At 37.7% G+C, this 60,948-nt stretch overlaps 1 protein-coding gene across 1 annotated transcript; it reads right to left on the reverse strand.

Moving 5' to 3' along the window:
• Positions 1-22,521: 22,521 nt before the first annotated feature.
• LOC147614594 (disease resistance protein RUN1-like) lies at positions 22,522-36,302 on the reverse strand. Its single transcript, XM_086779756.1, has 4 exons — positions 36,205-36,302; positions 35,487-36,064; positions 23,265-23,833; positions 22,522-22,780 (listed from the first exon to the last, which is right to left on the reverse strand). Exons 1-4 carry the CDS (start codon positions 36,300-36,302, stop codon positions 22,523-22,525), a joined length of 1,503 nt encoding a protein of 500 aa, XP_086635882.1. The 3' UTR covers position 22,522.
• Positions 36,303-60,948: the final 24,646 nt, after the last annotated feature.

A 60,948-nucleotide genomic window follows, 5' to 3' on the forward strand; every position in this document is an offset into this window, starting at 1 on the left:
TAGGCAGTAGACTTATTGCTACTAAAAAGAAATCTCTTAAGTGTTAAACGATATCCAAATATATCCATGGACATGTGAAAAACTATAGAGTTGATCATAGGTGATGTAAAAAGCATCCCCAAGACTATGAAAAGCCAGTAAAGGAGTTGGCAACATGCATCCCAAAAGCCTTCAAAGAAATGTATGTACAACTTAAAAGCAATGTGTCAAAATGTTAAAATCAAACATAAAGTCTGCTAAATTTTTTTACCCAAAGTCAATAAGATTAAGAATTAAAGGACACATATATTGATAAATAGCATTACCAAGCTTCTTGCATGCTGCCTACTAAGAGTTACATTATAGCACTCAACTATGCCTTACCTCTTCTCTCTTATTAACCACACTAAGCCCCCATTTGTAAGATTAGGGAAGAAGAAGAACAATTGTGCTATACACAAAAACAACAGAACTACTACAGTGTCTTCCCAAAGTGCTCAACATGTTTTTTCCATGCCTATTAATTATAATTATTTGTTCATATGTTTTAAGTTTTGTCAGTTGTATGATCAAGACTATATGATTCGGAAGCATAAGCCATTCTACCTCACTACCTGCAACCATACATGTGTCATGGGAATTATTGACATGTAAGCGCCACAACAAAACTACATTAGCAAGTACATTGCATTTTCAAGCACTTAACCTATCACCTCGATGCAATATCACTCAATGGGAAGACCTCTCCTCTCATTGAAACCTAGGTATAGACGCAATCAAGAAAGAGATAAAAGAGAGCTTAGATCTATTTCACAATGAGAGAGTTTCCATTGCATTATGAGAAATTGACTTATATACATAGCCTTGTATGTTTACACACATTTAAGTTGTGGGGCTGGGTAGGCATCCAAAGCTTCTAGATGGCCTATTACTAGCTATGAGCTTATTCTCATACAACAAATATGAAGCACATCCATTAGATTCCATTACACACTCATAGAGTAAGAAAGGATAGAAATTATCCATCGATGGGCATCGGTTCCAAGTTAATACATTGGACTCCATTTCTTTGTAGTTGATACATGGCTTTTTTAGTGTTTCCATCCTTGCTCCATTCACTTAGTGATGTTGGTTCCATTGTTAGTGTTTCCATCCTTGCTCCATTCACTTAGTGATGTTGGTTCCATTGTTAGTGTGTCTGTCCCTTGCTCCATTCATTTAATGATTCTGGTTCCCTCATGGGAATGGGGTTCTCATTTTTTCATTTGTCTCTTCTTCTTGATATCAATTACATCTTCAAGATCAAGTTGAAGACTTTGCTGCAGGGGAGAATTTGTGGTTGGATTGTGAAAGTTGAAGCGATACTCATTAGTGTTTTAATGGTCCTTATTCCTCTAAAAGAAAAGGGATTGGCTAGTTAATGAAATGAAGAGTTAATAATAGGCAATAATACTTGATTGGGGTGGGGGACCTCTGCTAACTAATTCCCTTTTTCTTTTCTTTTTGTGAGCATATATTTTCCTTTTTGATTGGGGTGGGGTGGGGGACCTCTGCTAACTAATTCCCTTTTTCTTTTCTTTTTGTGAGCATATATTTTCCTTTTCTTATTTTAAAGAAACATTTGGGTTGCTTTAATGACAACTCTCTTTATTTTTGGGCATCACATAGGGCAGGGTTTCAATGATTTTAGTGAGGGTTCTAAGGCTGGTTAATAGGAAAGAAGCGTCATCATCATTGATGATGAGCTTTTAGCTACTTGAATCCTTATTATAACACCGCTCATCATGACCTTTTAGTTTGCTAGGATCTGCAGGATTGTCAATGAATTGCCTTCTTCGCATCTCTACCCATGAATATTTTTGATATTAAGTGCATATTTGTGCTCTTATGCTCTTATTAGCATATTTATAAAGATTTGAAAAATAAATGACTCTAGCAAACTCTTGATGTAGCTGTTAATGATGATGATGAAGTCAAACCATTTGTAAAGCTTTGAAGAATATGTTATCTTGCAAGGATATTGCTTGAAGAAGGCAATGATAGTCACATGTAGTATATATAAAGTTAGTCCAAGTGGTGGATTTGTTGGTGTACATTACTTATAATAAATTATTATTGAGGGGTCCCCATTTTCAATGAGGTTTAGGTTGTCGAAGAGAGCATGGACCATGGGCAACACTGAAGTATCACCATTAAGAGGACACGTCGATCTAGGCAAGGGAGTCAGGCGATGGTTCATACCATGGATTAGGTTGCTACCACCCATCAGGGCCTCCCATACAGAGATATATATCTAGAAATGGTCAATTATGAGGATTTAGTGCAAGTTCCCTCCTTGGCAACATGAGTGTGTATATATATATATACTCATGAAGTAGCAATGCACTAAATATAATTGTAAATGATTCTATGCCGATAGTCAAGGAACTTTGGAGCATAGCATTGTCATTGTTGATCTGAATCAGCTCCAGTTTATGGGAGGCTTGTGTGGTATCTACCTTTTTTTTGGTAGAAAGTCTCCCTTAATTAAAAAATTTCACCTTGTAAGCAGAATGTTCTTGTTCTTACTCTCTTTTTTTAGAGATGAGGTTTTTATGGTTGTTCCTTCCATGGTTCACTTAAAAACAAAGGCTTAAAACTAGTGAATTGTTTAAGCCTTCTGCTAGTTGAAATCGATGGTGGTCACCATGGGCAACCTCTTGAAATTTTTTGATAGGGTTCTTGTGGACTTCTTGCTACTCCTTAGGCCTCTATTCTATCTAGGAATTAAATGGCGCGTTTGAGGTTGAAGCTGGTAATGAGGCCTTTGGTGTTTTATATGCTTTATGCAACCAAATGATGGGATTGCCATCATAATATTCTTGAGATTGAATTGAATGTTTGGACAACCATATTATTGTCTTTACCTTTGGATCTTTGGACATCCATACTTGCTTTTCGTTTGGATCTTTGGACACCCATACTTGCTTTACCTTTGGAGCTTTAGGGTGTTGCCTTTGTTTAGTTGATTTCTTTGTTGTAGACATAGGGAATTTGGTATTCCACTTATAGATCCAAATTTTAGTGTTGTCTTGGTAAAAGTCTGGGCTTATAGAATCTGCTTTGGTATCCATAGTTGTTAGATAGGCTTGTGGAGATTTGTGTGTATGAGGCTATGGGGTAATTTGCTTTGATGGCTTCCCTTCTGAGGCCCCCGGAGCCCGTGCCAGCCCTTCATCACTTTTGCCCTCTAAAATTGACGGTTTGATGAAATATAGAAAGCTTTTTTTATTTTAATATAAAATTTTTTATAGGCATTTAAATTTTTTTTAATTTGCGTGACACTTGGCAAGGAACTTCCCCTGATATGTGCACCTTTTTCTCACTTATTTTTTGGGCTCAAATGCATGTACGGGAGCCTGGTTTGGCAAGCTGTGGTCGTCTGTCTCTTCTAAGAAACTTGGAAGGAGCGAAGCCTGTCTCTTCTCTAAGCGCTACCAGTAGTAGGACAGAGGAGAGGAAGAGAAACATAGTGTTACGAGTGGAGAGAGAAAGAGAGCTTGAGCTCTACCAAGGTCCCCTTGTTGCTGCTCTGCCTTTGCATTCGTCTATCGGCATGCATGAGGTGTTTTTATCAGCCATCGTGGGATATGCATAAAGCATCGGCGGGGGATGAGAGCCCGGCCTGATCATGGAGGTGGCATTTCTGTGAACCTGTTAGGGGGTGGGGTCTCATATAGACTTCTGTTAAGGAATTCCTTCCACTGGCAATCCTCTTCCTCTTCTATGGCTTTCTTGGGCGGCTTCTACAGCTACAATGGCAGCAATCTCTTCCTGTGTGGGCCTAGGGCTTGGGGGTGGTTGTGCCTATTCTACAGGTGTGGGATCGTGGTGGGGCCTCTTGGCTGGTGGGGAAATGGGAGAGGTGTATGGAGGGTATAAAGAGGCAACTGCAGCATCTGGTCCTCTCAACTAGATGGCTTGTGGAAGCTCATCCCATCCCATTGCGTAATAAAGAAGTCTAGTAAGTAATGTTGCGACCACCAACTTGCCCAGTTGGTTGGAGCAGATTGCATGAAGCTCTTGGAAGAGATAGTTGGCCCAATTGATCTGCTAGCCCTAGTGCACACGAGACAAGGTTGTCAGACTACACCTTGTCTAAACTCTTCTCCTAGATCTTCCCTGTGATCCAATGGAGGAGTAAATTTTACTTTGATCATGCATATTTTAGTGATTTCTCTTTCAATGTGCTATTTTGTGGATATTTGTTGTTATGGATATTTATATATGTCACCTTGTTTTGAATGTGAATGTTTTGTTGGTGGTTGTATATTTCTTAGAATTATGTGCGTATAAATATTATCTTGAAAGATGCTTTTTTTGGTTGGAATCAAGTGGTTGTTATAAGTTTTGAGATCTCATCTTATCAAATTGCTCAATTATTAATCAACAAGACATCAGTAGCATGGAAGGCGCTCAACCATTACCTAGAAAATAGTCAAGTTCTCGGAAAAAGTGGCCTGGAGCCATTTTTAGCTAGCTTGAAAACCATGAAGGAAAGCTCAGAAGAGGCCAATGCTTGACTTGGCAGTGACCAACAAATGGTGATTTGCCAAAGTAGGCTGGATCAAGACAGAGCCTTGGATCTTTTATGGACATACCATGACCAATGCATGTGCCAAGCTGTTTCGGGTTTGGACAAGTAGAGGCCAAATTAGGCCCTAATTTGAGGAAATATATTTGTTTTGGTGGTGGATTAGATAAGTGGTAAGCTGAAGCAAATATGCTCCAATTGCAAAGAATGTTAATCAATTATACAACCACAATCCTCATGATGAAAGACCAGACATTTTACCTTTTTAGAGTGATGCAATTAGACATTGTTAAGGTGCTCAACCGTTACCCAAAAAATAGTCCAATCCTAGAAAATATAGTCCCATGACACATGAGGAGATCACTGTAGTAGTTTGCAAGCATGATTAACTGGATGTCTGTAGTCAGTTTGGTTATGGGTAGATGATGACCAGATAGCCCATCAAGATAATATGGTCGTCGCGTCCTCGAGGGGTGCACCTCAAAAAATGTAAGTCTACCACGTGCGATCATTAGGTGGGGTTTTTTTAATCCAAAATATTGGGTAAATTTACAGAAATACAATTACAAGAGGGGTATTTTAATTGTACTTTGGAAAAAAACCCGTAAGTCTATAAAGAAAAAGGGGTAGTTTTATCAGCTCAAAATTCACAGATATGGGGTTTTTTAAATACCCCTTGAACGCATGTCGTAGGAGGGGCTTCCATATAGTGCACCCCCGAGGTCGCGTCATTCTTTAGGCTATTAGCACATGGGTTGAGATTCACTTGCCCTCTCTCTCGTTTGTAGATTTGAACAAATCCTACGTATGTATATATATCGTACACCACAAAACCAGAGAATCATTAACTAGGAATTGGACTATCTTGATGTACGCCATAAGATAAAAGACTAACCATATAAGAGTAACCTATTTATACAACATATAAATTAACGATGCGAACATAGATTGCATCTTTGTCATAGGTAATCCCTTGGTTAGAGCAACTGTGACTTTGAAGATGTAGTTTTTTATGGATTCATGGTAGATAAGGCATCATCAAACTGGAGATGACAGTAAGAGTAGTATACAATGGAGATGATAAAATATTAAAGTTGAACATAATAGTGCACTTACACACAGACATGTGATGGAAAATAGAGATAGAAAGCAACGGGGGTGATCGATGTGACACACACTTGGCATCTAGATTCCAAGATCTCACGTGTCCCAAACTCTCAAGCATTTGGATTGTAGATAACAACACCGACATTACCAAAGACAAGACTAAATGTTTATAGTGGGATGGTTTATATTGCAAACCCTTCAACAAGATAATGAGGAGTTGACAAATTCAACCCCGCATGTAGGTTCAGCTGTTCAACAAGAAGATCTTGGAGCCACATCATCTATACAATGAAGATCTAAATATTGACATGGTATATTCAAAGAGACAAGGAAGAGAATTGACAATACGCTATCCATGGATCTTACTGTCATAGATGAGATGATTGTAGAATCCATGAAGAATGTAATCTTTCATGTCCAATCTACAAGCTTTGAAGTGACTAGGGTGCAATATGATGTGCATTACCAAAGAGGAGATAACACTGCTATCTATGAGCAAAATAGGTAACTGACGAGGCTTACCTAAACAGATTCCCTCCCAAAATGTGTGAAATCTCAAAAATGGCTTAAAAACATAGTTTTTTGAAAACACATCTAGAATTCCATGTATAAATTTAAAAATTACATGAATTTTGCTATTTTTTCAAGATTGATAACACATGTGACCTTCGTAGATTTATAAACTGCTGCTGTTTGTGACAAAAAATAAACTTGACTTACAAAATGACATAGGAGTCTGCATAACTTAAAGAAATATCAATCTTTTTCAAATGAAGATTTATTTTATAAATCTCATGAATGTAAGACCCTTTTTTTAATGGACTTTCTTGGAACAAATTCTACCACTATGCATAAATATGCACAAAGCACTTAAAAAATATTAGAATACATAACAACATAAGCTCCATAGTTTATGAAAAGTTCTACAGACATCCTTGAGTCTATTTCTAGACCCAAATAGCAGAGCCTTTAGTATATACTTACCTTGATAGTTTGCATGACATAATTATTTGCTCTATTATTTATAAGCATATAGTGGGCATGATATACAACCAATGCTAAGAGTTTAAAGAGGTCAACTTATAGGTGTGCAAAGGTATTTCAATTCATATATGTATGTAGAAGATGGTAACTATGGAGGCTCTGAGTAAACCTAAGCATGTTAAAAGAGTTGAAAATTGAAATATTTTTTTGGCGAGACAATTTTAGAGGCAGACATTATATAGCCTATGGGTGTAAAGTTCGACCCACATAGGCATTTGTTTTCATGAAGGAAATTTTTGTTATGCTGCTTAGTTCGAGGAGATATTATAGCCTATGGGTGTAAAGTTCGACCCACATAGGCATTTGTTTTCATGAAGGAAATTTTTGTTATGCAAATATCTCGAGATGCTTAGTTCGAGGAGATATTATTTAGACTTGATTATACTTCTATGTCTTCTTCGTAGCACATTGTGGACCCATTTTCAACCGATATTGGAGAGTTTTCTCATCTACCACAATGAGCTTCTTCACTTGCAATGATTCCAGTGTCTTTAGGTCCATTGTACCCTCTATTCCAGCCCCTGTATCTATTGTATCTAGCCCCTTACATTGACCTAGATTGCCTCTTGCATCTTCTCCATCAATATCTACAGCCTCTCCATTATCTTCTCCACATTTGGCTACTTCTTCTCCATCCACTGTTGTCCTAGATACATCCATTTATGAAGCAGTACCTTTTTCTTCTTTGAAATTTGAGAGGTTGTCACCTCCGTGAGTCCAGAAATTATTACAGGACTCTGCATTCTCAGGCATCTGCTCCGTCTTTTGGACCTCGAAGATCTTCTCAGATTACTTCTTCTGGTCATACCGTGAATATGCTCTTAATATGAGTACCTCATAAGATATTGATGAGCCCAAGACTCCTAAGGAGGCCCTTGTTTTACTATAGTGGTGTCAAGCTATGGAAGTAGAGACGTCTTCTATCGATCGGAATAAAACTTGGGAATTAGTTCCATGTCCATTACATTGGAAGGTCATCCGTGTCAAATGGATTTTTAAAGTCAAGTTTCATTCTGATGGTACTTTTGGATAAGTACAATGTAATGGAAGAGAGGGAACCCTTTTAGCCTATAAAGGTGCTCCATCCCCCCCAAAAAAAAACTTGCATGTGGGATAAAAAAGGAGAGCTCCCCAAAGGGAAAAAACCTCCTCTTTCCAAAAAATGAAAGGCTTTTTATGAGCAATCAAAGACCAAAAATATAAACATATAATTTTATTTATATACTAAGAAAGCTAAGACCTCAGTAATGTTTCTAAAGGTCTTTTCCTCTCTTCTTGTGAGGTTCAAAAAAGAGGGAAAAAAATCTTGATCATATCAGTCATCTGCCAAAATAGTAAGGCATTCATGCTATATGTGCTTCTCCTTTGATATGTGCTCCTGAAAAATGATTATTGACATCCCAAATCTGTCCAATACAAGTGAAGTATGGTTTGAGTTGCCAAAACCATTGACAAGTGTAGCATGTATACGGTCGGATAAATTGGTAAGTTAATAACTACCATTATCGTAAACCTTTTTGATAATGAACGGAACTTCCCAACATTGTTTTAATTTGGCATCAAAATGGTTATCAAGGCGGCTATCATAAACAAGGTGAAAAGAAGTGAATTGTGTAGAGGCTTTAAAAATGGTTTTATAGGCCCAAAGCACCCCATCCAAATGCTAATCCCAAGTTTTTGGCTTAGCTTCCACATGTTTAGCTATAATTTTGCATAAAATACCATTACTCTTTTCAACTAAACCATTACATTGGGGGTAATAAGGGGTAGATGTTGGTGGAAGGACCTGACTACTGTCCTCCGACAACCTGCTGAGAGAGACTCTGGTGCAGCATACACCAGGAAGATACAAGCTAGACACAACATAGCTACAAATAAGTACTTGATTGATTGACTAAGGAAGAGGAGTAGACACCGAAGACCTAACAGATAACTCCACTAGACATAACACACAAACAGAAATGAATATACATAGACACAACCAGAAAGACGCATATACAGATGAAATAGAAGAAAACACTATAAGATTCCTCCCCAACCCCTCAAGATGTCCAATTTCTCCCCCTGTAATCAATCCCCTTTTCAGACTAATAATAGATCTTGTTTTTATCTGTTTTGGCCTAGAGAGAGGTAATTCAGTTTTTAGATATCTTTGGATGGAAAAATATCCCTTCTTATTAAAATAAATTCCCCCGAAATAAAAATTCAAAAAGAACTTTCCAATGTGTAATTGGAATAAATTGAAATCAGGTAAAAAGGACCTTAGCCTAAGGGTCCAGATTTTTTGAAAAATTTGGATTAAGGTTCCTATGGACCAATAGGATTAATACAAATGTAGGGAAGAGGAGATAAATTGAAGAATAAAAGAAAAATCCCCAAAAAATGAGTAAATGCTCACATGAGATGAAGAGTGGACTAAGGACCAAAGAAAAGGATTAAAAATTTGAATTTTTACACCTCAGTGTGGGGATCTCCCCTCATGAAGTAGGTACCTTTTTCTCATTATTACCTCTAATTTTAAATCAATAAAATGAGATATTTCATCTCTCCTCTCTCCTATTTCAAAACTAGATCCAAAAAGTAAGCTGAACTGACCCAAAAATGGTCAAAAATTGACCAAACTGATTTGGAAAATTCTAGAATCAGTTTGCTTGGTTAGAGGCTCCCTTTTTCCTATAAATTGAAGCCTCTCTCTTTTGTAAAAGCTTAATGGTGTTTAAATGCACTGTTACTCTGCTCCTATTATAGTTCAATTGTTTTTGGCCTAATCCTCTCCAAAGTGAATTGGTGGCCGCTCTTGCTTCAAACAAGAGTAGAACCCTCAATCCCTCAAGCCAAAGGAGAGCTTACAAGCTCTATGTAAATTAAATTTCTTACTTGTTTAATTTTAAATTTATGGTTTTCTTGATTTTCATGTTTTTCAGTTGATTGAACTAAATTCAAATGCTATGCCTTTGAGGAAAAGGCCACCCCCTTCTCTTCTTTACATTCCAACCTTTCTTAATCCTAGAAAGATTAACTAAAAGATTAATTAAACTCTTTTTATTGTTTACTCCCTTGATTTTAGAAAATGGTATAGATTAGAGTTCTTGGAATCTAAATTGGGTTAATTTAAGTCAAAAATAGAATGTTAAAAATGAGAAATGGTCAGCCATACAAAGGAGGTTATGGTAAAATTTTCTAGAATTTTGTGAAAAAGAAAGTTTATTTTTTATGTTATTCCAAAAGAGTAATTCCCACCATTTTTGCATCTAAAAGAAATATTCTAATTACTCCATGTCCATATTCATCTATGAATATGCATGGATATCATTGATATTAATTATTAAATTTGAATTTATGCATAGAAAGATTCATAAAGTTTTATTTTTATTTCAAAAGTGTTATTCTCATTAAATTTGATTTTATGCATAGAAAGATGCATAAAGAATTTATTTTTATTTCAAAAGTATTATTCTCACTAAATTTGAATTTATGCATAGAAAGATGCATAAAGGATTTAATTTTATTTCAAAAGTGTTATTCTCATGAAATTTGATTTTATGCATAGAAAGATGCATAAAGGATTTATTTTTATTTCAAAAGTGTTATTCTCATTAAATTTGATTTTATGCATAGAAAGATGCATAAAGAATTTATTTTTATTTCAAAAGTGTTATTCTCACTAAATTTGAATTTATGCATAGAAAGATGCATAAAGGATTTAATTTTATTTCAAAAGTGTTATTCTCATTAAATTTGATTTTATGCATAGAAAGATGCATAAAGGATTTATTTTTATTTCAAGTGTTATTCTCATTAAATTTGAATTTATGCATATAAAGATGCATAAAGGATTTATTTTTATTTCAAAAGTGTTATTCTCATTAAATTTGATTTTATGCATAGAAAGATGTATAAAGGATTTAATTTTATTTCAAAAGTGTTATTCTCATTAAATTTGAATTTATGCATATAAAGATGCATAAAGGATTTTTTTTATTTCAAAAGTGTTATTCTCATTAAATTTGAATTTATGCATAGAAAGATGCATAAAGGATTTATTTTATGTGTATGTAAAGAATGGATGTGGAAGTGTATGTGAAAGAATGGATGTGGATGTGTATGTGAAGAATGGATGTGGATGTGTATGTAAAGAATGGATGTGGATGTGTATGTAAAGAATGGATGTGGATGTATGTGAAAGAATGGATGTGTATGTGAAGAATGGATGTGGATGTGTATGTGAAAGAATGGATGTGGATGTGTATGTAAAGAATGGATGTGGATGTATGTGAAAGAATGGATGTGTATGTGTATGTAAAGAATGGATGTAGAAGTATATGTGAAAGAATGGATGTGGATGTGTATGTGAAAAATGGATGTGGATGTGTATGTAAAGAATGGATGTGGATGTATGTGAAAGAATGGATGTGGATGTGTATGTGAAGAATGGATGTGGATGTATGTGAAAGAATGGATGTGGATGTATGTGAAGAATGGATGTGGATGTGTATGTGAAAGAATGGATGTGTATGTGAAGAATGGATGTGAAAGTGTATGTGAAAGAATGGATGTGGATGTATGTGAGAGAATGAGATGTGATGTGTTGTGAATCGGGATGTGAATGAATGAGATGTGATGTGAAATGGATGTGATGAGATGTGAATTACGAAGTGAATGAATGTGATGTATGTGAAAGAATGAGATGTGATGTGTTGTGAATCGGGATGTGAATGAATGAGATGTGATGTGAAATGGATGTGATGTAAATTGAGATAGATGTGAATTAAGAAGTGAATGAATGTGATGTGATGGGATGTGGATAGGGGTAGATGCAAGTGGATAAGATCTGATAAGAATACATGAGGAAAGAAGTGATGAGTTGGAAAAAGATGTGATTGGATGAGAATGGGAATACGTATGAAATGGGAATACGGATTAAATAATGTGGGTTGATGTGGAACAATGTGGAAAGACGAGAATTCGTTATAAAAATTGTATTTATAACTTGTTTTTAAATGACTGTTTTATATCAAGAATGTTGGGGAAGCATTTTGATCGTCTTGTGAATGAGGTCGTGGAGACCTAACTCATAAAGTTGCAATAGCTGACGGAGAGTCAACGGAGGACGTCTCGCGTAGCAAGGTCGGTCGAGGTCTTGACCACAGCCTCAGTTAGATTTAAATGGTGAGCTTTCGGTACGGTGGATGAGGGACCAAGGAAGCGGCCTATGAGTGAAGCGCTAGGTGACCCCTGTCTGCAAAGGATCCTAGAGGGTGCTGACCATACGGTGCTCGGGCTCTAGGTCGCCAAAGATACCCACACCATTAGGAACTCAATGGAGTCTTCTTGGGCCCTTTAATTTGCCATGAGGTTATGGAAACGTTTAACTTTTTGACAAATAGGAGCCCGCCATGTAAGCAAAAACCATTGGTTTGTAAGAGAGGTGTAAGAGTGGTCAAAGGGTACACTTTTTCCCCCAAAAAGGGGGGGGGGAATTTTACAATTTTCGAACCTCCATAACTTCTACATACAAGCTCCGATCTGAGCGGAGATTACAGATCCGTGATCTATGCATCAAGAGCTTTCCATAGATATGTTACATGATATGGTTTTATCCGCTAGATTTTAAATTCCATTTCCCCCCCCAAATTCAAATTTGAATAAAGTAGCCGTTTTGAAGCTTCAAATTAGAAAACGTTTCTTCTTAAGAGAAAAGGTTTGACTTCCTTAAACTGCCAAATAAAAGGGCCCAAGAAGACTCCATTGAGTTCCTAATGGTACGTCGGGGAAGATATTGGAACAAGGAATAAGAGTTGTTTTTTGAATTCGGGCATGGATCTGGTTGATTGACCTTGCTGGTCCAATGGATGAGTCCATGGCTCTTTTATATGGATCTGTTAGTTGATCTTGCTGATCTTCAACGGAGATTCCATTTTGATTTTTATAAGTGAATATATTGCCAAGTACTATGAGCTCGAAACTATCAAGACGGCCCCTGAGTGGGGCCCCTGAGTGGACAGGTGGTGAGCGTTCTGGTTGCCAATGATGCCATAAGTACACCGATGAAGGAATGATCGGAAATTAGGATTCAACCGGATATTTTTGGAGGATTATGATCAGTGATACTATGGTTTCATTAAATGATTGTTTTAAAGACAGCTGAATCTGTGAAAAAGGTAATTTCATATTGGGTGTGTAAGTGGTGTGACTAGTTTTAAGTTTGCATGAATATCCAGCTAGGGGGCCTAGGAACTCTTTTTCCTGGTACCCGGGACAAAACCTAACCAAATTCCTAATTGGATCCCATCACTACAGTGGTTGGACGGTTGGCTAATCCATGGGATTGGATGGGGTTAGGCTGGACTGATGGATCCTTAAAATGAGACTAAATTTCAGTTATGGTACGATAGATGAAGTAAATCGCGGATAAAAATTTTTCTATGGAAAAGAATCAATGCCTGTGCCTCTCAATGAGGAAAAAGCGTTGGTCTCTATGATCCAAGTGCAATCTTTTCCTTGATCTAACTATAGGACTTATGGGTTTGGTCATATCAGTTCAGTTAGTTAAGGCTTTTGACTACGTTAGAGTAAAAATATCCTAGAGGAATCACCCGTGCTTTCTGGGCGAGGGAAGTTTTTCTGGTTCGTTTTTGAAAAAACGGAGGGATTAGTCTCTTGTCCGGATGTATGTGGGTGAGGCCCCGAGTGAGGGACCCTGCCCCGCGCAAGAAGTGCTACTTCCGCTGCTAGCACCCCCGAATTTGTTGCGCAGAGGGGGCAGGGATCTTTCAAACACCGCTCTTGCTTTATTCCAAGGAGACAAAATGATACAATCGGAGGCCAGCCTTGTAAAGTCCAGGGGTTAGATCCTTTTATTCTACTTGGTTCCAGTATCCGTTGGTGCCATAATTTCCCTAGTATTAAAGTGCACCGACTGGGTGTTAAGGACGTGTTGTTTCTGTGATAAAGTGTGTCGGCTGACATCCGCGACTAGCTTTGACCTTTGGTGGTGCTAACATGTAGCTCTATGGCAGGGCCACTGCTACTGCTACAACTCTGGCTCTGGCGGCCCGTGGTGCTAGCTAGCCTACAGCCAGAGCCTACAGCCAACACTTGACATGCCCTGTGGGTCAGATTCCCAATCCAATGACTCGAACCCCAAAACTTGCTAATTTTCAGAATGTTTGATGCTCCTTAGATATTTTGGTGAAGTCAATTACCCAGATATGGGTACCATGTTAGATACTCCTTACCACCTAACTCAGTTGGGGGAGTTATGATCATAGTCTATAGAGGCTTTTCGGAAGACTCTACCTCTGCAACCTTAGTGCCCAGACTTCTGAACCCAGTGGCACTCACATCTATGCCCTTGAAGTGGGGAGGCAGAAGATTACGGACGACTTCCACGAGATGAATTCCTGGGAATGACTTCCGGAAGAAGATTTTTGAAATTTGGAGCTGCGGAATCCAAAAACTTGTAAAGGGTTTCGGGTTATGATGCCTTGTAGTCGGATCATCTTAGGCCCAGGCACGTGTGATCTAGGTGTGAGCGGAGGTGAGATCAATGCGGAGGTTGACTTCCTATGCCCCTTTGATGGTGCAGTTCAATTTCTACGTGTGTGTCTCGGTGCTTCCTCTACCGAGTGACTGGCTTCTTCTAAGCAATCCTGCCTTTGAGTTCCTTGATGTGTGAGCGAGCATCCTTTGAGTTCCTTGATGTGTGAGCGAGCATCTCGTCTTTGTCTTTCTTGTGGCACTATTGCTTTTTTGTGTAGGACATCTACATGATCACCATCTAATCATGTAGCTCATTATAGTGCTTCTGGGGAGCTGCAATGTGATCCTTCAGTAGAGTCATCCCTGATTCTTCTTGAGAGGAGGAACTCTCGAAATAAGGTACCATGGCTAGTTGCAGTTTTCCCTTGTCGATTGGTGCCTCCGAGATTGGGTCGAAGAGGTCCTGGATGGGGCTTTTGCCTAAAAGTTTGACATTCTCTACTTTACACTTGCTCCAGCTGATCAATTTTTGTGAGGAGGTTGTGCTAGATGGAGGAGGTGGAATCTTGAGGGGCAGATGGTGATTTGGAGCGGGCGGGGCATTGGGTTGGATTTTGGTGTTGAGGCTTATAGTTGGTTCCGGCCTCACCACCTTAATGTGGTGACAGGTGCTAGTTGCTTTTGCTCTGGCATGTTTTGTGCCATCCGGGGTGCAAGCGTATGCCAGGGCAGTACTGTGGTATTGACAGCTAGGGTTGACGCAAGCTTCATGCCTCTCCTGGGAATAGTAGCGTTAGCACTTGAGCTTTGCTTGTGTGTTACTCTTTTGCAAGCGATTGGCTTCTTTGATGTCCAGGCACTGCTTGTCGGTGGCGTTATCGTTGATGATGCTAGAGAAGGGCTTGAAGGTCACCATGGCTAGGAGCAAAGCATGCGATGTGGAAGAGAGAAGGGGGAAGGGATTTTCACGCAAAAGGTTACGGCTTTGAGCGAGGAGATCGACTGCAGGAAAACAAGAGTTAACTCGAGTTTGCGGTGATTTAAAAAGAGTTACCATGCATGATTGTTGCATAGCCATCGAATAATCATGATGGGGTTGGATCACATCGCTCAACACCCGAGACGAATCTTCCATGATGCTTTGGAGAAAGGTGCCTTCATTAAAGTGATGGATTCCCAAGTAGTGGTTTAGTGGCTCTCCCACATCAATGAATGGATTAGGTGGCATCGACACATGGTATGGTCAGAGGCGGTAGCCGTTGATCGGCTTCTGGAATCATTCTCCGTTGAGCGTTGAGCGTTTCGAGGAGGAAGGTGCCGTCGTAGAATTTCTCCACGCTCTACCTGAGCTTTAGCTTTCCAGGATGTGAATCCATCTGAAACTGGAACAACAAGACTATCTTCTTCCTTGAATAGGCAAACCTTGTAATTTCGGCGGTCGACCCATTTCTTCCTCCTTTTTTGGACAACTGTGGCGATGACAAAGAAGCTCTTGAAGCGTTCTTCATCTAGCTTGAGGAGCTAGTCTAGACGATGCTATAGGGAATATTCCAGGCTTAACTTTTGAGCTACGGCAATTCGAAGGCTTGACACCAGGAACTCCATCTGCATGACTGCCTCTGTGCCGTATACTATTTTGAATGGGGTCATTTCTGTGGAGACCTTGTATGCTGTGCAGAACGCCCATAAAGCTACGTACAGCCTTTCATCCCAGTGATTTTGGTTTTCATTGACCAACTTTGTGAGGATCCACTTGAGGATTTTGTTGGACAACTCTGCCTAACCATTGGCCTGCAAAATAATGTACTGTGGACCACTTATGGATTATGACATGCTAAGTGACCAATTCTCGGATGACATCATTCACAAAGAGCTTGCCCTGGTCACTACTAATGAGTTTGATCAGGCATCCAAACCAACAGATTATCATCTCGTAGAGGAATCTGGCAATCACATCCATTTCCACATCCACATTCATACATCCACATCCACATTCATACATCCACATCCACATCCACATCCATACATCCACATCCACATCCACATCCACATCCATACATCCACATCTACATCTACATCCATACATCTATTTCCACATCCACATTCATATATCCACATCCACATCCACATCCATACATCCATTTTCACATCCACATTCATACATCCACATCCACATCCATACATACACATCCACATCTACATCCATACATCCATTTGCACATCCACATTCATACATCCACATCCACATCCACATTCATACATCCACATCCATATATCCACATCCACATCCATATATCCACATCCACATCTAGATCCATACATCCATTTTCACATCCACATCCAGGCACATGCTATTACCATTTAATAGCTTTTTCTAGATTGATACCAATAATAGGACTTTTTTCTAAATTTCAGCCAATTGTTTGGCCTAATTAAAGATTCTTTTTCTGACAACTAGTTCCGTATTCCTTCTCAATTCCTCAATTGAATTATATTCAATATTCTTCTTTGAATAAAAGAATTTATGGGATTTATAGAAATCAATTTTACCCATATTTCCTCTTATGGTAAAATAATCATAAATCAAATTTATACAAAAAAATTCCTCTTCTTCCCATTTAATTTCTAGGATCCCAATTACCATGGGAATTCCTCTTTTCCCATCAAATATTTCTTATAAAAAAATTTATTTAAAATATCCATTATTTCAATATGCTAGAAATTTCTCTTTGTCCATCTAAATGATGGAATTCCAAATGTCGTAAGGATTCCTCTTTTGACATTTAAATGTCTCTCATAGATAAATAAATTTATCTAAAAATTCATCTTTGAAATTAAATGAATTATCCCATAATTCCAATATGATAGAAAATTCTCTTTTTCCCATCCAATGATGGAATTCCAAATGTAATGGGAATTCCTCTTTTAACATTTAATTATTTCTCATAGATAAATAAATTTATTTAAAAATTCATTTTTGAAATTAAATGAATTATCCCATAATTCTAATATGATAGGAAATTCTCTTTTCCCATCCAATCATGGAATTCCAATGTAATGGGAATTCCTCTTTTAACATTTAATTATTTCTCATAGATAAATAAATTTATCTAAAAATTTATTTTTAAAATTAAATAAATTATCCCATAATTCCAATATGATAGAAAATTCTTTTTTCCCATCCAATCATGAAATTCCAAATGTAATGGGAATTTCTCTTTTAACATTTAATTATTTCTCATAGATAAATAAATTTATCTAAAAATGTATTTTTAAAATTAAATAAATTATCCCATAATTCCAATATGATAGGAAATTCTCTTTTCCCATCCAATCATGGAATTCCAATGTAATGGGAATTCCTCTTTTAACATTTAATTATTTCTCATAGATAAATAAATTTATCTAAAATTTTATTTTTAAAATTAAATAAATTATCCCATAATTCCAATATGATAGGAAATTCTCTTTTCCCATCCAATCATGAAATTTCAAATGTAATGGGAATTCCTCTTTTAACATTTAATTATTTCTCATAGATAAATAAATTTATCTAAAAAATTATTTTTAAAATTAAATAAATTATCCCATAAATCCAATATGATAGAAAATTCTCTTTTCCCATCCAATCATGGAATTCCAAATGCAATGGGAATTCCTCTTTTAACATTTAATTATTTCTCATAGATAAATAAATTTATCTAAAATTTTATTTTTAAAAATAAATGAATTATCCCATAATTCCAATATGATAGAAAATTCTCTTTTCCCATCCAATCATGGAATTCCAAATGTAATGGGAATTCTTCTTTTAACATTTAATTATTTCTCATAGATAAAAAAAATTTTATCTAAAATTTTATTTTTGAAATTAAATGAATTATCCCATAATTCCAATATGATAGGAAATTCTATTTTCCCATCGAATCATGAAATTCCAAATGTAATGGAAATTCCTCTTTTAACATTTAATTATCTCTCAAAGATAAATAAATTTATCTAAAAATTCATTAATTATGCATAAACCTAAAAATCAATATTTCTAGGATTACAATGAGAATCAATGAATTTATCTAGGATAATAGTTCCTAGAATATAGTAGGAAGTCCTCTTTTCATACTTTGAATGAAAATGTTTTATGTGTAATTTTTATAGAAATTTTACCATAGCTCCGCTGCTATTACTGATAAATCTCAATTTATTCCAAAAGAATGAACTTTAACATTATGGATATGATTAGAATGATCCCTAATTGGATCATTAACCCATTATGGATTGAATCATAAATTTTCATGAAATAACTAACTTAAAAGCATAAAAAGGCCATTAATTTGGCCTCCAATTAAACAAGCATAGAATTTATTCTTGGATTAGGGAAAAGCTTCATGAGAAGCTTTATTTGGATTGAGAATAGGTCATGGGAATGACCATTCTTTGAGTGAGAGAGAGAAATTACATAAAAACTATTAAAATTAAGCATAAATAAAAATTTATGTATTTCCTTACTACCATTCGTCAATTAACTTCAATAGCATTAAAAAGCCATTCCAATTAAGCTTCTCAAGCTTGAGAGGGGTTGAGAAGAGAGAAACATTGAGAAATTATAGAAAAATACCAAAATTCACCCTTTACCTTACAAATTACTTGATTCTTTGATCACGGTAGAGGCCCCCAACCAATCAATTGGTTTGGTATGTTGATGGAGCCACCAATGGAGATTGAAGAAACTGGGAAGTTCCAATTTCTTCAATTTGGAGAGAATTTTAGAGAATAGTAAAAATTATCATTATTTCAATATAATACTGACATAGTATAGTTCTCATATTTTTTTACAAAGGGCTAAGGATCTATTTATAGGAGAGGGAGATCTCTAACCAAGTTCAACTAATTTCTAGAATTTTCTAAGTTCAGTTTGGTTGAATTTGGACAAGATTTGGACCTAGTTTGGTTTTCTTTTGATTTGGTTTGATCCAAGAGAGAGGAGAGATAAAAATCACATTATTTTTTAAAAAATATCACATTATTTTTTAGTTTAAAACTCATTCAAGCATGTGAAGTAGGTGCCTCCTTGAAGGGACTCCCCTTCCTTACACGTGTCAAAATGAAATCATTATATCCAAAATATCTCATTTTTTTTGTAATACTCATAGTCTTTTACTAATAAGCCTTGTACATAGTCAACTCTTCATCTTATGTGGGAATTCACTCATTTTTGGGTATCTTCTTTTACAAATTGGATTTATCTCCTCCCCACACATGGATTGATCTTATTGGCCCATAGGAACCTTAAATGGACCATAATCCAAATTTTTTTGAAAATCTAGACCCTTAGGCCAAGGTCCTTTATACCTATTTCCAATTAATTCCAATTGCACATTGGAAAGTTCTTTTTGAATTTTTGTTTCAGGGGAACCCATTTTAGACACTAGGAAGATTTTTATATCCAAAAATATCTCAATTTTGGACTATCTCTCTCTAGATATTTTCTCTCTCTAGGTTAAAACATGGTAAAACAGAATCTTTCTTTTATTTCAGAGAGGAAAATAATTATAAGATCAGAAAGGGAGGTTCTTACTCCTGTATACCTCAAAAGCTGGGGGGGAGGAATCTTACAACATATATGAGTGCTCTAAGGTGGAGGAGCTACCTGAAGATTTTGGGTATCTTGAAAGTCTAGAAGAGTTTTCCACGAGGAGCTCAACAATCAAGAAGCTCGCTTATTCCTTCGCGCAATTGAAAATGCTATGGGAGCTTGACATGCATCACTGCACTGAGCTAGAGGACCTACCAAAAGATTTTGGGTCTTTTGAAAGTCTAGAAGAGTTTTTATGCATGGGGATTAGCAATCATGAAGCTTCCTTCTTCCTTCACGCAGCTGAAAAACCTATGGAAGCTTAGAATAGGAGGGTGCCTTAAACTGGAGGAGCTATCAGAAGATTTTTTGGGTCTCTTGAAAGTCTAGAAGAGGTTGATGTAGGGGGCTCATCAATCACAAAGCTTCCTTTTTCTTTCAGGGAGCTGAAAAAGCTACGGAAGCATGGCATGGGAGGGTTCCTTAAGAGCTGGAGGAGCTACTAGAAGATTTTGTTCTTTTGAAAGTCTAAAAGAGTTTTCTGTAAAAGGGGCTCAATAATCACGAAGCTTCCGGAAGATTTTGGTTCTCTTGAAAGTTTAGAAGCGTTTTTTGCAAGGGGCTCAATAAAGCTTCCTTCTTCCTTCGAGGGGGCTGAAAAAGCTACGGATGCGTGATATGTATGAGTGCTCTAAGTTGGAGGATTTTGGGCATATTAAAAGTCTAGAAGAGTTTTTTGCAAGGAGCTCATCAGGAAGCTCCCTTTATCCTTCGGGCAATTGAAAAAGGTACGAGAGCTTGACATGCATCACTCCATTGAGCTGGAGGAGCTACTAGAAGATTTTGGGTCTCTTAAAAGTCTAGAAGAGTTTTATGCATGGGGCTTAGCAATCACGAGCCTTCCTTCTTCCTTCAAGGAGCTGAAAAAGTCACAAAAGCTTCACATGAATCAATGCTCCAAGCTACCATAAATTTTTGGGTCTCTTGCAAGTCTAGAAGAGTTTGATGCAGGGGGCTCAACAATCACAAAGCTCCCTCCTTCCTTCGGGTAGCTGAGTAGTTGGAAGAGCTACCACAAGATTGGCTTAGATAAGTGCTCTAAGTAGTTGGAGGAGCTATCGAAAGATTGTCAGTTCTTAGAAATACATGACGGATCAATAAAATACACAACAAACAATGAGAACAAAGAGGTAGAATAAAATCATCCATAGTTTGAAAAATGCACCATAAATGAAGATCTTCTATCTATTATTTCATCAAATGAAATCAATGAGGCAATATGCAATAATAATTATAATACATCTACCTATTCTTCACGTGTTGGAATAGGACTTTACATTGATAAACTTAGAGATGGACCAATTGACTTGTATGGATTTGTTGTAAGATGACATTGATGATAGTACTATAAAAGGATATAAATCATTATATACCTTTCTACATATTATAACATTATGTTGAATTTTTATTCTTTATTATAAAAAAATTTATGTTTGACAAATTTATGTGATAAATTTTTACTAAATGTTTTGGTGGACTTCATTTGGAGTATTCCATTATTTTTTCTAGTGCCACATCCAATGCTACTTATAGTGATGTTTATAAAAATCATCGAGTGAAATGTAAAAAATTGCTAAAACTTTGATAAAAAGAATCTCTAATCTCTCATCTTTTTATAAAGAATATATTATCACTCATCAATTCCAAGCTAAGTAGCAAAGCTAAGTAGCAAGTACCTAAGAAGGATAAGCCCGTTAAGAAGCATGGCCAAAGAAGAAAAGCTAAAAAGATTGGGAATAGAGATCACCAAGTGAGCATTTAGGATGGCTCTAATCTATATAAAATGGAAACTACCTCCATTGAATCTAGTTATGAGGATCCAATTCTCAAAGATTAGAATATCAAACCAAAAAGGAAATTGATGTGCCTACACACCTCTCCCCTAAAACCCAAGGTAACACTACCATCCCCCAAAGCATCACACAAAAATGGGTTCAAAAGGACTTACTACCATCATTAGCCACCAAGGGGGGAAAAATCAAGGTTTGGATCCCCACAAAGCCTCACCTTCCCAAATCCAGACCTAAACCATCTAAACCCACTCGAAACAACTTGTAGAACACAACACAAGCAAGGACCACATTGATTTACCCATAGTGAGAAATGGCTAGCATTAGAGCTACTTAGAGGGTAATACCAACATTGTGGTTCCCAAGGAAGGGTGTGCTTGAAGTCTAAGGGTTAAGCTCACTTCGAGTGTGAATAAGTTCCCTAGAGTCTTGTAATTAATGCAACTTTCACCACTTCTACAAATAAGTGTTGATCTCATCTTTCTCCATCTTTGTTACATTCTTTCTCCTCCCCACCAAACTAGGAGGTTCGCTTTGAAATGGTAGACTCATCTTGCAAATGAGACATGCCAACATTTATCATGCCCCATAGAGGTTCTCTTGGGGCCAGAACCTTCAACATTCTTCCCCTTGTTGGCAAGAACCACCAATGTCCCCTTTTATTGGGCAAGGCCATCCAACTTTCCTCCATAGAAGCATGTTTGGTGGTAGTAGCATACTAAATTTATATATCTCCTTGTGGTAATGAGAAGAATATTGTCATGCTTGACCTTGAGCTCAAAGTTATGAGAATCCAAAGCCTAGAAATGATTCAAAAGTAACAAATTATCATCAAGCAAATCATGTGGATTTTATCTATCACCATGACATTGGGATTGTTACCTTTCATGTCTCCAATGGCTTAGCACATGCACATTAAAAATAATAATAATGACTATATACCTCAAAGTACATAGTGGACAAGAATTCCAGCACAGTAAGAAACTCCAGGCCTAATAATTCTTTAGAAGGAGCACATCTCAACCACCTTATTTCCAATGCTTTTAGCCCCTCATCATCACCCTCCAGATATGTTCCATGCAGAAAAAGCAATCGTAAAGATCGCATTTGGGAGAGCAAACTCGCATTCAAGTTTTTCTGGGAAGTGGCAAGCCCACGGATTTGATCAAGACCCTGCAACCACAAACCAAACCATCATTAATTGCATGGATCGTGTTTTATCGCTCATGTACGGTAGTACTGGCATTGGAGGAGCATAATGCAGATGCTTGGTACAGATCCACATTCACTAATGTAGTTCCCATCGACTGCATAACCGAGGCACCCGTTAAATATATGGATATTGCACAAACATTGTAAGATCTAGTGTAGAGCAACTGAAATGGAAATACTGGGAGAGCCACCCACCCTCCACACCAAAAACAAGCTTCAAAACAACAAGTGCAAGTGCAAAGATGGAAAAAAGGAAAAGCGACCAATCAAAGAGTAAAAAGTTAAGGATGAACAGTATAACAAGTTGCTTTCTGGACACTCACAACAGCCAATTTGAATCTTTGTAGTCTTTCGTTTTTGTGTTGCCTTTGCTTCCTACGGCATTGTTTGCAAACATAATTGTGTGCTGAAAACAGAGAAGTAAATAGAGAAGTGGATAATGCACCTGGTTATTTCGCAGCACTTGCGTCAAGTCGGTATCATCCCACACCCTACTCCACTTGCCTGACTGTTTGACAATGCCTCTCCCCAAATCCCTCAAGTGATCGTGCATTGTCAAGCACCCATTTTTGTCCACCTTCACTAGACAGAGATCTACCAAGATCTCTAGACCACTTATCGAACCCTCTACCAAATCATCGCTTTCCCAAAAGTATTCGGCACTCTGCCTGTCTGCACCAATCAAGAAGCAAGCCACATCTAGAAACATTTCCTGCTCATGCTTACTAAGAGCCTCGTAGCTAACCTTCAAACAAGTCTCTATGGGTTCCAACTTTGAATTTAGAGTCTTGATTGCTTCTTCCCAGAATCTCTTTTCCTTCCTCACCCCAAGATGCCTACCAAGCACCTCCAGCAAAAGGGGAAGACCAGCGCATGCTTTGCTTACTTTCTCTGCTAGATTTTCAAAACCTAGATCTGGCGAAGGCTTCTTGAAAGCATTCAGACACAAAAGTCGCAAGGACTCATCATTGTAAGATTCCTCCCCCACCCCTTTTTGATGTCTAGTATCTTTCCCTGTAATCAATCCCTCTTCAGAAATATAAAGACCTTGTTTCTATCTGTTTTAGCCTAGAGAGAGAAAAATATTCTAGAGAGAGAATATTCAGATTTTGAATATTTTTGGATAGAAAAATATCTCTTCTAATTCAGATGAGTTTCCCTGAAACAGAAATTCAAAAAGAATTTTCCAATGTGCAATTGGAATTAATTGAAAATAGCTATAAAGAACCTTAGCCTAAGGGTCTAGATTTTCAGAAATCTTTAGACTATGGTCCAATTAAGGTTCCTATGGACCAATAGCATCAATCCATGTGTAGGGAGGAGATAAATCCAACTTGTAAAAAGAAAATACCCAAAAATGAGTAAATGCTCACATAAGATGAAGAGTTGAAAATGTACAAGGTTTATTAATAAAAAAATTATGAGCAATATTAAAAGTATGACATATGTAAGGAAGGGGAGTTCTTTAAAGGAGGTGCATATTTCACATAAGATGAAGAGTTGAAAATGTACAAGGTTTATTAGTAAAAAACTATGAGCAATATTAAAAATATGACATATGTAAGGAAGGGGAGTTCTTTAAAGGAGGTGCATATTTCACATGCTTGAATGAGTTTTAAACTCATAAAAATTGAGATATTTCATCTCTCCTCTCTCCTCATTCAAGTCTAGTTCCAAAAAGTTAGCTTAACGGACCTAAAAATGGTCAAATATTGACCAAACTGATTTAGAAAATTCTAGAATCAGTTTGTTTGGTTAGGAGCTCAATTTTTCCTATAAATAGAAGCCTCACCCTTGTTGAAAAATATATAGTGTTTATGCATCGTTACTCTACTCCACCTAAGCCAAGAACTATGAATTCATTTAATAATTCACTAGTTTTTGGAGCTTCCCTCTTTCTTCAATCCCCATTAGTGGCTCCATCAACATACTTAACCAATTGATTGGTTGGGGGCCTCTACCGTGAACAAAGAATCAAGCAAGTTGTAAGGTAATTAGTGAATATTCATCTTTCTATAATTTCTCAATGTTTCTCTCTTCTCAACCCCTCTCAAGCTTGAGAAGTTTAATTGGTATGGTTTTTTTTAAAATGCTATTGAAGTTTGAATAGTAGTGAAGAGTTACATAATTTAATAAATGCTATTGAAGTTAATTTTCATTTATGTTTAAATTCTAATGATTCTTATGTAAATTCTCTCTCTCACTCAAGAAATGGTCATACTCATGACCCATTCTCAATCCAAATCAAGCTTTTCATAAAGCTTTTCCTTAACCCAAGATAAAGCTATGCTTGAGGCCAAATTAATGGCTTTTTCTTATGCTTTTAGTTTATGTATATTGATGATTCAATCCATTATGGATTGAGGATCCAATTAGAGAATCATTTTAATTATTTCCTTAATGATAAGCTTTATCCCTTAGAAAAATTGAGATTTATCAGTCATAGCAGCGGAGCTATGGCAAAATTTTTATAAAAATTATGCATAAAAAATTTTCATTCAAAGCATAAAAAGAGGACTTCCTACCATATTCTAGGAATCATCATCCTAGATTAATTGAAAGAATTTCATTATAATCATGGAGAAATTGAATTTTAATATTATGCATAAAGGATAAATTTTTATATCAAAAGTGTTATTTTTACCATTTTTATTTTCATGCATAGAAGTATGCATAATGGATAAATTTTTATATCAAAAGTGTTACTTTTATCATTTTTATTTCATACATAAAAGTATGCATAAAAGAAAATTTTTATATCAAAAGTGTTACTTTTATCATTTTTAATTTTCATGCATAGAAGTATGCATAAAGGAAAATTTTTATATCAAAAGTGTTACTTTTATCATTTTTAATTTTCATGCATAGAAGTATGCATAAAGGAAAAATTTTTATATCAAAAGTGTTACTTTTATCATATTGGATTTCATGCATATATGTATGCATAAAAGATATTCTTTTTATACTAAAAGTATGATTTTCCTCATAAATGGATTTTATGCTTAACTTAGATGCATAAGAGAAATTCTTTTATTCTAAAAGTATAATTCCCTACCAAATTGAAATCATACATAAGAAGATGCATAAAAGATTGATTTTAATTTCGAAAGTGTTAGTCTCCTTAAATGGAATTTATGTATAAATAAATGTGTAGAGAAATCTTATATCAAATAAAAGAATTCTCTTTAAAAAAAAAAAAAAGATATGAAATGTGATAAGATGTGATAAGAGGTGTATGAGATGTGATAAGAATTGATAAGATGCGTATGGAAAGTGATAGGATGTGATAAGAGGTGTGATAAGAGGTGATAAGATGCTTATGAAATAAGTTAGGATGTGATAAGATGAATTAAGATGTGTATGGGGGGATGAGGTAAGAAGTGTATGTGATAGGATAAGATGTATATGGGTTGTGATAGGGCGAGAATGGATGTGATGTAAAAGATTAGATGTGAAAGTATATGGGATTATATAAATGGGAATGTGAAAATGGATGTATGTATGTGAATGTGGATGTGGATGTGGATGTATAGATGTGAATGTGGAATGTGGATGTGGATGTATGTATGTATGTGGATGTAGATGTGGATGTATAGATGTGAATGGGAATGGGGATGTGGATGTATGTGAATGTGAATGTAGATGTGGATGTATGTGAATGTGAATGTAGATGTGAATGTGGATGTATAGATGTGGATGTATGGGAATGTGGATGTGGATGTATGTGAATGTGAATGTAGATGTGGATGTATAGATGTGAATGTGGAATGTGGATGTGGATGTATGTATGTATGTGGATGTAGATGTGGATATATGGATGTGTAAGTATGAATGTGGATATGGGATGTGGATGTATAAATGAGGATGTGAAAATGGAGATAAGCATGTAGATGTGGATGTATGGATGTGAATGTGGATGTATGGATGTGGATATGGATGTGAATATATGATATGTGATGTGAAGGAATCTGAAGTGAAGAGATGGAAAAGGAGGTGATTGGATGAGTACACATATACATGGAATGTGGATTAATGAGGGATAATGTGGAAAAATGAGAGTTAATATAGAAACTGTATTTGTAAACTGTTTGTAAATGCTGTTTGTAAATGGCTGTTTTATGTCAAGAATGCTGGGGAAGCATTTTGACCGTCTTGTGATTAAGGTCGTGGAGACCTAACTGATAAAGTTGCAACTGCTGACGGAGAGTCAATGGAGGACGTCTCGCGTAGCAAGGTCGACCGAGGTCTTGACCAGCCTCGGTTCGATTAAAATGGTGAGCTTCCGGTACGGTGGATGAGGGACCAAGGAAGCGGCCTATGAGTGAAGCGCTAGGTCACCTGCGAAGGATCCTAGAGGGTGCTGACCATACGGTGCTCGGGCTCTGGGTCGCCTAGGATACCCACGCGTGCGTCGAGGAAGATATTGGAACAAGGAGTAAGAGTTGTTTTGTGAAACCGGGCATGGATCTGGTTGACTGACCTTGCTGGTCCTCAACGGATGAGTCCATGGCTCTTTTATATGGATCTGTTGGTTGATCTTGCTGATCTTCAACGAGAGTCCATCTTGATAAGTGATTATATTGCCGAGTATTATGGGCTAGGAACTATGGAAACGGCCTCTGTGTGGACAGGTGGTGAGCGTTCTAGTTGCCAATGATGCCATAGATACTCTGATGAAGGAATGATGGAAAATTATGAATCAACTGGATAAATTGGGAGATTGTGATCAGTGGTACTATGGTTTCATTAAAGGATTGTTTTAAAGTTAGCTGATGCTAAGAAAAAGGCAATTTTCATATTGGGTGTGTAAGTGGTGTGGCTAGTTTTATGTTTGCATGAAATTCCGGCTAGGGGGCCTTGGAACTCTTTTCCTTGGTACCCGGGACAAAACCTAACCAAATTCCAAATTGGATCCCATCACTACAGTGGTTGGGCGGTTGGCTAACCCATGGGATTGGATGGGGTTAGGCTGGACTGATGGATCCATAAATCGAGGCTCAACTTTATTTTTACGATAGATAAAGTAAATCCCGGATAGAAATTGTTCTATGGATAGGAATCAACGGCTGTGCCTCTTGATGGGGAAAAAAGCGTTGATCCCAATGATCCAAGTGCAAGTTTCTACCTTGATTTGACCAAGTACCGTTAAAGGTGCAGTCAGATCAGTTGATCCGTAATGATCTTGACTACGTTAGAGTAAAGAGTTATCCTCGTGGAATCGCCCATGCTTTCCGAGTAAAGGGAGTTTTTCCAGTTTTGGTTTTGGACAAACCGACGGATTAGTCTCTTGTCCGGATATCCGTGGGCGAGGCCCCGAATGTGGGACCCCTGTCCCGCGCGAGGAGTGCTACTTCCGCTGCCAGTATCGTGAATCCGTTGCTCGGTGGGAACAGGGATCTCACAGTTGGTATCAGAGCCGCTTTTGAAAGCTAATAAAGATAATTAAATTCTTATCTGAAATTGGTAATAAGAATTCAGAAACAGCATTTTCATAATGTATTTTCATCCCGTAAGCTTCTTTAATGAAGAAATTTTAATCAAAGAAATTGTTTTTATAGATGGAAGTTCCACATTTATCTGGTATTCCCGACCTCACCCAGTCTCAAGATATGATTGCATTTGCCTTCGAGCATCTCATCTCTTCCGCTTCAACTCAAACAAGCCGAGTAAGACTTGCACGCCATTTCAAGGATTTATATTTTCCTACCCCAGTGGAGAGAATACAACATAAGTGGGTTGCAGGGCAATATGTCCACGCTCATTGCAACCGCCGTACAATGCTGTGGCAGAATCTCTCATTGACTATGATCCTGTTAAAGCTGAAAATGGTGCGTGGTGTCATTCTATATCATTCGACACCTCAAAATTTCAGACTTTCATGTCAAATTTATAGACTCCTTAGTCGATTTATCCCTAAGGAGAAAATAATAATTTCCTTCGCAGTTAGAGAACTTATGTAACAGGGCATGACTATGGCCCAGTACCGTCGTCTTATACGTCTCTCGAAGAGATTTTGAATTTTGGAGCCGAACCACTCTATGTAATTATTGCAACTTGTATATAAATATACAAATGTTTTTTTTACGGACGATCGGATAAAGAAAAATCTATTTATCAGACTTAAGTCATAGATCTCCAATAAGATCAACTGAGGAGCAAATTATGTCAAAAGTTTATCAAGACGCACAAAAAGGTTGTAATTGTTTGATATAATTCATACAAATTGTTAATTCAAATTGAAATTTGTAAATTAGTAATTGGGTCTTCGATTGGAAGTACCGCAATTGTATGGAACCCTGACTTGCTTGAGACCTAGACATGATGGTATTTACCTTATAGTTTCGAGTATCATGACTATCCGTATATACCAAGGGTATAACTGCAGCTCTTTACCGATAGTATATACGAGTAAATCTAAGACTTGAAATTATAAGCGTTAATGCTATCCAGATGATGATTTCGAATGTGGTTGATATGATTTTTAATTCTGTTTGAGAATTGATGAATTGAATTGGATTCTGATTGAAAAATGACGATTTTCGAAATTTAGTTGAAATGTAATAAGCTGAGCGAAACCACAATGAGGATGAATGGGACGAGTCCCAGTGATGATATTCATAACTGGAATGATGATAATGATTTCAGTAAATCACTATGAGATTAGTGGATTGTGCTGTCAGATTGCTACTGTTAACACTTGAGACGGTAGATTAAGTTAAGGGATGACAAATTGAGAACTTGCTTAACTAAAATTCCTGTGGAGGAATGTTCTGAAGGAAAATTTTCAGACTAATGGACCATTATCGTGTTAAAGATATGAATGATATGATCTGAATGAATTGTTATTTAATGATGAGTTCTATATAAGGGATAATTATCCCCGTATTCTGTTGGGTTGACCAGAATATAAGGAACCCCAGAATAAATTGGATCTTAAGAAAAAGAGTTGTCCTCTACCTTGCGAGATGAGGACATCTCGCACTTTTCAAGTGGGGTAGAATGTAAGATTCTCCCCCAGCCTTAGAGGTATACAGGAGTAAGAATCTCCCTTTCTGATCTTATAATTATTCTCTCTCTAAAATAAAAGAAAGATTCTGTTTAAAAAAAAGAAGAACCTTTTTCCTGAATACTTCTCAAGAGTCCCACCTGTTTTAAGATTCAGAACAATGAGTTCAGAAGGAGAATCGATGTTTTGGATATCAAGGTTTTGGTCTTCATTCGAGTACGGCCCAAAAGAAGTTCTTTATCTCTTGGGAAGAAGTTATCTCCCAGATATTGTGGACCAAAGAAAGTAGGTGATTTAGCTTACGAGCTTCTTTTATCTCCTCATCTCAAAGTTTGAATGCCTTCTATAGAAAAATGTGCCAAACCCAAATCATGGAAAGACGGTAAAACTTCAGTGGCAAGTTACCGTTGGCTTCTAAGTTATGCTAGCTCCTTCCTTTATATAAGTCGTAACTTTTACTTGTCGTTCACAGTAATCTTACTTCCATCGATCTCCTTTCTTTCTTAATCTCCTTCATGGCTTGGCAACAAGAATTAGTTTTATCCATGATGATTTCTCACCTTCAAGACGCAAGGGAGTCTGTGAAGAAAGATTTTATAGAGCAGTATGAGCGCTCACTTTTCCCTCACTTGGGAACTTCTGTAGCGCAGACAAAATGGCGGACCTATCAAGACATAACTAGGGTAACACCCTGGGGTCAGCAGCACTTTCGTAACAATGTCCGCTTGGCCATGGTTATTGAAGCTTTGGGTTTGGGTCCCCGATACTACTGCGTCATGAGATCAAGGCATCCTGGGTTTTCTGAGCGGGTCTTCTTACTGGCGTGTTTTCTTCCTCATGAGAAGATATGCCTTTACCCCGTTTTTGGCTTGCCTCTCAGAGGTCCTTTTCTTAGAACACCTCATACCACTGAGATAGGCACAGCAATAACCCACAGAATCATTCCCATAGATGAGTTACCTTATACTTGTGCAGCTTGTGAGGACTGCTTTTGTGACCATATGATGGACGGGCTTATGGAAGTGTAAAGAGTTTCTCTATCTTTACTGTATAAGTTCCGAGAATGAATAAAGTTTAAATCTTGTTCGTATTTTGAATCTTGCTCTCTTTAAGACTTATCTTGGTGGTTAATCTTGATTAAAATTTTTCTCTAAGTCTCATATTCGTGCATCTTGCGAAATTATCCCAGTTTGCGAGATGAGGACATCTCGCATTTTTTTAAGTGGGGTAGAATGTAAGATTCCTCCCCCACCCCTTTTTGATGTCTAGTATCTTTCCCTGTAATCAATCCCTCTTCAGAAATATAAAGACCTTGTTTCTATCTGTTTTAGCCTAGAGAGAGAAAAATATTCTAGAGAGAGAATATTCAGATTTTGAATATTTTTGGATAGAAAAATATCTCTTCTAATTCAGATGAGTTTCCCTGAAACAGAAATTCAAAAAGAATTTTCCAATGTGCAATTGGAATTAATTGAAAATAGCTATAAAGAACCTTAGCCTAAGGGTCTAGATTTTCAGAAATCTTTAGACTATGGTCCAATTAAGGTTCCTATGGACCAATAGCATCAATCCATGTGTAGGGAGGAGATAAATCCAACTTGTAAAAAGAAAATACCCAAAAATGAGTAAATGCTCACATAAGATGAAGAGTTGAAAATGTACAAGGTTTATTAATAAAAAATTATGAGCAATATTAAAAGTATGACATATGTAAGGAAGGGGAGTTCTTTAAAGGAGGTGCATATTTCACATAAGATGAAGAGTTGAAAATGTACAAGGTTTATTAGTAAAAAACTATGAGCAATATTAAAAATATGACATATGTAAGGAAGGGGAGTTCTTTAAAGGAGGTGCATATTTCACATGCTTGAATGAGTTTTAAACTCATAAAAATTGAGATATTTCATCTCTCCTCTCTCCTCATTCAAGTCTAGTTCCAAAAAGTTAGCTTAACTGACCTAAAAATGGTCAAATATTGACCAAACTGATTTAGAAAATTCTAGAATCAGTTTGTTTGGTTAGGAGCTCAATTTTTCCTATAAATAGAAGCCTCACCCTTGTTGAAAAATATATAGTGTTTATGCATCGTTACTCTACTCCACCTAAGCCAAGAACTATGAATTCATTTAATAATTCACTAGTTTTTGGAGCTTCCCTCTTTCTTCAATCCCCATTAGTGGCTCCATCAACATACTTAACCAATTGATTGGTTGGGGGCCTCTACCGTGAACAAAGAATCAAGCAAGTTGTAAGGTAATTAGTGAATATTCATCTTTCTATAATTTCTCAATGTTTCTCTCTTCTCAACCCCTCTCAAGCTTGAGAAGTTTAATTGGTATGGTTTTTTTTAAAATGCTATTGAAGTTTGAATAGTAGTGAAGAGTTACATAATTTAATAAATGCTATTGAAGTTAATTTTCATTTATGTTTAAATTCTAATGATTCTTATGTAAATTCTCTCTCTCACTCAAGAAATGGTCATACTCATGACCCATTCTCAATCCAAATCAAGCTTTTCATAAAGCTTTTCCTTAACCCAAGATAAAGCTATGCTTGAGGCCAAATTAATGGCTTTTTCTTATGCTTTTAGTTTATGTATATTGATGATTCAATCCATTATGGATTGAGGATCCAATTAGAGAATCATTTTAATTATTTCCTTAATGATAAGCTTTATCCCTTAGAAAAATTGAGATTTATCAGTCATAGCAGCGGAGCTATGGCAAAATTTTTATAAAAATTATGCATAAAAAATTTTCATTCAAAGCATAAAAAGAGGACTTCCTACCATATTCTAGGAATCATCATCCTAGATTAATTGAAAGAATTTCATTATAATCATGGAGAAATTGAATTTTAATATTATGCATAAAGGATAAATTTTTATATCAAAAGTGTTATTTTTACCATTTTTATTTTCATGCATAGAAGTATGCATAATGGATAAATTTTTATATCAAAAGTGTTACTTTTATCATTTTTATTTCATACATAAAAGTATGCATAAAAGAAAATTTTTATATCAAAAGTGTTACTTTTATCATTTTTAATTTTCATGCATAGAAGTATGCATAAAGGAAAATTTTTATATCAAAAGTGTTACTTTTATCATTTTTAATTTTCATGCATAGAAGTATGCATAAAGGAAAAATTTTTATATCAAAAGTGTTACTTTTATCATATTGGATTTCATGCATATATGTATGCATAAAAGATATTCTTTTTATACTAAAAGTATGATTTTCCTCATAAATGGATTTTATGCTTAACTTAGATGCATAAGAGAAATTCTTTTATTCTAAAAGTATAATTCCCTACCAAATTGAAATCATACATAAGAAGATGCATAAAAGATTGATTTTAATTTCGAAAGTGTTAGTCTCCTTAAATGGAATTTATGTATAAATAAATGTGTAGAGAAATCTTATATCAAATAAAAGAATTCTCTTTAAAAAAAAAAGATATGAAATGTGATAAGATGTGATAAGAGGTGTATGAGATGTGATAAGAATTGATAAGATGCGTATGGAAAGTGATAGGATGTGATAAGAGGTGTGATAAGAGGTGATAAGATGCTTATGAAATAAGTTAGGATGTGATAAGATGAATTAAGATGTGTATGGGGGGATGAGGTAAGAAGTGTATGTGATAGGATAAGATGTATATGGGTTGTGATAGGGCGAGAATGGATGTGATGTAAAAGATTAGATGTGAAAGTATATGGGGTTATATAAATGGGAATGTGAAAATGGATGTATGTATGTGAATGTGGATGTAGATGTGGATGTATAGATGTGAATGTGGAATGTGGATGTGGATGTATGTATGTATGTGGATGTAGATGTGGATGTATAGATGTGAATGGGAATGGGGATGTGGATGTATGTGAATGTGAATGTAGATGTGGATGTATGTGAATGTGAATGTAGATGTGAATGTGGATGTATAGATGTGGATGTATGGGAATGTGGATGTGGATGTATGTGAATGTGAATGTAGATGTGGATGTATAGATGTGAATGTGGAATGTGGATGTGGATGTATGTATGTATGTGGATGTAGATGTGGATATATGGATGTGTAAGTATGAATGTGGATATGGGATGTGGATGTATAAATGAGGATGTGAAAATGGAGATAAGCATGTAGATGTGGATGTATGGATGTGAATGTGGATGTATGGATGTGGATATGGATGTGAATATATGATATGTGATGTGAAGGAATCTGAAGTGAAGAGATGGAAAAGGAGGTGATTGGATGAGTACACATATACATGGAATGTGGATTAATGAGGGATAATGTGGAAAAATGAGAGTTAATATAGAAACTGTATTTGTAAACTGTTTGTAAATGCTGTTTGTAAATGGCTGTTTTATGTCAAGAATGCTGGGGAAGCATTTTGACCGTCTTGTGATTAAGGTCGTGGAGACCTAACTGATAAAGTTGCAACTGCTGACGGAGAGTCAATGGAGGACGTCTCGCGTAGCAAGGTCGACCGAGGTCTTGACCAGCCTCGGTTCGATTAAAATGGTGAGCTTCCGGTACGGTGGATGAGGGACCAAGGAAGCGGCCTATGAGTGAAGCGCTAGGTCACCTGCGAAGGATCCTAGAGGGTGCTGACCATACGGTGCTCGGGCTCTGGGTCGCCTAGGATACCCACGCGTGCGTCGAGGAAGATATTGGAACAAGGAGTAAGAGTTGTTTTGTGAAACCGGGCATGGATCTGGTTGACTGACCTTGCTGGTCCTCAACGGATGAGTCCATGGTTCTTTTATATGGATCTGTTGGTTGATCTTGCTGATCTTCAACGAGAGTCCATCTTGATAAGTGATTATATTGCCGAGTATTATGGGCTAGGAACTATGGAAACGGCCTCTGTGTGGACAGGTGGTGAGCGTTCTAGTTGCCAATGATGCCATAGATACTCTGATGAAGGAATGATGGAAAATTATGAATCAACTGGATAAATTGGGAGATTGTGATCAGTGGTACTATGGTTTCATTAAAGGATTGTTTTAAAGTTAGCTGATGCTAAGAAAAAGGCAATTTTCATATTGGGTGTGTAAGTGGTGTGGCTAGTTTTATGTTTGCATGAAATTCCGGCTAGGGGGCCTTGGAACTCTTTTCCTTGGTACCCGGGACAAAACCTAACCAAATTCCAAATTGGATCCCATCACTACAGTGGTTGGGCGGTTGGCTAACCCATGGGATTGGATGGGGTTAGGCTGGACTGATGGATCCATAAATCGAGACTCAACTTTGTTTTTACGATAGATAAAGTAAATCCCGGATAGAAATTGTTCTATGGATAGGAATCAACGGCTGTGCCTCTTGATGGGGAAAAAAGCGTTGATCCCAATGATCCAAGTGCAAGTTTCTACCTTGATTTGACCAAGTACCGTTAAAGGTGCAGTCAGATCAGTTGATCCGTAATGATCTTGACTACGTTAGAGTAAAGAGTTATCCTCGTGGAATCGCCCATGCTTTCCGAGTAAAGGGAGTTTTTCCAGTTTTGGTTTTGGACAAACCGACGGATTAGTCTCTTGTCCGGATATCCGTGGGCGAGGCCCCGAATGTGGGACCCCTGTCCCGCGCGAGGAGTGCTACTTCCGCTGCCAGTATCGTGAATCCGTTGCTCGGTGGGAACAGGGATCTCACAATCATGGTCCTTGCCTTGTACCTCGTAGCGTTCACCCCTGAAGACATCAGAGAAATCATTGTCGTGAGGAAATACTGTTCGGCTCCTGGATGTTACAAGCATTCGACTTCCCGGTTGAAGGGATTTCAGATCTATGATTTCCTTGATGGATTCAAAGTTCTTTGGATCATCCAATATGATCAAGACCGCCTTCTCCCTTAATCCATCTTTTAAACACGCTTTCTTCTTTCCTGCATCGTCCCCTTGGAACTTCCTTTCAAGCAGCAAATCTTCGAGCAGCTGATTCTGTAATTGACTCAGTGTCTTATCCTGACAATTTTGCACAAAGCTTGCTGCTTGAAACTCCTTTCCAAGTCTCCTGTAAATAGCGCGAGCAAGAGTGGTCTTGCCAATGCCACCCATGCCCCAGAGCAGCACAAAGTACACACTTCCCTTTTCTTTCAAATGAAACAGCTCGACCACGTCATGGACCCTCTCATCCAAACCAACTGCTTCGAGGTCATCCTCCACGGGAATCCTGCCCTGAATCTCCTGTGCTATCTTCTCTACAAGAGCTTCCAGCAACTGTTCTTCACGTCTGCACATAATTTGATAATACCGCATAGATTAGTGATATAAGTGAGAAGATTGACTCTACAAAAAACGGTTGCAGATCAGATGTAGTTTCGTACTTGTTAAGGGTCTCCAGGCGGAAGCCCCTTGATAGCTTTTGCAAACGGCCCATTCTTCCTGTTTCTTAGGTCTTCTGGCTTCACGTCGTCATAGAAGACCGGAAATAGCTTGGCTTTACTAGAGCTCCTGGTGCTCTTCAGCATTTCCACAAGTTCATCCACCTAGACTCTGCGTAATTGCTTGTAAAGATGGGCACTTCGGGCAGCCTCCAGCATGAAAGGGCGAACATCGTCTCCTTCAGGGAGCTCCGCCATGTCCAGAAATGCTTTGATCCCACGGCTTTCCAGGATACAGTAAAGTGTATTTGCAAATCCACGCTTCACGCGAATCCCACGATGGCTGATAAACACCGCATGGGTGCCGATAGACGGATGCAAAGGCTGATGAGCAAGAGCTGGGGGCGGAGTAGCTTCTGTGCTCGGGGGGCGTCGCTTGTGTCTTCCGAAAATCATCATTCCTGCCCCCACACTAAAAACCATCGTCCCTGCCAAGAGACTAAAAACCATCGTCCCTGCTGCCAAGAGACTAAAAACCACACTAAAAACCATCGTCCCTGCCAAGAGACTAAAAACCATCGTCCCTGCCAAGAGACTAAAAACCTGCCTGAACATATCTCTCTCTCTCTCTCTCTCTCTCTCTCTCTCTCTCTCTCTCTATGTTTCTCTTCCTCTGCTTCTCTCTCTCTCTCTCTCTCTGCCCCCACACTAAAAACTATCGTCCCTGCCAAGAGACTAAAAAACCTGCCTGAACATCTCTCTCTCTCTCTCTCTCCCCACTACGTTTCTCTTTCTCTCTCTCTCTCTTAGCGCTATGTCAGTGAGAGGCCTCTCGTCTCCATTAGAGGAGACAGGCTTTTAAAACTTCGCCGCAATGGTTTCAACCGGCTCCTTCCAGGTAATTTCTTCGAGGCCTAAATTTGACGGGTGTTTTACCTGTCAAGGGCGACTTTGCCCGTCAAACAAGGTTTTAAAAAAAAACTATGTCAAAAAACATGCAATGCATTAGAATTAACTTTTCACTCTGAAATAGAGTAATTTCAAATACCTTTGAAATGACATGTTATTTTTTAAAAAGTGCTTTTTATTTTTTTTGATATATACATATATATATATATATATATATATAATTTCGGATGCACAAACATGATTTGTAAATTTTGCAAATATTGGGTAATTGCTAATTTGCTCAATGCTAATAGGCTAATAGCTATTAGCCTATTACTAATTAGCTAAAGCCTAAATTCTAATTTTCTAATATGATAAATTGCTAATACTATTTAATTAAATAGTATTAATGATGTTTTAAGGTTCACCAACTTCGGCCTATGCATGCAGGCTGCGGCGCCGTCGGCCGATGTGGAGTCTGGGACTCTGGAGTGGGAAATTGTTAAATTTGAATGATTCCAATTTCCGGATTCGTGATTATAATTTATGGTGGGCGACTGGGCGTGCCGCGTGCCCACTGGCCACTGCCGCGTGCCATAGCCTCATAGGTGCCAGTGTGCCACTAGCCAGCTGTGCCAGCTGGTGCGGGCCGCGGCTGAGTCTTATGCATGGCACATGCATTATGCATGCAGGCTTGCAGGTGCCGCAGCAGCATAGGCCGAGCCTGGCCGACTCAGCCGCCCTGGTGGAGACCGTGGAGTGGTGGCCACTGGCCACTGGCCACCTGGCCCCTGTAGGCTCATTGGCTCAATGCTCATAGCTGCCACCACCAGCCAGCCTGGTGCTTGCGGACCGCGGTGAAGTAGGAGGCTTAGCCGCTCAGGCTCGGACTCTCGGAGTCTGGAGAGTCGGGACTCGGGACTCGGAGGCTCCTGGCTGAGCCTCTAGGCTCTGAGCAGTGAGGCCCGGCTGCCCGACTCTGCTTTGGAGGCTGGTGCGGACCGCGGTCACGAGTTCGGAGTGACGACTCCTGCTGGACAAGGTCACAAGCCTGAACTTCAACTGAAGGAGGCTGAGCGCATACAGTGAGCGGCGAGCCTCTGAGACCCGGCGGGCGGCGGGCCGGCCCGACTCGCTTCTACCCTCTGCACGAAGCGGCAAGCCCTGGAGGCTGGAGCTTGGCACGGTGGCACCGTGCACGGTGGCGCCTGCCTTTTCTCAAAGAACGTAGCTGCCAGCGTGGATCACCCAGTGTCCATGGACCATGGTCATCGACTGAGGACTCATCGTGATTCGTGAATCGTATCCTCCATGGCTGCTAGCCTGCTCTTGTAAAGTTGTAACTTGTATTATGTATACATCGACGGTCGACCTGTAGGCTGTCACCTCTCTCTCTCTTCCCTTCTTGCGTTTTCTGTAATTTTTGATTTCTTTATCATTGATCAAGATTCAGGACTGCTGGAGAGGTGGCCCGGGGCCCCCACTGGCACTCCCGTAACTCGTTTCCTCTTCCAACCCCACGGCGGCCACCTCTCTGTCCAGCTGTGTGTACAGCCCTGCTCGTGGGTAGTAGTGACTCCTGACTCTTGAGTGTGAGGGAGAGTCCTTGCAGATTTCTCTCAATGAAGATGGCATCATGGCAGTGAATCAGTGATAGTTGGAACTTGGCCGCTACTAGCTAGCACGTGTGGCTCCGACTATAAAAATGGCTTCATTTGGGTGAGTTATACTCAGTGCTCACTTAGTTTGCATTGTTGATTCACTCGTGACTGGTTAACATGTCACTTGTCTTAGCATCCATTGGGAGCTCATCCTCTCAGCCTCTCAGCACTTGTCTCGACTCTCAGGTATCTAGCTATTGCTTGATTATACTCTTTATAATATACGATTGAAGGTTTCTAGAAAAAATGGATTTACTGAACAACTGCTTCAGTTTGCAGATTAGACAAATGGATTGTTTACTTATAGCCATGTTGTTGATCTGACAAATGGATTGTTTACTTATAGCCATGTTGTTGATCTGACAAATGGATTGTTTACTTATAGCCATGTTGTTGATCTAATACAGATCTAGCAGTGGATTGTTTACTTATGACAAATGTTATAATATATAGAGGTGGTTTTGTATTGTATGATTGTGTACAATTAAATGAAATTGCTCTCTATCTATCTTTCTCTCTTAACTGACTTTTATGATTCTTGAATCTTGATTAGTGAGTTGTGATCATAGCTAGCTACTTCCGATCTTGGTGGAGGAAGGACCTGCTAGTAGCTGCAATTTATTCCCAGGTTGGATTCTTATTTGGATTGTTTTAACATTTTGTTAAGCTATCTTCAGCTATTCCCTTTTGTGTCTTGTTTTTGTTGTTAGTCTGTTGTTCCCCTACTATAGTAGTATATATGCCTTGTATAAATGAACATGCTTAATCGGTAAGGAGTATAACGGCCTTGTATAAATGAACGTGCTTAACCGTTAAGGTATACCGTATGCTCTCTTCTCTTTATTAACATGTGGCTTCTTTTTCTTATTTTATTCTTAAATTTTCAGTGATGGTTGACCGTCCCAATCTAGTGCCTCATAGAGGACGCAATAAAAAGAAAAAGTCACAACCTTCAATAGATTCTTTTTTGTCAAGACACAGACCATTGCCAATGTAGGACATGAGAGTAGTGGTGGGAGCTTGAAAACTTGTAATGAGGTTTCCCAAGAGTCTTCTTCCAATAAACCCAAAAGGAAGTGGAGGACTCAATGGACTCTACTACATCCTTGGGCATATTTATGCAAGTCTACATGTAATGAGGACCACATAAAATGCACTTGATGGAAGAGTGAATAGTTTCACAATGGGTGGATCCCAAAGCATTCAGCTTTCAGCCTTGAATGAGCATGCAAAATCTGCAGATCATAGGAGAGCTGCAAGTATTTATCATGCAAAGCTAAAGGCTATTGGTGGCAAAGGACCAATAGATGGGGGTATTGACACAATGGTGCATTCTGAACAGTCTAGAATAATCACTTGTATGAAGCTCGTACACTTTTGTGCATGCAATGATATTGCATTGGAGAAATATCCCACTCAATGTAAGTTACAAAGGGAACTTGGCACTCCTAATATGCCATCATCTGATGAGTATGGTGCATATACCAATCCGGTATCTGGAAGAGAGTTCTTGATGGCTTTAAGAGATTGTACTAGGCAAGACTTGTATGCGGAAATTTGTGAAAGTCCATTTTTTTCAATCCTCATTGATGAAAGTACAGATAGAACCATGGAGAAACATTTGATTATCTACATTTTGTACTTGCCTGGGAATGGCAAAGGAGAGCCCAATTGTAAATTTGTGAGATTGCTACCAGTTGATAATGGATCTGGGGAGGCAATCTACAATGCTGTCCATGCCATGCTCTTAGAGAGTAATCTGGATTTGAAGAAACTAGTTGCATTTGTAACGGATGGTGCCTCAGCAATGACAGGTCATAAGACAGGTGTAGTGGCACGGTTTCAAGCATCGACTTCACGAATTATGGGCGTGCATTGTATTGCCCACCGTGAGGCACTTGCACAGCAAAGGATGGTTTTGCATCGAATCCTCATGTGTTTGCTTTTGTTGATAAGGTTGCAAACAAGGTATATGCATGGCTAGGGAAATCAACAAATCGACATGTCGACGAACTTCGAAACTTGATGCATGAGTATCATATTGCAGACTTGAAAGTTTTACAAATCCATGCAATTCGATGGCTATCTAGAGGCCAAGTAATGGAAAGATTGGTTCCCTTAATGCCTACTATTTTGGAGCAATGGAGAATGCATGAGAAAAAATGGTACAATTATGCCACAATCTTTCAAGTCCAGTTTATGATGCATTTGCTGGCTGATGTTTTGGTTGAATTGAATAAATTAAATGTAGAATTTCAGAGGGAGAACATGGATGTTACTATGATTGGAGTCTACTTGGATTTGACATTTGAGAAGCTCACTAAAAGGTATATATCTTATGAGGGCGAATTTGGTGCTGGTTCAATACAGCTTACAAAGTTTTTGAACATGTCAAAAGATGGGAATATGTTATATGTTGATTCTAATGGGTTTACTCATAAGCATGTGCTACACTTTGTGCCAGTTCCAAAATTAGCTCCAAAAAAGAAACGAGACAGAGGAGTAAGTGATTCAGAAGAGGAGGATGCAACTCTTGATCTCAATGTATTGCCTCATGATGCTGGAAGTGCAAGTGGTTCCCTCGCTGAATGTATTTGCATTGGAATGACATTTGTACAAGATGTTTTGAATGCTTTAAATAATAGGTTTCTTGATCTTGGGGTTTTCAACTCGGTCAAGCTATTTAATCCCTCTGCCTATCCTTCAGATGTAATTGAAAGGGATAAAAGGACTGAAGAATGGTTAGAGAGGCTTATTGGCAAGCTTAATGTTGATGATTCAACAATTGATATTAGAAAATGTTTGGGTGAACGGGAGGATTTTGTTGGCATGCTGTACAGGGTTGCTAGGAGCAGAGGTATGCATGATGCTTGGGCAATCTGCAGCAACACAAAGACTTGGTGGGACACATTTCCAGGACTGATGCATTTATGGCAAGCAAGCATAGTAATTCCAGCGAGTACAACATCATGTGAGCGAGGTTTCTCTCGACAAAATGACATAAAGAGTAGCTTGAGAAGTAGCATGTGTCTGGAGACGCTTGATGCATTGATGTTGTTATCACTTAATGCAAGTGATGCATCACAAGTTTGTTGGAAAGATGTTTTTGATATTTGGTTACAAGGAAAAAAGAGGAGGGCGATGCCATTAGAGTGATTTGTTCACTAATTCCATGAAGTGCAACACAACTAAACAATAGTCAAAGGCCTAATTTTGGCAAGTTGGACATGCAAGGCATCTTGTTTGGATAGCATGTTGGCCAATGTATGGGTATATAAGATGGTTGACAACATCACTCCAGAATAAGTATTACATTAGTACTTTCACAACATAAGTATTACATTGAAGCCTTTTGTTTGTAGATTGGATGCTTTATGTAAATACAAGTTTCATCAACAATTATACCTAAATTTTCACTTTAAAAAAAAGCTTGTTTGTAGATTGATTGTTTAATTACATATAGTTTTTTAGTTTTTAAAAAAGCTTTTCATTTTGATAAATTGCTTGTCATTTGAATAACATGATTTTGAAAATTCATGTCATGTGAAAAGCAGTTTGAAAAAGTCACATGTCACTTGAAATTTTAAGTAACCCGTCAAATTTAGGCCCTGATCCTTCCAGGTAATTTCTTCGAGTCAAGGAAGGCTCCTTCCAGGTAATTTCTCCGAGTCAAGCACGATGTCCCAGTGCTGTTGCTTTCCTGACAGCTTTTTTTTCATGAATGATGGATGTGTGTGTGAACAGCTAAATATTATTTTGTGTGCGCACTCACTACACAGTGAACTGTGTAGATATCTCTGCCACCAGCAATATCGACCGGATTCAATTATTTTTACTTTTGCATAAATTCTTACTGCACAGTGAACTTTCTCTGTGGCTTTGGGGAGAATTTTTACTTTTGCATAAATTCTTTTTACTTTTACTTTTTACTGCACAGTGAACTGTCTCTAGGGAAAATTTTTACTTTTGCATAAATTCTTTCCTCCTTATTTGGTAGATATATCTGCAAAATAGATTAAATAAATATTTTAAGTAAACTATTTTATTATTAATATTTTTAACGTATTTATGGTTTTTTAAAACCCGTATTTGCTTGCATATTTTAGTAGCTTTCCAATTAAGTTTGCTGACACTCCAAGAATACGAATCTACGTAAAAAGCTTTATTAGTTTAATCTTTTTGTATATTCTAAAACTAAAATGCTTACCCTCTATTGAGCAACTTGAGTTTGTCGTAATGGAGAATTGTTTTCCCATAATTCCTGATTTGAGATTTAAAAGCAAGGTTAATATGAGGTTTAACAAATAATAAATTTATTGTTTATATGTTTTTATTTTTATATATTGTTACTTTTACCTTTTTATTCATTATCTTGTCATATCGAAGATTTCTTTATATACTACATTTTTTGTTGTATTTTCTTTAAGATTCTTTGTTCTTGTCTCTATGCGTTCTTCTTTAAATAAGAAAATCTTTAAGGTATCTGATGATTTTGCTTGAAATAATGCAACATATAATTGTCTATGAGTAAAGACGGGAGTTGATAGATATAATCCTAGGTTTGACAATGTTTGACGTTGTGATTTGTTTATTGTCATACAAAATGCCAATTTTATTGGAAATTGTCTTCTTCTCATTTCAAATGGAAGTTCTATCAATTTTGGTATGAAAGTTATTCTTGGTATGAAAACTCTTTCTCTAATATTTGTACCTGAAAATATATTATTTGGTTTTATTTTTTAATTTTTTACGAAAATGTCAAATCATAGATATATAGTTATTCTTATTCAATGTTTTTACTATTTAATGCAAGTCTCTTGGTTGTTTCTTCACAATCATGCACCACCTCCAATCATCTTCTCCATCCTTGACCTTTAACAACTTGCCAGGAGCTAAGAAGATTAATATTTAGAAAACATTATAGCATATATATTATTAAATTGATTAGAGACTCGGAATTAGAGAGACAGAGAGAGGATAAGATAGATAGACAGAAAAAGATAGATATTTATCTAAGTGTTTGAAAGAAAAGGCTAAACTATGTTAGTTGAATTATAAGCTCAATATAAAATTATAACTATAATTGAAAAGATAGATAGTTTAACCTTGTAAAGTCTTTGTGTATTAAAGACCAATTGAAGGAGCATGCATCTATCCAAAATAGTAAACCTATAGTTTGAAAAAAAAAACACTTAATACTATTTAATGCAAGCATCTCTCTCTCTCTCTCTTGCACACACAAACAAACAATCATACTTACATTAATATACATAAATTTATTTTTGTGTCTTTTCATTCTTTGATCTCTTTGCACATTATTTAACAGTTATCTTAATGCCCACCTTCTGATATTTTTGGCTTCAAAATTGCATTATAAATACATATTTAAATAAGAGCATCCTTGCTTTGTAAACGGCCTCGGGTCTGTAGGCTTGGGGCCCCCTTTGATATTGTATATCCTCTTTATGCTCCTTTTAGGAGTTTTTCTCATTAATTCTAATCTTTGTCCCCTTTTTAAAAAAAAGTTTATTCTTTCAACACATGTACACTAAGTTGACGTTCCTTTATAGGAAACATTGATTGATTAAAATAATACCAAGCTCTAATTACATCACAATGAAGTAGGATCCTTGTTATTAAGGTAATACACATTAATTAAGTCGAGACTCAATAGTTAGCGTAAGCTCTAACCATAGGATATGGCGAAATACCTCTTTAACTTAGGCGTGCTCTGTTGATCCTCACATCCATCCATCAGTAGGGCTAGAGAAACGATACCTACATTCTCCTTGATTGCCTTGCTATGGATGGTTGCTACCATATTAGCCTTAGGCATGTGGTAACCTTTGCTTTTTTATAACTCCAACGCCCAGCTGCCCGAATCGGTCACTACACCATCCCCGCGCAATGCAAGAAGCAAAGCCCCAATTGATGGCATCTGCATATGGACTCCTCAAATCTCCAATGAACTATAGCAATCCATTCATCATGATGTTAAGATGCACGAATATAACTCATCATGTTCACATTAATCACCAATGAATGAGCTGATAAAAAACATTACACTAATTGAGCACCAATATATTTGTGTTCGACATTACCATTGTGCTAGATGAGGCAGCAGAGGGTGAAGGGGGAGGCAAGGCTGCCCTAGCTTCAGCATCGCCGAGCTGCTCTTGCAAAGAGTGGATAGTGGCCTCGGTGAGGACCCGATGCTTTGCAAAATCTGTGGGTGGGGAGGTTTTCTACTGTTTGGGCCAAACTCATGGCTTCCTGATGCAGGCCTTCAATTACGATAAGGAGGTTTTCTACTGTCTGGGCCAAACTCATGGCTTCCTGATGCAGGCCTTCAATCTGCTTGAGTGCGGGGGTGAGGAGGTTTTCTACCGTCTGGGCCAAACTCATGGCTTCCTGATGCAGGCCTTCAATTACGGTAAGCTCGTGATGAGCTCTCTCGACCGTTGTATGGGCTATTATGACTTGCTGTTGGAGCTCAGTGATGTGAGCAATTGCAATGCCCAATTGCTCGGTTTGCTGATCAAACTTCTTCTGGAGCTCCATAAACTGAAGGTATGTCTGCTATAGGTCTTTAGACACTACACCCTCCTAGGCCTTGGCTAAGAGCCTCTCCCGTTTTGGGACATCTGCACCACCTCTTGTTGCCTGTAGATGCACTCTATCATTTGGGTGATGAGCTCGCGTGCCATATGTGAGAAGCCAAGTGCAAAGTTTAGAACATCTCCATGGGCTACATGTATGCTCTCTACATAAGCCTGTCTGGAATTGAAACTGCCCGAGCAGACCCAACGAAGAGTGTTCACGGTGTTCTATGTGTGGCACTGGGGAAGGAAGGGCCAGCCTTTGCATATGATGGCATCTCTTGGAATATTTCAGGAGGCAATGTTTCAAACAGGCTTCTGTTGAAAAAATATGGTTTCCTCTTCTCTTCCTATTCCTCTTCGGCCTTCTTACTGGCTTTTGTAGCTGTTGCAAGTTCCTCCTATGTTGACCTGGGGTTGGGGGGTGGTAGAACCTATTCTATGACATCTAGCGCATGATGGGGCCTCTTCACTAGTGGTGGATTAGGAGAACTGGATGGTGAGGGTAGAGAGATCACTGCCCCATCTGGCCCGCTTAGCTGGGTTGCCCTTGGCAATTCTTCCCATCCAACACCATAATAGAGGACCCTAGTCAATAAGGTTGCAGCAGCGCAGCTAGCTTTCCTTGGGGGTTCAAGAAAACTGTGTGTAGCTCTCTGAAGAGATAGTCGGCCCAATTCACCATCTTGCTCTGGTGGACTCTAGCCAATGTGGTCATACTACAGTGGTTGAATCGGTCGGTCCACCTGGTAGTAAGTAGAAACTGCAAAGCTCTTATAGGCATAACCAGATCCTCCTGTGCTATGTTCCCCCACTCGACTCCATCCTTGTTGGGGTTTCCCCTGTATAGGCCTCTAGTGAGCTTTGTTGCATTGTTGAGGTGGACATATGGCTGGATCATATGAGGAAACGCGCCAAAGCATTGCGCGCATCAGCTCCACGCTCAGTTGCACCTTATGCCTCTACCCTTCGATGTCCAAGACCTCGCCTGTGTGTTGATTGGCACCATAGCTCTCTGTGAAAAAAAATGTGCTGTAAAGTTCGGGGCCCCATGGTTCCAAAGTGGGTAGTGTTCCCAAGCTGAGCGGATCAAACTTCTATTACCACCGCGGGATCTGAAGCAATAGCTCTATAGTAGGGTTCGGTGAATGATGGATGTGTGTGTGAACAGCTAAATATTATTTTGTGTGCGCACTCACTGCACGTAGATATCTCTACCACCGGATTCAATTATTTTTACTTTTGCATAAATTCTTACTGCACAGTGAGCTGTCTCTGTGGCTTTGGGGAAAAAATTTTACTTTTGCATAAATTCTTTTTACTTTTACTTTTTACTTTTTACTTTTTACTTTTTACTTTTTACTTTTACTTTTACTTTTTGTAATATCTATGTCTCTGTGGCTTTGGGGAAATTTTTACTTTTGCATAAATTCTTTTTACTTTTACTTTTTACTTTTTACTGCACAGTGAACTGTCTCTGGGGAAAATTTTTTCTTTTGCATAAATTCTTTCCTCCTTATTTGGTAGATATATCTGCAAAATAGATTAAATAAATATTTTAAGTAAACTTTTTTATTATTAATATTTTTAACGTATTTATGGTTTTTTAAAACCCGTATTTGCTTGCATATTTTAGTAGCTTTCCAATTAAGTTTGCTGATATTGGAGAGCACTCCAAGAATACGAATCTACGTAAAAAGCTTTATTAGTTTAATCTTTTTGTATATTCTAAAATTAAAATGCTTACCCTCTATTGAGCAACTTGAGTTTGTTGTAATGGAGAATTGTTTTCCATAATTCTTGATTTGAGATTTAAAAGCAAGGTTAATATGAGGTTTAACAAATAATAAATTTATTGTTTATACGTTTTTATTTTTATATATTGTTACTTTTACCTTTTTATTCATTATCTTGTCATATCGAAGATTTCCTTATATACTACATTTTTTGTTGTATTTTCTTTAAGATTCTTTGTTTTTGTCTCTATGCGTTCTTCTTTAAATAAGAAAATCTTTAAGGTATCTGATGATTTTGCTTGAAATAATGCAACATATAATTGTCTATGAGTAAAGACGGGAGTTGATAGATATAATCCTAGGTTTGACAATGTTTGACGTTGTGATTTGTTTATTGTCATACAGAATGCCAATTTTATTGGAAATTGTCTTCTTCTCATTTCAAATGGAAGTTCTATCAATTTTGGTATGAAAGTTATTCTTGGTATGAAAACTCTTTCTCTGATATTTGTACCTGAAAATATATTATTTGGTTTTATTTTTTATTTTTTTACGAAAATGTCAAATCATAGATATATAGTTATTCTTATTCAATGTTTTTACTATTTAATGCAAGTCTCTTGGTTGTTTCTTCACAATCATGCACCACCTCCAATCATCTTCTCCATCCTTGACCTTTAGCAACCTGCTAGGAGCTAAGAAGATTAATATTTAGAAAACATTATAGCATATATATTATTAAATTGATTAGAGACTCGAAATTAGAGAGACAGAGAGAGGATAAGATAGATAGACAGAAAAAGATAGATATTTATCTAAGTGTTTGAAAGAAAAGGCTAAACTATGTTATTTGAATTATAAGTTCAATATAAAATTATAACTATAATTGAAAAGATAGATAGTTCAAGTAATCTAACCTTGTAAAGTCTTTGTGTATTAAAGACCAATTGATGCATCTATCCAAAATAGTAAACCTATAGTTTGAAAAAAAAACACTTAATACTATTTAATGCAAGCATCTCTCTCTCTCTCTCTCTCTCTCTCTCTCTCTCTCTCTCTCTCTCTCTCTCTCTCTCTCTCTCTCTCTCTCGCACACACAAACAAACAATCATACTTACATTAATATACATAAATTTATTTTTGTGTCTTTTCATTCTTTGATCTCTTTGCACATTATTTAACAGTTATCTTAATGCCCACCTTCTGATATTTTTGGCTTCAAAATTGCATTATAAATACATATTTAAATAAGAGCATCCTTGCTTTGTAACGGCCTCAGGTCTGTAGGCTTGGGGCCCCCTTTGATATTGTATATCCTCTTTATGCTCCTTTTAGGAGTTTTTCTCATTAATTCTAATCTTTGCCCCCTTTTTAAAAAAAAGTTTATTCTTTCAACACGTACACTAAGTTGAGGGTCCTTTATAGGAAACATTGATTGATTAAAATAATACCAAGCTCTAATTACATCACAATGAAGTAGGATCCTTGTTATTAAGGTAATACACATTAATTAAGTCGAGACTCAATAGTTAGCGTAAGCTCTAACCATAGGATATGGCGAAATACCTCTTTAAGTAAGGCGTGCTCTGTTGATCCTCACATCCATCCATCAGTGGGGCTAGAGAAACGATACCTACATTCTCCTCGATTCCCTTGCTATGGATGCTTGCTACCATATTAGCCTTTGGCATGTGGTAACCTTTGCTTTTTTATAACTCCAACGCCCAGCTGCCCGAATCGATCACTACACCATCCCCGCGCCATGCAAGAAGCAAAGCCCCAATTGATGGCATCTGCATATGGACTCCTCAAATCTCCAATGAACTACAGCAATCCATTCATCATGATGTTAAGATGCACGCTAATCACAAAATATAAGATCAATCCATGTGTGGGGAGGAGATAAATCCAATTTGTAAAAGAAAATACCCAAAAATGAGTAAATACTCACATAAGATGAAGAGTTGACTATGTACAAGGGTTATTAGTAAAAAAACTATGAGTATTACTAAAAAATAAGATATTTTGGGTATAATGATTCCATTTTGACACGTGTAAGGAAGGGGAGTCCCTTCAAGGAGGCACCTACTTCACATGCTTGAATGAGTTTTAAACTAAAAAATAATGTGATATTTTTATCTCTCCTCTCTCTTGGACAAACCGAATCAAAAAGGAACCAAACTAGGTCCAAATCTGGTCCAAATTCAACCAAATTGAATCTGGAAAATTCTAGAAATCAGTTGGTCTTGGTTAGAGCCTCCCTCTCCTATAAATAGAACCTGAGCCCTTTGTAAAAAAATATGAGAACTATACTATGCTAGAATTATGCTGAAATAATGATAATTTTTACTATTCTCTAAAATTCTCTCCAAATTGAAGAAATTGGAGCTTCCCTCCTTCTTCAATCTCCATTGGTGGTCCATCAACATACCAAACTAATTGACTGGTTGGGGGCCTCTACCGTGATCAAAGAATCAAGCAATTTGTAAGGTAAAGGGTGAATTTTGATCTTTTTCTATAATTTCTCAATGTTTCTCTCTTCTCAACCCCTCTCAAGCTTGAGAAGCTTAATTGGAATGGCTTTTTAATGCTATTGAAGTTAATTGATGAATGGTAGTAAGGAAATACCTAAATTCCCATTTATGCTTAATTTTAATGGTTTTTATGATTTTTGTCTTCTCTAAAATGAATATGATGTTATGCCTCATTGAAAAAAGGCATTCCCCTCTCCTCTTTAGTAAATCCAACCATTCTTTATCCTAGATGAATGATTAATGGATAAAATCAAGCTTTTCATAATGTTTCTCTTTGATAAGTAGAAAATGTTTACATTAGAATGATTTAAATACTCTTGGTGAACTTCTAATTAATTTTACAGAGTTAAAAATCAAAAAATGGTCAGCCATACAAAGGAGGTTATGGCGAAATTTTCTAAAATTGTGAAAAATAAGTTTCACTTTTTTTATTTCAAAAGAGTAATTTCCTTCCTATATGTATTCTTAAAGTGTTGTTTTTCATCCTAGGTATAGAAAAATGCATACTAAAAATATTTTATTAAAAAAGTGTTACTTTCTTTAGAATTAAATTCTATGCATAGAAGGAAGCATATTGAAATTTTTATTTTCATCATAAAAGAGTGATTTTCATCATGAATGATTTTTATGCATAAATGGATGCATAAAAGAAATTCTTTTATATTAAAAGAGTGATTTTCATCATAAATGATTTGTATGCATAAACATATGCATAAAATATATATTTTTATATTAAAAGTGTGATTTTTATCATAAATGACTTTTATGCATAAATGGATGCATAAAAGAAATTCTTTTATATTAAAAGAGTGATTTTCATCATAAATGATTTGTATGCATAAAAGATTTTTTTTATATTAAAAGACTGATTTTTATCATAAATGATTTGTATGCATAAACATATGCATAAAAGATTTTTTTTATATTAAAAGAGTGATTTTCATCATAAATGGATTTTATGCATAAATTAGGTGCATAAAAGATTTTTTTTATCTTAAAAGAGTGATTTTCATCATAAATTATTTGTATTCATAAACATATGCATAAAAGATTTTTTTAATATTAAAAGAGTGATTTTTATCATAAATGGATTTTATGCATAAATTAGATGCATAAAAGAAATTGTTTTATTATAAAAGTGTGACTTTCATCAGAATTGAATTTATGCATAAAAGAAAGATTTTATTTGAAAAGAATTATTTTTCATTGGATTTAGTTTTTATGCATGGGAAGATGCATAAGAGAAATTCTTTTATTCTAAAAGTGTAATTCCTACTAAATTGGATTTATGCATGGAAAGATGCATAAAGAATTTATTTTAATCCAAAAGTGTTATTCTCATCAAATTTGATTTTATGCATAGAAGGATGCATAAAGAAATCCATTTTTATTTCAAAAGAGTTATTTTCATCAATTTTGATTTTATGCATAGAAAGATGCATAAAGAATTTTATTTTCAATTCAAAAGAGTTATTTTCATCAATTTTGATTTTATGCATAAATAGATGCATAAAGAATTTTACTTTTAATCCAAAAGAGTTATTCTTATCAATTTTGATTTTATGCATAGAAAGATGCATAAAAGATTTATTTTTATTTCAAAAGAATTATTTTCATTGAAATTGAATTTATGCATAGATAGATACATAAAAGATTTATTTTTATTTTGTAAGTGTTATTCTCATTAAAATGGAATTTATGCATAGTAAAATGCATAAAAGGTTTATTTTTAATTCGAAAGTGTTATTTTTCTTAAAATCAAATTTATGCATAAATAGATGCATAAAAGGATTTTTATAAAAGTGTTATTCCTACTAAAGTTATCTTTATGCCTAATTAGATACGTAAAGAATCTTTATATCAAAATATTAAAATTCTCTTTCATTCTATGAATAGATGGATGGAAGAATATGAATCAGATAAATGTAAATGGATGAATGGATGTAGATGTCCTGTGAATTGGGATGTGAAAATAGATGTATGGATGTAGATGTGAATGTGGATGTATGAATGTGGATGTGAATGTGGATGTATGAATGTGGATGTGGATGTGAAAATGGATGTATGGATGTAGATGTGGATGTGGATGTATGGATGTGGATGTATGAATGTGGATGTGAAAATGGATGTATGGATATAGATGTGAATGTGGATATATGGATGTGGATGTGGATGTGGATGTGGATGTGGATGTATGAATGTGGATGTGGATGTGGATGTATGAATGTGGATGTGGATGTGGATGTGGATGTGGATGTATGAATGTGGATGTGAATGTGGATGTGAATGTGGATGTGAAAATGGATGTATGGATGTAGATGATGTGAATGTGGATGTATGAATGTGGATGTGGATGTAGATGTGAAAATGGATGTATGGATGTAGATGTGGATGTGGATGTAGGGATGTGGATGTATGAACGTGGATGTGAAAATGGATGTATGGATGTAGATGTGAATGTGGATGTGGATGTGAAAATGGATGTATGGATGTAGATGTGGATGTGGATGTATGGATGTGGATGTAGGGATGTGGATGTAGGGATGTGGATGTATGGATGTGGATGTAGGGATCTGGATGTATGAATGTGGATGTGAAAATGGATGTATAGATGTAGATGTGAATGTGGATGTATGGATGTGGATGTGGATGTGGATGTGGATGTGAAAATGGATGTATGGATGTAGATGTGAATGTGGATGTGGATGTATGGATGTATGGATGTGGATGTGGATGTGAAAATGGATGTATGGATGTGGATATGGATGTGGATGTGGATGTGGATGTGGATGTATGGATGTGGGGAACACATAGATCAAGGAGAATAGAAGAGCAAAGAAGAGCATCTGATCTCATTGTCATATGGCCTTGATGGTTGAGATATGGGAATAGTGAAGGAGCCAGCCACCTTGGATGAAGCCTTAGCAAATCCAAAGTGGAAAGCCGCGATGCAGTCTAAGTATATCATAAAGAACAACACCTGGGAGCTAGTTGACTGACCACTAAACATAAAGTGAATTGGTACCAAATGGGTTTGGAAAGCTGAGTATAAGGCTGATGGCTCACTTGAAAAATACAAATCTAGGTTGGTTGCACAAGGATTTGCACAGGTAGAGGGTTTCGACTTTGATGAAACCTTTGCTCCTACAGCTTGTATAACAACTATCAGGGTGGTACTTGCCTTGGCTTCTCACAAAAAGTAGCCAGTCTTTCACATAGATGTCAAATCAACATTTTTGAATAGCCATCTTAAGGAGGAGATATATGTAGCTCAGCCACACGAGGTTTTGAGATGCCCACATCAGAAAACAAAGTTTGCAGGTTGAAGAAGGCATTGTATGGGTTGAAACAAGCCCCAAGGGCATGGTATCACATGATAGGCCAATTTTTCAAAAAGATTGGGTTTATAAAAAGTGCTTCTAATGCTAACTTGTATGTTCTAAAAAGGTATGGTAAGATTGTTTTGGTTGTCTTGTATGTAGATGACTTAAACATTTCAGGTGATAATGAAGAGATGATCTAGAAGACAATGGATATATTGAGCCATGAGTTTTGGTTGTCTTGTATGTAGATGACTTAAACATTTCAGGTGATAATGAAGAGATGATCTAGAAGACAATGGATATATTGAGCCATGAGTTTTAGATGAAAGACTTGGGTCTTATACATTTCTGTTTGGGGATTGAGGTCTTGCAAGAGTCAGGTAAAATCTTCATTTCACAGCAAAAGTATGCTTGGGAGATTCTTAAAGCATTTGGGATGACAAACTATAAGCCTGTGTCTACGCCAATGGAAGTGAACATGAAGCTTTCTACAAAAGATTCTTCATCACTTGTTGACATCAGGAAGTACAAGAAGTTGGTGGGGAGTTTGATTTTTCTCACTAACATTAGACTTGATATCAGCTTCATAGTTGGTGTGTTGAGCAGGTTTTCCAACAAGCCACAAGAGAGTCATTGGAAGGAAGGGATGAGGGTACTTAGGTGCATTAGAGGTACTCTTGTGTATGACATCACTTACAACATGGGTGACACTCTGACAGGTTATTGTGACTCAGATTGGGCAAGAGATTATGATTCTAGGAAATTAATTTTTGGATATTATTTTTTGCTTGGTTCCAGTGCTTTCTCTTGGACCAACAAAAAGCAACCTACAGTGGCACTTTCTTCCGCAGAGCCTGAGTATATAAGGCAGCTTGTATGTGAGGATATTATTTTTTGCTTGGTTCCAGTGCTTTCTCTTGGACCAACAAAAAGCAACCTACAGTGGCACTTTCTTCCGCAGAGCCTGAGTATATAAGGCAGCTTGTATGTGAGGTAGTATGGCTTAGGAGAATCTTGGTTGACATGGTAGTTCTCATTAGGGTTGACATGGTAGTTCTCATTAGGGAGGCTACAATCTTGTGGTGCGACACTCATCCATCAAATTCACATCCACGTATATTTATGACACATCACATCTCTTTCCATCACAACCTTGTGTTTCATGCTTGCACGAAGCACATTGAGATTTAGTATCATTATGTGTGATAGCTGATGGAGGATGAGATAGTGGACTTGGAGTATTGCTCTACATAGAAAAAATGCACCAACATCTTCTCACCAAGGCTCTTGGGAAGGATCAGCTCACTCGGCATCTTCATCAACTTGGCGTTGGAACAAAAACCTAGTTCATCTTTAGGTGGTGGACATTGAGGGGGGTGTTAGTAGACACTCAATGCCTTCCTCTCACCATGTATCTGACTTTGATGTATAATGCACATTTGTTAGGCCCCCACCATTATGAGGAGTAGCCATCGTGCATATGCCTTTAGTGGGAACCTCGGCTTAGATGCTGATGGGGTCATTATTGTGACCATTGATAATGGTTAGGAGATGGTCAGGGGTACGAGCGTTAGTTGGGGTCTGGGGGGGTTCGAGGGCGAGAGACCCCGATGAGATGTATGAGGAATATTCTCTAGAATATTCCCTTGGATACTAGGTCCATCATTAGTGGGCAGCGGTCAGTGGGACGCATTCTTGATGCACAGGTGGTGACCATGTCTAGCAATGTAACCACCCTCATTGTATACGTGTTTACCACACCGCCTACAGTACTATATATGGACATGATGGTTGCCATGAGCTAAGGTATCCACCAATGCTTGTGAGTATCCACCCCCTACTACAATTTGTACATACTATATATGGACATGATGGTTGCCATGAGCTAAGGTATCCACCAATGCTTGTGAGTATCCACCCCCCTTCTACAATTTGTACATACTCCATCCTCCAGATTCCGTCTAGATCGTCATCTAAGCTCTACTTAAGAGCGCAAGGGTGGATAGCACCATCACTTGTACCTCTTAAGTATAATCAGAATTTTAAATTCTCTCTATTGCATTGTCTATTGTGCTTTGTCTTGCTATCTCTTTCCATTGTGCCATATTCTTATACAAAAAGGACATGACTCGGTATGCATATGTACCCCACTCAGTGGCAAAGGTTGTTTTGTGCTGGTCCTTAGGATCAATCAGCTTCCTTTGCCGCTACTCTTTCTAGCACATGTTCGGTGAATGGTAGGGGATAGTGGCCCCTAATGGTGGCGGCATTAACCTTTTTGAGGTCAATACACACTCTGACTTTTCCATTCTTTTTGGGCACTATCATGATTGGTGATACCCACTCCGTATGCTCGATTTCATAGATAAATCTGACATCATAAGTCTTTCAATCTCTTCACAGACTATCTTGGTGTACTTAGGGTTCATGGGATAAGCTCATTGTTTAATCGGCCTGGCTCCATCAACCATTGGAATGGTGTGCTGGGAGGTACACCCTTCATATCCGTGTACTTCCAAGTGAAACAGTCTTGGAATTCTGTCTCAAGAGTGTGATGAGCTTGGTCTCTTCTTCCTTTGAAATGTCTTCTGCAATAAATATCGGCCTCAGGTCTTCACCCGGGCCTGCTAAGTTTACTTCCTTGACCTTAGCTGAACCGTCACATGAGGTCCCAGGTTGCCCACTAAGCAAACCTCTGAGCCGAGTCATATTAGACAAATCGGTCGACCATTTATAAGGTCTTAAAGTGCTTGGGCACCTGTGTCTTGTCTCTTCTCCTTTCGCATTTTCCTCATTAATTAGTCTATTGGCTTCTTTCTCAACGACGAGTGCTAACTTTTATTGCGTGCCTTATGAGCGGAGCGAAAAAAGCTTTTTGGGGACTAGTTTGGGTTGAATGGGTTCAACTAGCTGTGGGGGACAATAGTGTGGACCAAAAGAGAGCGGTTTGCAAACTCTTTTTGCCACATTTCATTGAAATGCTCATGTGCCTCCACAACACCCACATATTTCAACCAATGGGTTTCTAAGTAGTCTGGGAAGACATACCTTTCCAGCCCAAGGAATCCTTCTAGCCTATGAGTTCTATGGGAGCGTGTACTCCTTGATGGATTTGCTCCAACAAACTGTTCAAGCTCTTGGTTGGCTATATTGGGAAAATATGCTGAACTAAGCATGTATAATGACGTAAGATCTTGCCCATCTATCGTGGCAAACCTTGTACCAGCGCATCAAGGTAAGATATTCAGAGTAGCGAGGATATGCATCTAGTTCTCAGAGTCTTCTGGCTCTGGGGGCAGTGTGCAATCCTCACTCTCCCTTTCATCTTCCAGCGTTTTATGGCATGTTTGGCACAGACGGACTTCAGTAGCTCATGTAGTTGTGACCAAGTCCTCTGCAAATGGTATACCACTCATGGGGTGTACCTTCCACATGCATATATTGATCTTGAAGATAAGAACTTTTCTTCAAATGTAAATGTGGTCGGTGTCCCAGTCATGGATCATCTTCGATTATCTCATAAAGGGTCTGTTGAGGATGCAGTCATATGAAACTGGCTGACGTTCAAAATTCATCACCACAAAAGTGTGGCAGTAGTAGATGGTTCCCATAATCTTAATTTTAAGATCCCTTAATAGACCAATGGGTCGTGGCTCCATCAGCAAGTTTAACTAGCAATCGGGTGTCATCCAAGGCAGGTGCTCCCCATTTTTCCTCTCCCAGCATTGCTTAGTAGCAATGCTCACTCTGGCTCCCCCATCCAATATTGCAGTAACTTGGAGGTTATCAAAGGTTATTGGTAAAGTTGCATTGAGTTCATCGCCTTTGAAGTACTGTCCAAGTTTATTAACTCGAACTGTGGGGGTTCCTCTTACCTTATGAGGTATATGAAATTCCTCCTCCTCGGATTCATCAGAGCTGTCGGGCTCTATGGTTTCGTATACATGCTTGCTCTGAGACATCCCTCCATCCAGTCTTTTAGGTCATTCCATAGGCTTGGGCTACCTTAGAGCAAGGTGCCGATAGGGATTTGGACCTGAGATGAGAGGAAAGAAGAGAGACCTGCAATGTCTCTTGGAACATAGGTTGTCCTTTGAGGAAGGTTGGGTTTGCTTTTTCTTAAGCTTTTTGACCAAAAGTAAAGGATTTTTAAGGGATAATAAACATAAAGTTAATTGGTACCAAATGGGTTTGGAAAGCTGAGTATAACTGATGGCTCACTTGAAAAATACAAATCTAGGTTGGTTGCACAAGGATTTGCACAGGTAGAGGGTTTCGACTTTGATGAAACCTTTGCTCCCAGAGCTTGTATAACAACTATCAAGGTGGTACTTGCCTTGGATTCTCACAAAAAGTAGCCAGTCTTTCACATGGATGTCAAATCAGCATTTCTGAACGGCCATCTTAAGGAGGAGATATATGTAGCTCAGCCACCACGAGGTTTTGAGATGCCCACATCAGAAAACAAAGTTTACAGGTTGAAGAAGGCATTGTATGGGTTGAAATAGGCCCCAAGGGCATGGTATCACATGATAGGTCAATTTTTCAAAAAGATTGGGTTTATAATAAGAAGTGCTTCTAATGCTAACTTGTATGTTCTAAAAAGGTATGGCAAGATTGTTTTGGTTGTCTTGTATGTAGATGACTTAAACATTTCAGGTGTGACAATGAAGAGATGATCTAGAAGACAATGGATATATTGAGCCATGAGTTTGAGATGAAAGACTTGGGTCTTATACATTTCTGTTTGGGGATTGAGGTCTTGCAAGAGTCAGGTAAAATCTTCATTTCGCAGCAAATGTATGCTTGGGAGATTCTTAAAGCATTTGGGATGACAAACTATAAGCATGTGTCTACGCCAATGGAAGTGAACATGAAGCTTTCTGCAAAAGATTCTTCATCACTTGTTGACATCAGGAAGTACAAGAAGTTGGTGGGGAGTTTGATTTTTCTCACTAACATTAGACCTGATATCAGCTTCATAGTTGGTTCCAACAAGCCATGAGAGAGTCATTTGAAGGAAGGGATGAGGGTACTTAGGTGCATTAGAGGTACTCTTGAGTATGACATCACTTACAACATGGTTGACACTCTGATAGGTTATTGTGACTCAGATTGGGCAAGAGATTGTGATTCTAGGAAATCAATTTTTGGATATTGTTTTTTGCTTGGTTCCAGTGCTTTCTCTTAGACCAACAAAAAGCAACCTACAGTGGCACTTTCTTCCATAGAGGCTGAGTATAAGGCACCTTGCTTTGCTACATGTGAGGTAGTATGGCTTAGGAGAATCTTGGTTGACATGGTAGTTCTGATTAGGGAGGCTACAATCTTGTGGTGCGACACTCAGAGTTACATGGCTATCTCCAAGAACCTTGTGTTTCATGCTCGCACGAAGCACATTGAGATTAAGTATCATTATGTGCGATAGCTGATAGAGGATGAGATAGTGGACCTGGAGTATTGCTCTACATAGAAAAAATGCACCACATCTTCACCAAGGCTCTTGGAAAGGATCAGCTCACTTGGCATCTTCATCAACTTGGCGTTGGACCAAAAACCTAGTTCATCTTCAGGTGGGACATTGAGGGGGGGTGTTAGTATACACTCAATGCCTGCCTCTAACCATGTATCTGACTTTGATGTATAATGCACATTTGTTAGGCCCCCACCATTATGAGGAGTAGCCATGGTGCATATGCCTTTAGTGGGAACCTCGGCTTAGGTGTGCTGATGGGGTCATTATTGTGACCATTGGTTTAGGAGATGGTCAAGGGTACGAGCGTTAGTTGGGGTCTAGGGCATCACCCTGACTGTGGGTGCTCCCAAGGGGACTAGCAGCCCCCCTGGCGGGGGTTCGGCGGGGGGGCGGAATACCCCGATGAGATGGTATGAGAAATATTCTCTAGAATATTCCCTCGGATACCAGGTCCATCATTAGTGGGCAGCGGCGGCGGTCGATGGTCAGTGGGCTGCATTCTTGATACACAGGTGGTGACCATGTCTAGCAATGTAACCACCCTCATTGTATACGTGTTTACCACACCGCCTACAGTACTATATATGGACATGGTTGCCATGAGCTAAGGTATCCACCAATGCTTGTGAGTATCACCCCCTTCTACAATTTGTATATACTCTATCCTCCAGAGTCGGATTTCTATCAGGAGTGTGATGAGCTTGGTCTCTTCTTCCTTTAAAATGTCTTCTGCAATAAATACCGGCCTCAGGTCTTCACCCGGGTCTGCTAAGTTTACTTCCTTGACCTTAGCTGGAACCGTCACATGAGGTCCCAGGTTGCCCACTAAGCAGACCTTTGAGATGAGTCATATTGGACAAATCGGTCGACCATTTGGAAGGTCTTAAAGTTCTTGGGCACCTGTGTCTTCTCTCTTCTCCTTTTGCATTTTCCTCATTAATTGGTATATTTGGCTTCTTTCTCAACAACGAGTGCTAACTTTTATTGCGTGCCTTATGCGCGGAGCGGGAAAATCTTTTCGGGGACTGGTTTGGGTTGAATGGGTTCAACTGGCTGTGGGGGACAATAGTGTGGACCAAAAGAGAGCGGTTTGCAAACTCTTTTTGCCACATTTCATTGAAATGCTGATGTGCCTCCACAACACCCACATATTTCAATCAATTGGTTTCTAAGTACTCTGGGAAGACATACCTTTCCAGCCCAAGGAATCCTTCTAGCCTATGAGTTCTACAGGAGCGTGTACTCCTTGATGGATTTGCTCCAACAGACTGTTCAAGCTCTTGGTTGGCTATATTGGGAAAATATGCTGAACTAAGCATGTATAATGACGTAAGATCTTGCCCATCTATTGTGGCAAACCTTGTACCATCTATTGTGGCAAACCTTGTACCAGCCCATCGAGGTAAGATATCCAAAGTAGCGAGGACATGCATCTAGTTCTCAGAGTTTTTTGGCTCTGGGGGGGGCAGTGTGCAATCCTCACTCTCCGTGCCTTTAATATACAAGCAGAGCATACACGTAAAACATAGTTTTCAAGTGAATTCCACACATTCTGACACTTGTGACTCAAAGGTGGTGAAAATGATGTGGTGGCCAATATCGACACCATAGAGGTCTTGAGATGACAAGGCTTAACATATCCACCTTCTTGATGCAGACTTCATCCTTGGAATATGTCGATGAAGATGTGTGAGGCTGATGCTAGATACATGTTGGCGTTGGAAATGTTGGAGGTCTTAGAAAGTCTGCAAGACAACATGGAAAATAATTGAAATTATAGCATAATGCAAACACCTAATCAAGAAATGAGAGAAGATTTTTTGACTGGTCAAATTTTCTAGTTAAGACAAGGGTAATATACTAAGGTTGGTCCAAATTTGATCTAAACTAAGATGGAGAAAAAGCATGCCTTGGGTTATGACCTTAGTCTCTACACACTATCACTTTGGTAAAACCATATCTAGCTATTATCTAGCCTCATAAATGAAACCGCTAAGTGATTATTACATGTGTTCTTTTTTATTCTTTTATTTTTATTTTTTATTTTTTATTTAATAATAAGATAAAAATATAAAAGTAGGTAACAACCCTGCAAAAACCCAAGCAATGGCCCCAAGACCTCATACAAGAGTATCTAAGTACCACTAAATACCTCTACAATGCTAAGCCCTTTATTGATAGGTTTTTAGCCACAAGGTCCCATCCCATGGATATCAAGGCTATGGTCCCAAGGCTCCATCACTAAGAGCCAAAATCAGTACCTAGATTGCACATGGGGATGGTTATCTTCTTGTGTTTTGTTTTTGTATTTTTGTTTTGTTATTTATTTTTTTGTTTAAACTAGTTTCACTTTCACAATTCACCTAGAAGGCTCTATTCTAACTAAAGAGGACACACTAAGGAAGGTGGATCACTTGACATACTCCTTTGGTATACTTTTAAAGTCGATCTCATAAAGTATTGAACTAGGACCAAATCCTTAATGGTTATCCAAGTAATAACTAGAAAAGTGATAGACTAGTCACAAAACAATGCAAGCAGGCACTCAAACAAACACTAAATGTAGAATGTTAACC

Source organism: Cibotium barometz, chromosome 41 (genome assembly GCF_041138505.1).
Source record: "Cibotium barometz isolate CiBa-2024 chromosome 41, ASM4113850v1, whole genome shotgun sequence".
NCBI classification, from domain to species: Eukaryota; Viridiplantae; Streptophyta; class Polypodiopsida; order Cyatheales; family Cibotiaceae; genus Cibotium; species Cibotium barometz.

Coding starts and splice junctions, on each gene's coding strand:
- LOC147614594 (XM_086779756.1), bottom strand. CDS start 36,302: ATGCTGAAGAGCACCAGGAGCTCTAGTAAAGCCAAGCTATTTCCGGTC. Junction 36,065..36,204: donor AGAAACAGGAAGAATGGGCC/GTTTGCAAAAGC, acceptor AATTATGTGCAG/ACGTGAAGAACAGTTGCTGG. Junction 22,781..23,264: donor AAGTGCTGCGAAATAACCAG/GTGCATTATCCA, acceptor TTGTGGTTGCAG/GGTCTTGATCAAATCCGTGG.